We start from the raw sequence: 72,089 nt of genomic DNA, 5'->3' as shown, positions 1-72,089 counted from the left end.
AAAGAAACTACAAGAAAAAATAAGAATAGTAAATAATAATAATAATAATAATGAAGTTAAGATAGTGCCCTCCGATGGACATGAGGAAGTAGAGAAGGTTGCTTAGATGAGACAGGGCACAGATGCCTGATCATCTTCATGTTGCTGGTCATCCTGGCTGGAGAGCTGCCAGCTGAAAGGTGAAAGCAAAATCCAACATAAAAAAATCATCAAGATATTGTAAACGCAAAATTCTTCTCATTTTAGAGCACTGAGGATAGCAGAGATGTTTGCTTTCATTGATTTGCTTTATGAAAACCAACAGGTTTTCCCTGGCTGCTTCCAAGCTATTCTCTAAGATATCTGAAAACAAAAAACCAACCAACCATTTCTAAGGGAACAGGCAGTGTTGGGCAACAAGCCCATCATCTCTCAATGTGTTTCCATTGACTTTCACATATTTTTGTCTTGTTTCTGTTGGCTTGTGCTATAATTTAGACACTTGCTTGGGTAAGTTTTAAATAGAACTAAAATCCCATGATACTTTGCTGTGTAGACTTGAGCCTGGCTAAACTTTGTAGGATCTTTACCTGTACTGACTCTTTCTGTCTCCTGCATAGTAGCATTGGTTGAAAGTTATTTTATAATACATGGGACCTTCTTTGTATTTGTTGTGTTTCCTCTTGCAGAAAGGCCAGGAGAAGGGATCTACCAGAACAGGTTTGTGAGTGGTATTTTTGCGTGCTGGTTTGTCTGTTTTCAGCAGAGGTAGATGTTTCCATTGCTGGGTGTTTGATGAATGTTATAAGCAGCAGTCAGGTTGTGGCTATAAGGAATTGCAAACTACCATCTCATGAACACTTAAAACTATGACCTATGAATAACATGCCCTTCTTGCACACACACCCTTCCCATCGCAATTTGGGTTTTTTCTCATTGTGTTTTTGATTTTCTGCCCCACCATGATATCTCAAAAGCACTCAATGTGAGGTAAGAGTCTCACTTGCCCACTTGGCTGCAGAGTTGTAGCTTGAGGAGCAGAACCCAAATGCTGTTTCAAGGTCCACGTGAAAGTAATGAGTACTAGAAACAGAGAGCAGCCATGAACCCAACACCAATTTGCAAGACAGAAAATCTGGCACAATGACCCACCTTGCCACCCTTTTCCTTCTCATGTCTTCATGCATCTGCAGCAGCATCACTGAGGAATACTGTCCTGGGGTCCTTGGAGACACTCTAATCCCACCCAGATTCTTCAACAAGCTATGAGATTTCTACCAGCAAAACAAAGTCAGACTCTGCATATACCCATATGCAATAAAACCATAGAATAAGTTTTCCAATGTATGCATCTCTAAAGTATCTGAAAATAAAAATTTCCGTCCATACTGACTCACTACAGGGCAGAAGGCTCGAAGCCGTGGCTTGGCTTATTCAAGTGCACAAGACTGAATACCCCTGTGTTATTACAGCTCCCCCTTAAAGGAGAAGATTAGCACTCCATTTAACAGCTCTTTATGTGACAACACACTATAAATTAAATTCAGCATAGAGAAAAGTGTACACCTCCAGGCCTAGTCTCTGAGCCTTCTTACTTGGTGAAAAGCAATATCCCAAATCAAGATGTTATAAGAACTCAAGGCTTTGCCATAATTAAATCATCTTCAAGTTTGAGCTGTGACTCAAGACAGAAGCCCCTGGATCTTTCCACTTTCTTCTGAATAAAGGTCCAGAAAGATGTGAGAATAGGTAATAATGGGGAAATGTGCCAAAGTGCTTATTTTCCAAACATTTCGATCTGGATGAAGATATGAAGTGTCCACAATAAATACCATGAAAGCCATGAAAAAAAGACCACGTGCAGATAGGGAAAGAAGGGATCTCACGAAACACTGAGCAGATGCTAACCCTGTAACTCTGTATTGACTGATGAGATTTGGGTGGTTTGATTAGACTCCAGTTGGGTATGCACTCACTTCAGAGATCAGTGATCATAGCCAATACAGGTGCAGAGAAGCCACTGGCAGGAGGGCAGACTGACAAAAGAAGGCAGTCTGACAAGTGGGATTAGATTACATTTAAGAACCACAGCCTGGGGATAATTCACACAAAGCAGTGGGTTGATTTGTGGGATTCATTATTGCAAGACACCACAAGGACTGGCAGCTCAGCCTGAACCAGCAGATGAGCAGAGTCTGTATAGGAGGCGGGGAAGATTCAGAACCCAGTTTCTCATCTCTCTTCTTTCACTTGAAAGAGTGTTCTGAAGGACAAGGGCCTTCATGGTTTATTTATTCATCCTGAGACGAACTCCCACAACGGAGGTTATCTCAAGGTTGCCTGCTGCAGGCTTTCCTATCACTTCGTGGGAAGTATCTGCTGCACTAGCTGGACCCTGGTGGAAAGTTATCCGAGTTGGGGAAGCCATGGCACCTGATTAAAACAAGAGGATGAACAAGGAAAGGGGACACAGCCCGTCTTTGTGGTTCACAGCTGCTGTCCTCAGTGGCAGTAAATGCAAGACTAGGCTCTGGGTCATGTATCACAGCATGGGTGTGAAGGAACATTTCACTTCTTCTGCACTTCCTTCATTAAGGTGTCCTTTGCAAACTGCATCACCTGTGATGGTGTCTGCAATGCTGCTGGGAAACCAGGGATGAGAAAGCTGGCAAGGTCCCCAGCTCCTGTGCATGGGGAGGAGCACATCTTTCATCTGCACCTAAGCCATCAGCCAAGGGAGGGTGTGAGAAGGAGAGCTTAAGCATTTGGTGCATTGTAATTGTAACAAAAGCAGTCAGTGACCTGGACCCAAGTGTGAGCCCAGATGTGTGTGGTCATAGGGGATTTATCTCTGAGGCCCTTGTAGTTATGAGAAAGGCAGAGATTGAAGACATGTCTTCCACAAACTGCAGAGACTGTATCCAGCTTATCCACTGGGATGGCAGCTGCAGTTCCTCAGGTGTAGAGGCAGAGTGGAAATCTGACCCAGTGGTAACAAAGCAGCACACGTGTATGTGTACCCATGTGTAGGATTAGCAGTTTCAGGCACTTTATAGTTCTTAGCTTGCCCAAGAATGTGGTCACTGCACACAAGCATTGAAATGCCCATTATTTATCACTGCAGCTTTGCTCAGCCAAGGAGAAATGGGAACAGAATTTTATTTCTAGCTCCTGTTAGAAGGTCACGCTGCAGTCACTCAGAAGCCTCTGTGCTGGCAAAGGAGATAGTGTTGATTATGCTGTGATACAGAGGTCAGGATCTGTTCAATTATCTGCCTTTATATTTTGATTGAAATTTCAAAACCATTGAATAATCTTTGATATAACACTTGCTCTCATAAATTGTTTCAAGTGTGTTTTAAACTGGGCTGTAAAAGAAATGTATAAATTTTAGTCCACCCTAGATTCAGCTGCAATTAACATCTCTATTGCTATGCTGATTTATTCCTGTACAGTCTCCTATTACTCAGAGACACACCGAGTGAATGAGACCAACATGGTGTGGTACTGGCACTTCATCATCTCCCAGGGGATCTCTGCTCCCTCCTCCCAGGAGCTCAGCTTTGGCTTTGCAGTTGTGATTCCAGGACCTGGTTGTTGCTGCTGCTGGGGACCTGAGAGCACACAGCGTATGACAGCTTCCTCCAGGGTGGTCAGAGTGTCAGCTTAACAGCACCAGAGAATTTAATCCAAACTGTCTACATGGAACATTGCTCCTGGTCCAGGTTGCCTTTTAATGCTTTGGCATTATATGGGAAGCCACAGAGGGCTGTGGGCTGGGATGGGAGCCATCCCAGTCCCATCAAAGTTACTGGCATGGACGAGGTACAATCTCTGTTCTAAACAGCTTCATCTAATGAGCACCAGTGGGATCTAATTCAACTGTTGCCAGCACAGAATATCCCTTCTATGGAGGAGTGGAAGAAAGAGAAGACAAATTCCAGTGAACTCAACCCCTGGGTTCACTGGTCCATGGCTCCTGTAGCAGCAAAGCAAAACACAGATTTGTTGCAAAAACAGACAGGATAGATTGGGACATTTTGTTATTTTGTTCTGGTGCCTTTTTTTTTTTTTTTAATGAGTGTGTATGTCCATCTAGATCATCCTCCTACCTTCTGTGTATATTGTGATGCAGATATTCACAGCTGCTGTCCTCAGCCACAGCATGTAGCACCAGGGCCAGGCAGGGTTGTCCTTTCCTATACAAACCTCAGTGCTTTGGCCAACCCATACTTCAGGATGTAACCTCCTACCTCCTGCTCATTTCTAGGACACTGGGTCCCCAGATGGCTGAAGGCCTCAAAGGACAGTCTGGTGAGCTTAAAGTGATGGGGCATCGGGAAGAGCTTCTCCCTAGATCTGTGTGCATGGGCTATGTCCCAGAGCTTTATCTTTCAAATTGCTATCTGTTACAGAGAAGCCATGCCCTGGGCTGCTCCTACTTCCTTCCAGCAGCATGTTAGTGTGATTTTGTATGGTTTTCTGCTGTAGGTTAAAAGTTTGTTCCCTTAGTGGCCTTTGGAAGCACTGTGCAGCACCAACACGTCATGGAGCCTTGTTCTGCACTGGATGGATGTTTATTGGACACTGAACCCATTGACTCTCTTTGTTTGCCCCTGAGGAAGTAGCAATGACCCTTCTGTTGGCTGGGCAGTCAGAAGCAGTGGCTGTAGTACTCCTGGCTCTGTTGCCAACTGTTTTTGTACCTCTGCCCAAACTGCTTCCCAGCTTGTGCATGGTGGAAACACTCTACAAGCCTGGTAGCCCTACTACCTGATGAGATTTCTGCTCCAAATACATGCAGTGCTACTTGGGAACAAGATATCAGCAAATAACAAGTTTAGCCAGAAAATCACATCCTTTTGCCTCTAAGGGTACAAAACTTTGTAATAAAGGCTCCCTGTTTTTATTACAATACACCAACTGTATATGGCTGCACATTACCTTTTCCAGCCCCAGGGGTGCTGTTCAGTTTTCTGCCTTCTCTCTTTCACCCTAACACGTGTAAATTATTTGTGCCACTGTTTTATTTCTCAGCTGCTGATGGTAAAGAGGGGGTGCATTGCTGCAGGCTGCAGTGTGGGAGCTGGCTGTAGGTGGTGCTGCTGGCCCACGAAACCAAATCTGGGCTCTATTTGCTGGTCATAGAAGCTGCAATAAAAGCAGCTTTTAATCGAGGAAGTCGGAGACTGAGAAAACCAGGGCAGCTCGGAGATCTCTGAATACCTTGATGGGTAGATCCTGAGCCCCGGTGCAAAAAGGAGGAGTGCTGAAAATGAGGTGGAAGAGTCCGTGCGGAGTGATGGATGAGCACCAGGGTGTTCGGGACGTTGCAAACGTTGAGACGTTCTCAATCTGCAGACCCATGCCTGCCTGTGGTAAAACAAGATCAGGCTGCACTCAGGCAAGTCCTTCTTGGGTAAAGAGTAGATGCTCTGGCAGGAGACATAAGGTGCCAGAGATAAGGAAGAGCTGAACATCATGGACATTTCTTCCTAATCCCCAATCACTGATTTAAGCCCCGAGGATTTTGACTGCTTCCAAACCTCTTGGTTCTTGTTTAATACTGGCTATTATGACCACCTAGTCTTGCAATAAGCAATTTTCTTGTGAATTCCTGCAAGATTTGTTGGCTATGAGAAGAAAATCACTGGCAATTGAATTGTCATAGCTTAAGAATTACCACTTCCCTAATGAGCCATGGCCACTGGCCCTTCAGGAGCCCTTAGCCCTTCAATTGTCCAGCAGAGCTCAGCAGCACAATTTACTGAGATTTAATCTGCATTTACAGAAAGGTAGCACCTTCCCCAGTGCCAAACTGTTTCAGCATCACCCAACCTGCCAGAGAATGAGCCATGAGCTGCTCATAACCAGAATTAGAATCACAGAATCATAGAATCATTAAAGTTGCAAAAAGACCTCTGAGATCATCACTCCAACCATCCACCTATCAAAATACTGCCCGCTAACCACATCCCTAAGTACCACATTTCCATGTTTCTTGAACACCTCCAGGGATGGTGACTCCACCACCTCCATAGGCACCCTGCTCCAGTGCTTGACTACTCTTTCAGAGAATAAATTTTTCCTAATATCCAACCATCAGTTATAAGGCATCAGTGAGTTTCACAGATCAATTAGACAGACTTCACAGATCAATTATTTTAAGTTTTTCCTAGTTATGGTAATGCTTGCAGCTGGCCAGGTGCCTTCAGCTTTCTTGTAACATCTTAACCCAAGAAAGATCCAAGATGACCACTCAAAGTCTTGGCTGCTGTGATGTGCCAACAGGTTTTCTGACCCTAAGTGCCTTCCCAGCGCTGCCCACCCTAATTCCTTTCTGAGTAGAGATGATTGTGGAGCAGCTCTTGGAGCTCCTCATCTCTGCTGTGCATGGATCCAATATTTATGCCATAATAATAACAGTTTGGGATGGTTTGGATTGGACATTTTTTGTCACATGGCATGAGGAATGCTAGGTAATGCTGAACCTTCGGAACTGCATCCTTATTTAAAGGCTGGCAGAAGACCAAAAGTCTTGAATAAACACCTTCATCAGTCCCTTCAAGTAATTCAAGAAAATCTGCACTCCTTGACTTCATTTCAGGTCTGCAAAGCCTACTTCTTCTTTGCCTTCCCTCTCTTGGAGGAAGTTTATATCAGAATACTGCTGAAATTCAACATCCCTCATCTGCCTCAGCCCCTAAAACAGAGAAACAAAAGCGGTATTAAAGACACCTAACATGCAAATAATGGAATGTTTTCATATGCAGAAGAACGGTTGCTTTTAGTAACTCATCCTAGAACACGACGGCGTTAGAGGTTTTGGAATGAGGGCCTCCCAAAAGCATCAATAAAGGGAAAAGGTCCAAAAAGTAAGCTAAACAGGGCTGCTGCCTGAATATAGCCTTTCATTCAGTCGTCCCCACACAGTTTCAGGCTCATTTTGGAGGATTTTTTTTTTTTTTTTTAATAAATAATGGAATTTGTGTTTCTTGGCCCCCGTTCAAGAGTTTATATTTTCCTTCCATAATTTCTTTAAACATTTAATTTCCTACATTAGCTGACGGTCTCTTGCATCTGCCGGAAAATTAGTTCTGGTGCTTCTGTGCCTGTACTGAGAATTTATTTTTTTATTTTAGTTTTTGAAGTGACAGCAAGAGTGAACCCATCCTTGATGCTGTCTTGGTACACAGTCTCAGCTCTGCAGATGATGTAGAAAGATATGACAGATAAAAAGCAATTTGAGCCAACAGGTTCTGCTGTTGAATTGTCAGAAGAGCTTCTATTGGGCTGTAATACCATGGCCATCTCCAATGTAGCTGAGTGTAGATGTGACAAATATGTGGAAAGAATAGCTTTTTTTTTTTTTTTTTTTGTAAATTCTGCCACTGATGTGTGGAAGTGATTGCTCTGGGGTATTGGTGCAGTTCTGAGTGGTTGTGCATGTGCAACACACGTCTCCCCATTCCTCCTCCAGCTTTCATGGCTTTGCTTCCCAGTGCTGCCTCTTCAAACCTTGTTTCAGGCCAGTGCTCCCTATGGTTATAGAGATAGCACATCTGAAAAGCAGCAAAAATGAACTGCAAAAATGAATCAGAAAGTATTTTACCTAATGTAAACTCCAGGGAAACATGGCTTAAGCACTGAAGCACAAAGAAGTCACTGAACATCACTGGGAGAGAGGCTATGGAAAGACCAGCAGCAGAAATAAGCGTGTTTGGATGTTTCTTGTTGGAGTTTGTGAGGGGATGATGCATCTATAAATCCTGATTCCCACTGTCTTGAGGAATGACATAAATTTGAGAAGCATCTTTTAACTTTATGTTGTCTTCATGAGAAGGAAGATTTTTTTGGAGCCAAAAGCAAAGAACCCAGTGCCACAAACATCTATCTGTGCTCATGCAGGAGAGGGCAGTACTTGGTTCTATTGCTCCATTGTCAGCAAATAACTCCTGACCTGCGGCGGCTCCATCAGCTCGTACTGGGCAGTGATGCAAAATGACAGGATTTGTCCCAAGTTAGATAAGTTGCACGTAATTTAAAGGTTACTGTAAGGCAGAGAAATAATCATTTCCTTGATACTTGGCTGGAAAGAGAGGCACGTGCATCAGTCTTTTGCAGAGCAGAGGACTGAGAGTTCTTGGCACTGTGGCAATGAAAAAGAGAGGAAATCCTGGCCTGATGTAGGATAGGACATCTGAATGGGCAGATCTCATAACAGTGGGACCTGCTGAACCCACCTTGTCAGCAAATCAGGTGCTTTTTGGCCAGACTGCAGCATTTATAGAGTTTAGGTCCAGTAAGGAGAGTCTGCTCTTATAAATAGTTCTGGTTCTTGTAACAATCTGAGCCTGCTACCATAGTATTCAAGGAAGTCTAATCTGGTTTGAATTAGCATACCATTACAAGAAATAGAGGCTCTCTCCCAATTGCTATCAGCTGAGATTTGCTACAGCAGATGCAATTCCCAGACTCTTACTCCCTAAGTAAAAGCTTCCACTGATTTGACCAGAGAATGTGTCATGTCTTGATGGAAAACTTAATGAATTCTCTTTGTTTATTAAGACCACAATACAACAGTGTATTTTTAACCATGGAGAGTGTGTATCAGAATCTTCCTAAATGCTGGAAATAGGAAGAGCAATACCTGTTAATACATGGAAAGAGTGCCTGCAAGAGATGCATGGAAGGCTTTGGACTGCAGGAAGGAGCTGTATTTGCAGGCCACATCTTTTGCAGGGTGAAGGCCTGTCCTTGGAAAAAACAATTGCCTTTTGGAAGAACTCTGCCCAATGTATCATTTCCAGCCATTGGCAAGATGTATCCTTGCAGCCTGTGACATGTTGACACATTAGTTACAGTGGAAATTAAACCTCCTGTTGCTCCAGAAATTAGGTTCGTGGTAAATGAGAGGCTGTGATCCTACCTCATTAGACTGGGATTTCTTGACCTGCTAGGAAACCCATAGGAAAGCAACAATTTCCAGCCAAGCTCCCAGCCTCAGGAGCACTGCAAAAGGCTCAGACTATGCTTGGGGCTGAGCTAGAAGTCAGAAGACCACCTTTGTAGGGTGCCTCTGGCTGCCTGTATGACTTCTACCTATAGGGAGGCCATAGAGGAAGCTTTGGGCATGTCAGCCTTCATGCTCTGCCCCAGTCAGAACCCATTTCTGCAGGAAAACCTCCTACATGGCTCGAGGATGCAGATCATGGGCTCCTCTCCTTTCTCTGCCAAAAGCTCCACTCTTTTCCTATTTTGTGTGTGTATGTGTATTTGTTTTGTTTTGTTTTGTTTTGTTTTTTACTCTGAGTAATGGATTAATGCTCCTTTCCTATTGATGGCTGAATTTCATCTCCTTCCCTTCTGCACAACATGCTAGTTGTCTCCTCCATACTCCTCTTGTTCATCAGGCTGGGATATTAGAAGAGCTGTGTGTGGTCCTGGCCAGCTCCTTATCCATGCTTGCTTCAGGAGACATTGAGGTTTCAAAGGTAAAAACTATGTGTATGTGTGAAGTGGGGCTTATTTTTCTTGATACCAAAAATGTCTGGAAGAATGAAGCTTGGCTGGGAAATTTCTGCACAACCCACAGGTCACCTGAATTCCCAGAAAGGCAGTGGATGGAGTGCACTAAACAATATGTGAGGAAGTATCAGACAAAGAAAATGTACAATGGCAATCCTTAGACCAGATGTGTTTGAAAAATTAAGATGCACACTCAGTTCTGTCATCCCTTTCTGCCAGGTGAAGCGAAATCCAACGCTGATTTGATACGACGGGGAAATGGTTTCAAACCAAAAGGGAGGAGTTTTAGATTGGATATAAGGAAAATGCTTTGTTTTTTTTTTTACAATAAGGGTGGTGAGGCACGGAATGGGTTGCCCAGAGAGGTGGTGGACCCCTGGAGACACTCGAGGTCAGGTTGGATGAGGCTCTGAGCACCTGATGGAGCTGTAGGTGTCTCTGTTCATTGAAGGGGGGTTGGATTAGATGGCCTTTACAGGTCCCTTCCAACTCTAACAATTCTATGATTCTATGACTGAGACTGAAAAAAAAATCACAATGGCCTCTGTACCTCTTGGATTTTCTGTTACACCTCTGTGTTGAGACTATTCCCCCCTTTCTCAAAAGGTGAATTGTTCCATGTTGGCCCAGCTTACTTTTCTCCTCCCTCATCCAGATCTCTAGTAACACCCGTGAGGCAGGACTGCCTGGAAGCTCTGTCTCATGAAGATGGTAATGGAGGGAAAAGATGGACTGATTGAGTTCCCAGCGTGGATACAGACCTACAGCATATCGGTGTGGAAGGGTATTCCCGACATCGGCCATCACAGCTCCCTTGTCCGGACCATCTGTGTCATCAGGTCGCAGTTCTGCTATGCAAGTTGAGGTAGGGATGTTTCTGGAGCGCTGACAAACCAAGGGTCTATTACAGCTGGCTGAGAATTGCCTATGTTTTATGATAAACATTAAATACAACAACATCAAAATGAAATATTTTGAGTCAGCAGTGCCCAGCATTTATGTGTGCCCAGCTCTCAGAGGATGGAGATGGTGGCTCATTTTCTTATAAAACCCAACTCCTTAGATGGATTATGTATCCCATAATGAACTACTGCCTTGTTGTACTTCTGTGTTTCTCTGTGAGACCTGGTGATGTATTGTTGGATGGGAAGTCTCAGATATGCTGAAGTTGACCTATAACAGAAGCTGGGACCTTTGGGTACACACATGGAGAGCTCTCAACAGCTCAGCCAGGTGCAATTTCAAGTCTGAAATACGTCAAAGTGACGAATAAAATATTCCTTCCCAGAACACTTCATTCTGTGAAAAGTGCTTTGATATTTCAACATTTTGTCCCAAGTCATAACGGAAACAAATACTGAAATATTGGAAATTCCTGTGGGATGAAATTCTATGAAGTTCGTTTTTGCACTTAGTGAAAGTAAATACAAAAATGCCTTGTGGGTGATTTTTTTGTTTTTACTCCCTTAATTAAAGTTTCCTGATTTTTCCACAGTGTCAGGGTCAGTTTGAAGTGTTTATTCCCTTCAAGAGCCATTGCACGCAAATAGGCCTTGAGACGTTTCCATAGTGGGAAGGGAGATGCACATGGAAATCCAGATTTCTAGGGTAGTCTAAGGGTGGGAATGAACCCTTCTCCTTGCTCGGTTATGGGCACCTCTCTGCAGAGCACTGATTGTTGCTCTGGTTTGCCCACTGCTTTCCATCAATGGGATACTGTCAGGAAGAAACAAAGATATGTATTTTTTATTCATTTTCTTCCTGGCATATATAAAATGTGCTGCTTTGTTGGAAGCCTTTTCGGTTTATTTTTAATAGCAGAGTGGAACGTCAGGAAGAATTCAGATTTCAAGCCTTGCACAGTGGCAGAATTCACATTTCAATTAGGTTTGAAAGAAGGTTTCCTTTAGCCAGCAAGGTGCTCACCAGTGCTAGCATTCCTCTGCAGGTCTCTTTTCTTCTTTTCCTGTCATCTTTACGTAAGTGACCATGGCTGGTGAGTTTATTGCTACCTTGTTTGGCAAGATTTTAATGCCAGGCTGAAGATTTACTGGCAACTGGCATTTTTGGAAGACTTAGTCCATCTGCAAACTCAGATTCCTAGTATGAGGTCTGAATTTTATTTTTTCCTCTGTTTCAGTTTTCTCAACTATTACTTTTTCTCCCCAAATTTACCTTTTCATAGAATCATAGAATCATTAAGTTTGGAAAAGACCTCTAAGATCATTTAGTCTAACTGTCCACATACCACCAATACTGCCCACTAAACCACATCCCTCAGTGCCACATTGTCTCTTTTCTTAAACACCTCCAGGGACGGCGACTCCCTCAGCAGCTTCTTCCAGTGCATTAGGACTCTTTCTGAGAAGAAATTTCTCCTAATAACCAACCTGACCCTTCCCTTGCGCAACTTGAAGCCATTCCCTCTAGCCCTATTGCTGTTACCTGGGAAAAGAGGCTGACCCCCACTTTGTCACAACTTCTTTTCAGGCAGGCGGGTGAGCAATGAAGTCTCCCCTGAGCCTCCTCTTCTCCAGACTGAACAATCCCAATTCCTTCAGCTACTCCCCATAAGACTTGTGCTCCAGACCCCTCAGAGCTTTCTGGATATGTTTCAGGGCCAAAGGCACTTACTATCTCTAGCACACACTAGGTTATTACCTCCTTCACTCAACACAACAAATAGAACAGTATACAAAGGGCCACAGTGTTGGCTGTGTCATAACTGGTGGTGCTGGAACCCAACTGTCCCTGGCCAGTCTTTTTCCATGTAGATAATTTGCTTTGATCTGCGGATTACGTTTTTATTGAAATGGTTTCCAGCACCACATCTCCATCACTTGTTGGACACTCAGACTTCTAGATCTTTGCTGTGTTTGAAGCTTGCATTTGGCTTCTGAAGGGGGTAAATCTGGGGAGCCTGTGCAATTGCTGCTGCATGTGTTCTCTGTTTTTACCACTCTTGTCATCATCAGTGAGTTTTTCCCAGCCAGAGCAATTCAGATGGTCAGCACTCAACACAAGCAGACTGTTATCTTGAGCAGAGACTATTCCCTAGTAACTCCAGCACATTAGGAACCTGTTTATTATGTTTGTCCTTGGAAAGGAAAATATTGCATGCAAGAACAAAACCCTACGTTCAAAATAGCTGTAGGGTGTAAACACAATATTTACAGTGTGGTGAGCATGGGGAGACACCGAGGGGGATGAACTTAAGGCTCTTTACAGTTTCAGTGGGGCCATGGCCCCACACCAGCATGGGTCCAGAGAAATGATGTTCCCAAGTGACTTTGAATCCACTTGCAGACAGAAAATTACTGTGGTTCCTGTGTATCTTATTTGGGATTAGTGGGCCAATACTGTGGTAATTTGAGCAAGTAGTTTTGGTACAGCCCTCTAAATGAATTGGGGCGACTCCAGAAGGCACAGCTGCTTTTTAGCCCTTCTTAGCAGACTGATATGGGACTGCTGCTCCTCAGGTGGCCATCACTGCTGTCAAACTGGCCATTGCAAACATAAGTTATTTAGGACAACAGCTGGGAAAGTGATGTGTCTGAGCCACAGAGACAAGCCAGGAATCTTTCTTGCAGGTGCAGTGTTTGCTGCAAGCCAGAGCCTCTGCTGGCAGTGGTGTGGATGGCTCATGGTGATGTCTGTAGTCAAACTTTGATAGCAACTGATACAGTGCATCAGCACATTCATTAACCCAAGCAGCAAATTTGGTATAAATGCCCTCCTGCCCATTGCCACTTCAGCTTCCTACAATAATCCTTCCTGTCCACATCAGTGATTAGTTATATGGCTGTTTTGAGCCATTTGTTTTTCTGGAGAAGTCAGAATGGGAATGTCAGGCAGCAAGAAATACTCAATTATCTGGGATTATTGCCACTGCATGGCAAAATAGCTTGAGGTGCATACTTACCAAGATGCTGGATACTTTTTCATCCTTGATGCCCATTAAAACGGAATGTGGGAACTTAATTTTACAACATGTAGTACTAGCCCATAGTAGCAATGCTTTGTCAATGCAAGAGGACAAGAATACTATATTTCTCAGTTACTTGTTTTCCACAAAATAATTAAACTTCTCTAAAATCCCCATGCATGGGGAGATTTCAGCCCCAGCTCAGGTGTGGTAAGACCAGGAGGGCAAATACAATGTGTGTGTGTTCCCAAGCAAACGTGTGTCCCCTGATAGCACTCTGTCACACATCTAAATTCATTGTTGCTGTCGTCCAATCAGCAGAAGCGGCTGAGCCAAGTCTAAGCCAAGTCATTTTGGTTTTTCTCATGTTTCTTCATTCACTGTCCAAGATCCAATTGCTCTTTTGCACAAAAGCAATGTCTAGCACAGTAAGATCCTAATCTTATCATAGAACCAGAATCATAGAATCTGGAAAAAGTTGGAAAAGAACTTCAAGATTACCAAGTCAACCATCAGCCTGACCTGCCGAGTCCCATCGCTAATTTATGTTTGTTAGTGCCATGTCCACATGTCTCTTAAATGCCTCCAGGGCTGGGGTCTCCACCACCTCCTTGAGTGGCTCATTCCAATGCCTAACCCCTTTTCAGTGAATAAATTTCCCCTAGTATCTATATCTGAGCTTCCCCTGGTGCAGCTTGAGGCTGTTTCCTTGTGTCCTATCACTTGAAACCTGAGAAGAGACCAACACCCACATCTCTACAGCCTCCTTCCAGGTAGTTGTATAGAGCAACGACGCCTCCCTTCAGACTCCTCCAAACTAAACAACTACTCCACTGCCTTCAGTCACTCCTCATAACTCTTGTTTTCTAGTCCCTTCACATCTTGGCTGAATTCCGGAGAGATCATGCTAATACTGATAATGTCAATGCTATGTAGATGTTCAGAAATTGGAAATCTAGCAGAGCAGATTATTAAATTGAAAGAAATCACATAGATATACTCTTGTAAATGTTTGTTTTCATTAATTTCTTGAGGCTGTTATAAATCAGGTTTCAGTGCACTTGCCAGGCAAAAAAAAATTAATAAATTATTTAAGCATTAGAACAGGATACATGATGCATGGGTGTGAGGAACTGAGACGTGGCTTTTAAGTTGGATGGAAGTTGTGAGATATTGGTATGCTGAACATGAAAATCTCATCAGTAAATTCAGAGGCCAGAGTGGGGGACAGATAGGACAGATATGGACAGATATGGACAGATACGGACAGATACAGCAAATAACACCATGGGAGCACACTTCAAGAGGTGAATGTGTGGGAAGCTGCCTGGCAAAGTGGGAGGAAACAAGCAGCAGCATATATGACTGTCTGCAGGATTTTCCTAAGGGGAGCACATGGCTGGAAGGCTGACGGTGAAGTCCCCACTGCTTGTGCAAGCCTGTCCCCATGGGCAGATTGGGGTTCTGCTTTGGAAATCACTGATTGACTTTCTGCTCACCCCACTCACAGGTGTGTCTGCACGCCGGGGTGTCATGATCAGATGTTTGGAATTACCCTGGAAGTGTGTTTTCCTCTGCTGTGTACAGACATGCCCAGTACAACAGTGTTCAGGCTATATAAATTGATTGAAATAAGAAAGAATGAAGAAAGCAAAACAGTAAAAAAAAAAACTTTTTTGGGGGGGCTAAAAAAACAAACAAAAATCTGAAAAAATATCCTCTCCTTGGACACTGAGGAATTTGCTCCCTGCTTCATTTGTTTTCCTTCTGGGCTCAGGTATATAATTCATCAGACACCTACCCTGCTATGTTCATGTCACACCACTCGTGATAGAATGAACAGTGGTGGAAACAGCTCCCAGAGAGACCATCCCACCTGAATAGCCATTTCTGCAGGGTGGCACAGCTCTCCCAGGGTTAGATTCAGCATTGGAAAGCCTCCCATTGCCTCTTGAAGACCAGATTGGCAATAACTGAATACCTCCAGCTGGAGACACTTCCTGAGTTCCCAGTTTTCACCATGACAAATCTCCATGTGAATCTCCACCTAGAGCACACCTGCCCCATGGGGTCAGCCTGCATCTCTGCTTCTTCCTCAGCTTCTTCTCCAGATGGGATTTATGCTATTGGCAACTCGTGGAAAACACAGAAAAGTTGTAATTTTTGCATGGTGCAAGGCACTGAACAAATGCAGAACGCAGGAAAACCAGAAGAGGTCAGCTGGTGCTGAATGAATCAGCAACCACTCACATTTTTCTTCTATTTATTTTTATCAGAGAGAAAGGTCTTTTGTTCCTGAGGCTGTCTATAGTACTGCTGATATTTGCTTCACTACCTTCCTGTGATTGTAAAACTTCCCTTCTCTATGGGGGCAAAGCATTCAGCAAATCCTCTTTTTCAAAACAGAGATCAGATATATCAGCAGGCACAAAATGAATTGTGAATTGAGTTTAGATCTCCTCCTCTGCAGGGGACTTTTGGTCTGCTAAACTTTCACACTTGATAGCCAAAATCTGCTTGTGATTAGAGGAGAAAATGAAAAGCAGACGGCCGAGGTGAAAGGTACAGACTGCTCCTTTTTACTGCCTGGGTTATGAAAGGGGTTGGTACGTTGGACTGCACTGCTGTGCAAGGGCAGTGCCTGAAATGCATAATCAGTGCAACCAAGTTAGGTGGAGAGACTGTGACTTCACTTCAGAACTGACCTCAAACTCAGGTCTCTATCAGCTAAAATTCAGAAAACATTAAAGCAGTTGTACAGACAGTACATTCTATCTTCAGTGGATGTTTGCAAATATTCAGCGCTGGTTGCCCTACAAGAAACATTTTGCAGGGCCTGGGACATCTCAGCAAAAGGAAATTGGTGAGGCACTGGCAGGGGCTGCCCAGAGATGTGGTAGATCACCTGTCCCTGGATACAATCAAGGTCAGGCTGTATGGGGCTCAGAGCACCTGATGGAGCTGTAGGTATTCCTGTTCATTGCATGGGGTTTGGACTAGATGGCCCTTGAAGGTCCCTTCCAACTCAAACAATTCTATGATTCTATGAAATGCCATCTTCAAGAGGTAGCTAAAAGCAGCACAAGGGCAAGAAACCTGTAGAGAAGGAATCAGGGGAGGAGAGTGTCATTTGGTGTTGAAGGAGCTACAACTGCAAACCCCAACATGTCTAATATGGGCAGCAGGAACTTTTTGGTCTGTTTGTTGGAAGGAAGGGACTAAGTTAAGAAGAAAATGACACCGTAGAGAGGCTCAGAATTTTTTTTCTGATTTCAGAGAATAAAAGGATCATATTTCCAGACAGTGTTGATTAAAAGCCATATTCAAGCTGGCCAGCTACAGGATGCAACCTTAGTATCACATCAGCTTTCCTTTAGAGGGAGCTATGGCAAGAAAGCAGATTAATAAATGTCCTGAATTGCTCATCACACTCTTAACTTCAGTCACCATGATGGATAAGCACCTACTGAGGCACTGTGGCCTGAAGCTTGGTCTGTTCATACTGCTCTCACATACAGAGTCATCGAAAGAAGAGTGAAACAGAAAGAATCGAACTTGAGAGTGAGGCATACTATAGTCCTATCCCCACTTCAAAAGAAGGCACCTAAGACCATGGGTGCAGCAAATTGTGGAGAGGAGCTCTGGTATGTATGAACTGACTGAAGCACTGACATTGGTAATCAGAGGTAAAGAGGTGTTGGGCACAAGGTTCCAGCCTTCCCTTACTCCTTTCCAAACCTTCCTCTTGGTTCCCTTCTCTCAGCTTAGCCATGCATTGAGATCACGTTGGGACTTGTGCTCTACATGGGCTCAGCAGCTGCTTCTCAGCACAGCAGACTTCAAACCAGGAGCTAAGGAATCCCTACCATCCGTTCCTCTTTCAAGTCTTATCACATCCCTGAAGCAGCATTTTCAGCTCGGGGGTTGAGGCATGGGCCAAAATACAAGGGTGGATGGGAAGTTTGGATTGTATGAGTGCAGTGAACCTTTGCTTTGACTTTCGTGCTCGGCATCTACTGCCAAAAGGGATGAATAATGTTTTTGAGTGAGTTATAAACACAGCAAGACCTTGAAGAAACAAGTTGTTTCCCACTGGCTGGTGAATGTTTTTGGAGTGACTTGCAGCTGGGCCCAGCAGCCCCGGACTAGGAGCTTTCAGCTGTTTGGAATCAAACTCAAGGCTGATGTATACCCATAGTCTTATCCTTGCTTCAAGAGTGGGATCTCATGGTTACACAGGATATCTCTCCAGCTCTTGTTTTCAGTTGTGGGGAAGTTAAGCATGCTGAACTGCTGTTTTCACAGGCTGTCTTATATGCACAGCCCAAGAGATTCTACCATGAGGATCAGACAGACACATTTTTTGAGTCAGTAGATGAAGCAGTGAGAAATTATTAAGAGGACTAGCTGCTGGTCCAAATGTATGTCTGCTAGAGCAGCCAAAATACTGCTAGATTCAGGAAGAAAAAAATGTATTAGTTTATGCACTTTGTTTTGTATTGTCTACAATTTCATAAGTGAGGGCCTCAGAGTTCATGGGAGAATTAAGTCAGTGCAAAAGCAAAATGGTGGGTTCCTTTAGCAGGAAAAAAAAAGAAGGGAAGGGAAGGGAAGGGAAGGGAAGGGAAGGGAAGGGAAGGGAAGGGAAGGGAAGGGAAGGGAAGGGAAGGGAAGGGAAGGGAAGGGAAGGGAAGGGAAGGGAAGGGAAGGGAAGGGAAGGGAAGGGAAGGGAAGGGAAGGGAAGGGAAGGGAAGGGAAGGGAAGGGAAGGGAAGGGAAGGAAAGGAAAGGAAAGGAAAGGAAAGGAAAGGAAAGGAAAGGAAAGGAAAGGAAAGGAAAGGAAAGGAAAGGAAAGGAAAGGAAAGGAAAGGATATATATATATATGCTCAGGGTCTTGCCCCCTAAACCAGAAATATTCCTCTGAACTCTTTGACTAATCAGTCAATCCTTATTTCTTCTTCTTGTACATGAGATAAACTCAGGAGTGCAATTTATTCAAGTTTCTGCATTGTATACTGCCAGAAGAAAGAGCTGTCAAGTTACTTGGCTGTTTGCTACAGGCTTGAGACCCCAGATCTGCATTTCCTTCAGGTCAAGTGGAGATGTTTCATGCTTACTTTTCTGATTACAACAGAATAATAATTCACATCTAGTCTGGTTGATACACCACAATTCAGGACTACGAAGACCTAAATGTTTCTTAATTACATGTTGCCTGTGTATGAAGCTGAGACAGGAAGCAGTGAATATGAATGACAGGAGAAAATCAATTTGAACATTAGGAGGAGTACAAAGACAAGAAAGCGCTGGTAATATTAGCTGTGGAATCTACTATGGGGATCTGTGGGAAGGACTTTAAATTTCATCTTGGGGTGGCAGGAAGTGCTACAGTTGTCCTGGGATTGTCTTCAGCCATTTTCTATTACTTTGTGCCAAGTTTTCCCTGAGTTTCAGCTGGTCCCAGTGATTCTGTTATTCTCTCTTGAAATAGCATAGGATGAGGCAGTTTCTTTTCTGAGGAAGGTGAAAATATCTCCATATATTAATCTGTAGTACTAAATTCCTTTGAGATAGCCATAATTATATAAAAACAGCAATGATTTGTTATCCTCTGTGCCTAACACATGGATGTCCCACAGTATGCTTTGTTCATTCAATCCATGCCCATGCATCACTCAACTTGTTGACTCTGGATTTGGATTCACGATGTTCAAGAGGTCTTTGCAGCATTGTGCACTTTTTTTCAGCAGCTCTTTGACACACTCTGGATTTATTTTCTGGTTATGAATCAAGCTCATTCTGGAGTTCTTTTAAGTGAGCTAGATATAAGTGAAGAGAAAAACAAACAGACCTAGAAGCACAGAGAATGCAAAGAAAAAACTCTTGCTGAATTGTTGGGAGTCCCGTGTGTTTTTATACCAAAGTTCTGCTTATCTAAACTCATATCTATTAACCTGCTCATGACACAAGCAGAGTGTACATATTTTATGTGCATCAGAATTAAGGATCAGCTGCCATGAAGGACTCTATTTCTTAATCTTAACAGAATTACAGAACTGTATTGTAAAAGTATTGTAGGAGTTAGAAGGGGCTTATGGAGATCAAGTCCAACCCCATTGCTACAGCAGGTTCCCTAGAGTAGATTACACAGAAAAGCATCCAGACGGGTCTTGAATATCTCCAAAGAAAGAGACTCCATAATCTCCTTTTCTTCTACTTGCTTGGCCTGTAGTTTTCCAGCTCCACCTTCTTGCCCTTTTTGAAGACTGGATTGACACTGGCTTTCCTCCAGTCCTCATGCACCTCTCCCATTCTCCACAACCTTTCAGTGGTGATAGAGAATAGCGTGGCAGTCATTTAACCTGGTTGGTGCAAAGTTGTTTTCCAGCTGGTGTGGTGTTTTTATCTCTGAGTAATGCGATGTCTCTGTCTATCAGAGTTATTTGTATTATTGCTATTAATTGTAGGTACTCATTTTTAACTGTCTGCTGAGATGTAGCAATATCTTTGTGATATAAGATCATGACAGCTACGGGAAGATGGAAGAGTAAATGTTCCAGATATCAGGAGAAGACAGTGGGATTAATCCTTGTCCTTCTGAAGCTCATTTGTTACTTATTTCAAATGATTTGGTGTTCACACAGGCCTTCCTTCAGGTCCAGTGGACCTTTCTGTATCTACAAGTGCTCATTTGCCAGTACCCCATCATGTAAGAATCACTGGGTATCCAGAGAGAGATTTTGCAAGACAGTAATTGTTTGAAAATTCCCAAGTAATGACATTTGTAATTCCCTCTTTATCCTGCAAAATAAACTGTTTAATTAAAGGAAGAATTGGCTTAAAATGATAAAGATGAAATGACTCTTCAGCAGCTATGCAGGCTATAATTTGTTGCCTGGCTTGGCTCGGTTCAATGAACCATTCTGCACTCAGTGATTCTGAGTATTTAGCACAGCTTTGCAGCATTTCCTAGCTATGGCCACGCAGAAGTTTAAAATAATACTTAGAAATGCCTGAAGCTTTGTTTTCTGCCTGTATTACTCACACTCAGAGAGAGGACAAACTTGGGTGTTTTGATTTCTCTCTCGAAAAACGCTGTTTAAAATTTTGCTTAATCTTATCAAGTTGCTGTACTTTTGTGCATTCACCTTCACAATTAGAGGAAAAAGCTGGAGTCATGGAAACTCTGACAAGATCACCCCAGAAATGTTCACTGGCTGAGCAGGCCATCAAAATCCACCCCACAATTCCCCTCTGCCTGACTTCTTGCATCCGCCTCCAAATGTGGGCAGGATTTAAAGGTGATCCTTACTCTCTACCAGTAGTGGGGGAAAATTACAACTTTCTCTGACTTTGGTGGGAGACATTTGGGTTCATCTGGGTTCATCTGGGTTCATCTGTGGGAGCACCACCTGGGTCCCCCCTTGCCTGTATCTTGAGGACCCCTATTTTATAGTCCAAAATCTAGACGTCTGTGTGCCTGACATGTGATGTTGAAAGAAGAGACAATTTTGTAGGACAAAGAGGTTTTATTAGATTGCTTTATCTAGATCTAAAATTACTGACAAGTTGTGGAATACATATGGCTCTTTGGGGCCATATGTCCAGCAAGATGGTGTTTATTTCCAGCTTTAGTAGCCATTACCTCTCAGAGATCTGCCTATCCCTGGCCGGGACAGTGCATGTTGGCAGATTGATGTATCTTGATAACCAGGGAGGTGCATGTGTGCATCCCGGGCAGACAATGAGAATTCAAGTGAGCAGAGACCTCAGTAAAATCATGATGCAGGAAAAGAAGAGCAGCTGTACTCATTGCTTTGAGGGAACCTGGCAGGATGGACTGTCCCCTTCGTATTTTGGCACTCCTATTTCTGGAGGGATCTGGGACCTCTGAAGAACATGCTGAGAAGGGAAGGATTTGGAGAGGAAAGAAAAAACCCGTGCTATTCAGACCTTCTAAAATCCTTATCAAAGGGTTGGTTTGTGTTTTGAACATGTCTCAGTGTAGGTTGTCATTAGTGACTGACTGACTATATTTGAATAGATACAAGTGACAACTCTTTTCCCAGACTTTTTTTTAAACTCTGGTATGTAGAAAAAAAAAAAAAAAGTTCATTGCATTCTAAACTTCATCTGCAGATGTTGTGCACTCCTTGGCTCTGGTTGGAGCTCAAAGTAAAATACCACAAAATACCCATTGTTGCTAGCACATTCTGCCCTGCGCTGCTAAGAAGCCCTGTTTGCTCTTAGCAGATTTGGATCCCAGCTATTTTCCTTAATGTTTTCATATGAATTTTTTTGGATGACATGCCAAACCCTCTGAGGTTTGCCAGTTTCTGATTATAGGCTGGTTCTTGGGAGTGGGAAAAGGCCATGGTACCAATTCTCGTCCTGCCCCAAATGTGGACTGCAATCCAGGACCACTGAGGTCAGCAGATCTGTGCAGCGGATATCAGAGGGAGTCTGAAACCACAATAACTGCTCTGGAGCCCACGGAAAGCAGTAGAATTCATTGCTGTTGCACTTCCCGTAAGCAAGGAATTTGGGTCTAGATCCACAAAGGCATTTGGGTTCCTGATTTTTAGTGGTTTCCTAGCTATGCTGCAGGTTAGAAGCTGAGACCTTAAATAATATGTGGCTGTGGATGCAGTGATGCAGGGTATTCAGATCTACCAAACATTATCTGTTTGCTGGATCTTACTGCTGTATTACCAAAGTCTTGATTGGAAGCTGAGCTCCTTGAAATAGAGAGACATACAGGCTGGGATTTATCTGCCCAAGTGATGATACTTTAAATGTGAGCTGGAGGCTAAGGAAATAGAACAGTCAATAGAGTCAATAGGAAGTGGGACATCATGAAGCAGTTGCCTGCAACTGATCTCCTAAGGAAAGCCTCTTTTTCTTCACTGGCTGCAAAGAGAGCTGGTGTGATCAATGTCTAAATTTAGATGTGCCATCCAGAATGGGAAGAAAGGTCTCCTTCATTGAGGTAATAATGTGGAGTCAGGACAGCTTGGATAGGGAAGTGGAATGCAGATGCAAGGAATTTTAATTCTCTTAGATGCTTATAGGTACCAGCGACATTGATAGTCAAGTTTGCCATCTAGTCCTGTACTGCTTCTCCCAGCAGTGAATTCCTATATATTCACATCTGGGACAATCTAGTCTTCCTTAAACTGTTTTAGAAACCTAATTCTCCAGTGGGGCTGAATTGGCACACTTCACCTGAGCTCAGTAATGTTTCAGGCATATTTGCTGAATTTTGCTTTATGGAGCATAGGAGACTTTTCACTTGTTTCTGAGTTGTTCAGGAATAATAATAAAAAAGAGCCCTCAGCCTTTGCAAATTCGGTTCAGATGTTGTCAGAGCAGATGGTGAGAGAACATTTTCTCTTCAGCCCCTTCATGTGCACTCATGCAATTTAGCTCAAGAGGCCTTGATCCCCACCCAGCTCTGTGGCCATTCCTGCAGTACACATGCTAGATAATAGCACATTTTCTTTTCTCACATCAAGTATTGGGTGTGTTTCCATCCCCTAGATAAACTTTATAGCGTTTCTATTTCCCTTTCCCCCATGGTACTGATTATCCCAGAAATAGATAGAAGCTTGAAAGCTCTTTTCTGGATCTGAACTATTTCTGTGTTGCATCTGGCATTGTGACTGAATCCATTTTGAGGTTGTGATAGTTTAACATTTGCCCTTGTGCCAAGACTCTTCTGTTTTTAATGTTTTTTTTTTCCCCTCCATGAATTGTATAGATTTTTTTGTGTGTGTGTGTCTAGTGTTCCTTGTTTGAATCTTCTTTTCTTTATCCTTTCACTTCTCCATCTTGTTGACCCTCTTTTTCTTTAACTTCTGTTGGGTCACTCACCCTGGTCTCACTGCACTGAGCTGAGACTCCTGGAGGTTTAACACAGCAACAATTGGGCATGATATTCTGCAGAGACAAAAAGAAGAGAAAAGCTGTCTTTAAGTTTGCCCTGACTGAAGAGAAGCTTAAATCTTGGACAAGATACTCATCTGTTTATTATATGCGACCTCAGCATCCAGCAATTATTCTGGAAGGATGTGAAATGTTTGCAGGATCAGGAGATCTACTGAGATGATATGGAAAGTTTTGGTGTCCTTCTGGGAAGAGCAACGAACGTTTCAGTGTTGGTTCTTCTGCCCAGACAAGTTTGAAATGTCTCTTCCAGACTGTGTCTGAAGTTGTGGATGGTAGCTGACTTTGGTCTGTGTGAATCTGAGCAGAAAGACTCTGTGTCTGGCATGTGGAGTGAGTGAGGACAACAATAAACGGATCTTCTTATTAAAGGAAGGTGAGACAAGGAAAACATGCAAAATGATGTGCCATGGCACATGGGAAAGGAAACTGGTCTTCACAGAATCACAGGAAGGCCAAGATTGGAAGGGGCCTCTGGATAACATCTTGTCCATACCTCTTATTCAAGGAGGTCTTTCTCCTTTCTGATTGCCTCTAAATGGATGAGCAAAGACTTGCTGTCTGAGGCAAGGGACTGACCCTCCTGGACAGCTAACAACAACTGTGTGGCTTGCAATCCTTGGAACTGGATTGGCCCAAATATTCATCTTGAGATGTCTTAACTGGTAGTGGTTAAGAAGCAATGGATTCCTGCCTCAGCAAGGTGGTTCATGAATAATATTTAGAGCTTCTTGCCATTTATGAGCAGATCCTTGCTTTTGTGTGAATGATTTGAGATGCCTGAGTTTTCCCTGTTGATCCTTAGGTCCTTGGAATGCTGTGCCTCTCCCTCCTGCTTATTCCCATGGGAAGATAACTTCAGTGTCCCAGGAGACTGCTACGTTGGAAGTTCCACAGGTGTGAAGTTGAGGTATCTCCTGCCAAGAGAGGTAGCATCTCTTCCATGATTTGTAAAGCTTTTTCAGGTTTTTGAGATGCGGTTATTATTTCAACTCTGTTGTGAAATCCTGGGGTCATGACAAGAAATAATTGGCTGTATGGAAATAAGAATGAGTTATTTCTGTAGATGACAGGGCCATCCAGCATCATAGTCAAAACACTTTGAAGACTAGATAAACAAGTGCTATGGGAAGGACATAAACTGTTATGTTTCAGGGCAAAACCATTGTGGTTTAGGAAGTAAAGCTTTCAGACCATTCAGATTGTATCCAATGGCTGCAACCGGAGCTGGACCCTGTCAGAATCAGTATCTCATGGCAGAGACACCTCTGTTTGTTTGTTACTTCCAAGTTTTGCAATGAACTCATTGGAAGAAACAAACTTTTGTTCTGCTCTTACAAATTTGACCACCTCTTCACTTCTTGTATTCCCATACTTTATATTCTTCTTGGCACAAATTGCTTGCTTTCAGTCAATGTGTTTCTGCTTTCCAAGCCTGTAAGCCATGATCTGGGGGCACAGTCACATTTACATCCCTTTGCAGATGTCCCATTTCTAGCAGTGTCAGTCCTTAGGGTTTATTTTTTGCTCACTTTATGCTCAGGGACAGACACTGCTCAGTGGGTCTTTGTGATTCTAATCTTTTTTTCATACAGTTTGAGGAGCAATGAACTTGAAAAACAAGATCCCTTTCTCCGGGAAGAGAAGGCACCTGAATTTTGGCCTGTCTTTACTCTTTACCACCCACTAAGGATGTGTGTGACAGTTTAGAGAGGGCTGAGAGAAGTGTATTTGTTGTTGCTGTAATGCCCTTTGTTGTTTCCATATAGTTCCCATTTCTGCAAACACCATCTGTTTGTTGGGATTTTTTTTTTTTTTTTTTTTGCCTCATCATTGCAGGCTTCAGGAAATGCCATCTTGCCAGGTGGCATCTCTGTTTGCTACTGCTCCAGCAACTCTAGAAGCAGGTGCAGTTCATGGCACAATGTAGCTTTGTGCCAACCGATTACAAACCACGTCCCATTCAGGGACTTGGATGAGGTTATTGCTTTAACTCGGCTCCATTTGAGACATGGGCACTGCATCTGAAATGCCCATGGCAGCTGACTTCTCACTTTGATTTATGCTAACCTTAGAGCTGTTGGTAATTGCATGCATGTTATTGTATTCAGGAAGTTTATGCAGTAGCCAAGGAGCAACATGCAACACTGGGAGGATGAATTATTCATATTGATGAGCATCTCAGACAGTTAGGGGCATATGAAAAAGCCTGCCTGTGTGCTCCTTGTGACAATGGACAGGCCGGTGGAAGAAGAATTGATAATGCTGCAGTTCTGCTCTCCAAATAATCTGTGGATGTTTCATTGGCCAAAATAAAACATGCAAAACAGTGGTTTTGTGTAATATGATTCTGTGGCTCATTATAAAAGTTGGATGACCAGCCAGGTCTAGTTGTCTTCTTGGTATTCCTCACAAGTAGTGTAAGGGGGGAAGTGGTCAACACACGTTTTCCCTTGGCAATTTCATCTACCTGCTTCGTGTGAACCCAAAGGCCCACAACAAAAGCTGTCAAAAATTCCTACCCCGTTATGAATATCCAGAAGATGTCACGTAGCTGTTTTTTTAGACTCTCCAATGTCCTTAGACTCTTGTTGACTTTTTTATTTTCATGCATTGCAAGGAAACGATTGCATACAGTGAGGTGATGAAAGAAGATGGGGATTGCTGGCTTCAGTGCAAGGTGATGTATTACATGTCCTTGGGTAACAATATCCTCTTTTCTGCAGCTGCTCAAATCAAATTTATAAGCCTCCGCTTCAAAATGAGCTGAGGCAGAAGTTGGTGTTGTGTTCGCACCTTGTCCTTGCTTGCATGGGCTGTCAGGGCATCTTGTACCTGCTTTGCTTCTACCGCCCTGCTGCAAACATCACAAACACCAAAATGAGTGCCTTTCTCCCTTCTCATATTGAGGTGAAGCTGAGGTCCTCTCTTACATTCCCTCAGCCCATCTTATCCTCATTTGTCACAGTTGTTCATTGTAGCTTTCCTATCCACAAATGAGTACCAGATTGCAGGAGGAAGTTGTACTCCTGTGCCCCCTCCAAAGTCATAGGGTGAAAGAGGAATCCTGGAGGCTGCTTTTGTGTTCCATGTGTCAGATCAATCCCCTGCCATGATCACCTGGTCTGGACTTCTTAAAGCCATTAAACTTGGCAGACAATGCTCTGATTTTCCCCAGAAACCACCTCTTTTATCACTGCCAGGAATATATAGTCCCTCACAGGTGCCAGCAAAGCAGTAAACATGGAATTTATTACAGTCTTTAACCATCTTTGTTTACAGCTTCTCTATGGTTCAAATCTATGGTTCTCAAAATATCTTCATGCAAATAATCCCTACACCTCAGCGTCTTCCCCACATTGCCACAACTGTCCTTTTCTATACAATTCATCATACTAATAGAGGTAATTAGATGTTTTTTTAAAAATTTTTTTATTTTTATTTCATTGAAGAAAAAAAGGATGAACCTAGAAATGCTATGGAAAAGGCTGTCTTTGTGGACAATTTAGGTTGTTTTCATTGTTTTGTTCCTTCAAAACAAATGCCAAATTAAAATGATTGACCAAGTCTAGTTCCTCTTTCTGAGTCTGATCTAAATCTCCTCAAAGGTGCTGAAATCTTTGCCCTTGTCCCAAGAGACTTTGTCTTACACATTATTTTCATGTTCATTTCCCCAAAGTAATGTTGTACATGTTGATATACATGCTGTTGAATTGTTGTGGGTAGAATTGCAATGCTATTAATAAAAGTTCAACAATTATTTTAAACCTCGTGAAAAAAAAAACAAAACAAAACAGTTATGTGATCATTCCCTGTACCTACCTATCTTTTCTTCTTTTTATTATATGGCAAATTTCAAAAAAAAATTAGGTTAGATATTAGGAGGAAGTTTTTCACGCAGAGGGTGGTGAGGCACTGGAACAGGTTGCCCAAGGAGGCTGTGGATGCCCCATCCCTGGAGGCATTGAAGGCCAGGCTGGATGTGGCTCTGGGCAGCCTGGTCTGCTGGTTGGTGACCCTGCACACAGCAGGGGGTTGAAACTAGATGATCATCATGGTCTTTTTCAACCCAGGCCATTCTATGATTCTATGAAATCATTTTTGAAAGTAGAGGTCCAATATAATGAAGTTCCTGCGAGTTCTATGTAAGTTGGCAGCTGGGTAGAGGATAGAGATGCAGGTAAATGCCCCAAAAAAGCAAGAGAAGTAGTTGGAATATTTCCATTCTGTTTGTCAGTATGTTATGCTGGTTGGCCAGTTTGTAAGCATGTGGGACAAACCAGGAAGTTGCTTTTCTGCTAGGGACAAACAGAAGGGGGAGAATTGGGGTGATTGCAGGGGGTTGGTATTAGCAGCCAAAGGGCTCATGTTGAGGTGAAACCACATTTCCTCAGTCTCACTCATGGAGCTGCTTGCTTAACGTGGGCAAAAGAATGCATTTTTCCCCTTGCCTTCTGCACAAAACCTGAAATGTTTTGTCTTGAATTGACTTGAAACGTTTACCCTGAAGCAGATATCCGGAGCATAACATTTCAGCCCACACAGTTAAAGTCTGGCAAAATAGGAAGTAATTGAAAGTAGGGTTTGTTCCAGGACCATTCAGGAGGAGGCTGAGCTGAGGGGGACAAACTCTGCTTCTTGTTTTACCCCACTTCTGCAAAATATAACTGAAAATGCTGGCTTTTACAGCCATCCTCTGGACAGATATAACTGAATTCAAGTAATGGAAGCTATTTCTCAAGAAAAAAGCTGTACTGAGCTCTTCAGAAACCCAACACTACTGTGTGAGGTGCAGAAGAAACCCAAAGTTATTTCACCAGCAGCAGTAGAAAACCTGGGGTCAGGATATCATTTTGGCTGAACTGTGTTTGTAAAAACAAATGTGCCAGAAACACCAAAGAAGAGGAGAGGAGGTGGCAGCAGAAAGCCCAGAGTGGCCACAAGTCAGCTCTGAACATAACACCAGCTGACCGCTGAGACACTGTTTTAGGTATAAAGTTGACCAGAAAAAGAGACCAAGAAGACAGGGTGAAACACTTCCTTTCTCTTTGATTCCCACTGTGCCCAGAGCAAAATGCGAACATGAACTTTTTCTCCACAGATAAGCAGGAATACATAAAAAAAACCTCAATTTAGTTAACATCTTTTTTAATGGAAACATTACTCGTGGTCCTAAATATCAGCTCTGTATTGTGGCTAAATGATATTGCACTACATTTAGATTATATAGATCGGATATAAGCGTGGTGAGGCACTGGCACAGGTTGCCCAAAGAGGTGGTGGATGCCCCATCCCTGGAGACACTCAAGGTCAGGCTGGATGGAACTCTGAGCACCTGATGGAGCTGTAGGTGTCCCTGTTCATTGCAGGGGGGTTGAACTAGATGGCCCTTAAAGGTTCTTTTAAACTCAAATGATTCCATCATTCTGTGATATATGAAAGGTATATATTGATGGTGAAAACAAAAGAATTTGAGCTGGACTATGTGCCATTCTATAGATTTTTAAAAATAATCCTATTAAATTTGAGCTTATTTTCATCTGCCATTGGGTGAAATACCTATGATCAAAAGTAGATGCATGGAGCATTGGCATTTCTACCTGAGTTGGCCTCTGTAGCTATCTTTTCTATTTATACATATTTTTATATCCAAAGCATAATTCTGAGTATCTTAAAATAGGCTGCTGAAGCAGGTCAGAAAAAGCCATCTTTTGAAGAGCATGAGGGTGGTCAGATCTACCTTGTAGGTATCTGAAATTAGGTGAAATGAATTCCCCCCCCCACTGATTCCCAGGTATGCAGTGCCTAATACCTTCATGGGAGTGGGTGGTCCTATCTATCAGGTCTTGGGCAGGATGACAGGACTCTATGGAAGTGGTTTTACACGAGCTGTCTGTGTTGTTTCCTTTGCAGACAAATGTTAGCTTTTCATCCCTTAGATGGCGGTGGGACGCTCCAACCCTGACCCTGCATGCTTGTCTTTCTACAGATGTGTGATGTGCCTCATTTCTGCTGCATTTTAGCAATCCAGCCTGGGCACTATTTTGCTCTCTGTGGGATGACTGGTGCCACTGGGTTTGAAGTGCTGTCCATTAACCTAGCTCTAATAAACTTGCAAAGGAAGGAGTGTGGCGTGGTGGAAGCACCCCACTGGGTGGCAGGAGATCTGAGCTCAGCTCTTCTCCCTGCCACAAAAAAAAAAAAAAAAATAATGCTGTTGATCTTGGGCACATTTCTTACACTTTTTGTTCCACCACAACTTCCCCATCTGTAAAATGTGAATGATTTTTACCTACCTGGCTGAAAACTGAGAACCTCACAACTGGAACTCGAGGAACCTAAAGGGAAACTCTGGTCTGGATTTGCTCATGACAAAGCATCTACTAACATATTTTCAGCCAGTGCCTGGCAGAGCAGAAGTGTTCAAATTTCTGTTTAAATAAGCTCTTTCATCAGATGAAAGAACACACCAGGAACTGGTCAGCAGTATGCTCTGCAGAATGGCCCCTGAAAAGGGAGCTCAGACCAAGGCATTAATGGCTTCCAGGTAACGAGTGCAGAGCTGCACCAAAACGAAGTGATTATCCGAGGACTGACTCATGGAGCTCCTCTCTTCTGAGCAGTCGCAGTTATCAGCCTCTGGTCATGTCTGCAGTGGGAGAACAAGGAGAAGGAGGCTGTCTCAATGTGCTCCATTGTTGGATGTTGAACAATAACCTACTCCGTAAAGATTTTGACTTGAACTGGCATGAATTAAAGGCTTTGGTCAGGTTGGCTATGGAATTGTTTAAGATGAAAATGATTCCTTTTAGCCCTCGAGAGGGTCCAATTTAAGCTGTTTAGCTGAGCAGTGTGGAAAATACTGCAGTTTGGTTATTTTGTGGTCAAACTGAAGAGCAGACGCAATTTACCGATATTGCTAGATCCATAACCCCACATCCTCTCAGAAACACCGTACTTATTACACTTTCTATCGTGTGTCATTGTGGCCACCAGTGGTGAAAATCCAGCCTGCTTTACCCATCACGTTTCTTGGCTTCCACACTGCTTAGATGTCTTATATGTCCCTCAGTACATTCACTGCAGGGCAACACACGTTCACTGCAGGGCTTGTGCTCCTCTCGGAAATGTCAGTGTTTTGAGGCAGAAGGGCAGGAAACACTTTTGCTAGATGTCAATGGCCTTAGAGTTTATTAGGATAAATGGAGCCACAAACACTCTTATGAAAAGCAAACACTTGTAAGAGACTGATTGCTTGTTCTTTTAACCCTAAAGCTATTTTAGGCTGGCTGCAGCGGCGTATTGTTTTACTTCTGCAGTTTGCTGTAATTAGGCAGTCTCTGCCTGTCCTACCAGAGAAGTGGTTTCCACTATCAGCATGGGAAGTGGCTGATTTGTGCCTTCAAAACCAGAGGCTGACTTTTTTTGTTCAGACCCATTTTACATCCGTGTGACTCCTCTGAAGGGATGCAGATCCCTCTACATCACAACTGAACTGTGTTTATCTCATGAACACTAATTTACCTGTGATTAACATTTGCACAGATGTTTACTGTGATTCTCACCTGCTATGAAGCGATGCAAAGTATGAATTTGTGAGCTTTATATCAACTGGCATTATGACTTAAATTTTGGACCATGTGTAATATAGACAGAGGAAAGCGTGAATTTTGGTGGTTCTCTGGAATGAAAAGTTTTTCTTTTCACAGCTTCCCTGAGGAGCTGTGAATGTACATGGAGGAGCAAAGAGAAAAAATTAGGACAGGAAAATTCAGGACAGCTGCTAGTAAAGTGAGGTGTTAATCTTTCCCCTTGAGGATGTAGTGATCGTTTATCAGCAACATGTGGTTGGAAGAGATAGAAAAAGTGAAGGAATAGAAAGGGAATCTTGGTTCAGTGGGCACATAAAGAAGCTCTGGGGAAAGCAAACAAAACATGGATCCCTCTTCAGCAGAAAATAACCCTGTGAGGGGATTCCGAGGCTGGACTGCCAGGGCTGATTGCTGTCCCAAAGGCTTAAAGCTCCCTGCTTGGAACATCTGCCTTGATTGACACGGTGAGATTTCTGGTGCCATACCCAAATAAAAGTGAAGGTTCCTTGATAGAGAATTTTATACAAAGACTACATGAAAGATAGCAGAGGTATAATCCTACCCCAGCAGGCAACGAGCATGGATGGTCTTGGAGGCATTTTCCATTCCTCTCTTCCTTGTTTTACAACAGAGTAATGAAGCCTCAAAGTGATCAGTGTTTATCCAAACCCTTTAGGTCTGGAAAACAGGCAGGAATCCTCTGGAAGGAGGGAGTTCTTGTAAGTTTTCCTGCCCACCCTTGCACTGGCAGTCAGAAACACTGCAGGGCCGGCATTGTTTGTGAAGTCTCTTTGCTCCCATTTCTGGCACAACTCCTCGGAAGAGCAGAACCACACAAACAAACAAATGAAAAATAAAGGAAGCCCTAATAACAAGGCACTTTAAAGTCAGTCTGAACGTCTGCAGGAAGGTCTGCTGGAAGCACTTTGTCCTTGGCGTGTGGAGCTAGATCCCAGCTATGGATGCTGTTAGTACAGTGTCCACAGCTGTTTCCCCTGGTTAGTTTCTTATTAGGAAGGTTTTTCTGGTCCAGGATGGCCCATCATATCTTTTTCTTCCTGTGTGTGAAAAAAAAACAATTTAGAAAGTTTGAGTTTTCATTCAGCTGTAGAACGAAAACAAATCTTAAAAAACTCACAAAAGATGAACTTGTTTACTGATACAATCACAGCGCATCCCCTCCAGTAGGGCCCAAACCAGAGTCTATTCCCATAGTGTCAGCATGGCTGTTGTGAAGAAAATGGTTCTTGTCCAGCTGTGACAATAGATACACATGTAGAAGTTTCTAAACAATCACTTAATATGGCCATCTCACTCTTTAATCTCCTGAAAATAAACATGAAATTTGCCATTTGGACTGCTGGAGAATCTTTAAAAAGTAATCTTTAAAAAGGTTGCGTGTTAACTGATACAGATGGAGTTAAAACTTAGCAGTCCCTCCTGGATATAAAAATCATGTTATAATTATCATGGAGTCTAAGCAAGCACTCCCATCAATCGTGTCTTTATTTGGTACAGGTTTGGGAGACAACAGCTTTATCTGGTCTCCGCTATAGAACAGTACTGCTGTTTGAACAAATTTGGGAGTGTCTGTACCGGTGTTGTTTCCATCCTGGCAAAGGGAACCTGTCTGCCTCAATTACCAATCACACTTTTTTCAAGAATTATAGTTTGATATCCTGGGAAATGGTCTGATAGCTGCCGGAAATGGTGGCTTGTGTCAGCAGCAGTTGTGTCTCCTCAACCAAGGACATGCCAGATTTAAAAAGACGACTTAGACATCAGCTTTGCTAGAAGAGTTGTTCCTTTTGGGAGAAGGCTTACTTCATAGAAATGTAAATTTAGATGATGATTAAAACAACCAAGCCTTCGTCTTGGTTGGGACCTTTGATCTTAGTGGAGTATCATAACAATAGCAAAGTTCTCAGAGGAACGGAGCTGTGAGCAAGCAACGGTTACATTGGTTGGGTAGATGCCAGGGAATGGCTGACAGGGATGAAGTACCACAATAGAAGAACTGGGACAGTCAGAAAATGTTTTTTTTGTTTGGAAGAATCTATGGAAGGAGAAAGTGGGTCTTATTGATAAAGCACTGGCCTGGGACAAAGAGCTGGGTTAAATACTATTGCTGGCACAGACTTTGGGTTCGCATCCAAAAAAAAGTCATGGGACCTTCTGCCCTGGTTCTCAGCCCATAAAATGGAGATGTGGAGGAGGATAATTACAGCCTCTTTCCTTTATCCTTGCTTTGTATGTGTCAGACCAAAAATCTTGGGGGAAGGGGCTGCATCAGAAACAATAGAGGCTTGTTCCCTTTTCAGGCCTCTGAGCACTACTGTGCGACAGACACAGGTTGTGCTTTCAAGGTTATACGGTTGGGACCAGTGTTTAATTCTAGGCTTTAGAAATAGAAAATGAAAAGACCCAACTGTTTCAAAGACCAAATTGTCCACCTGTCCTGGGCAGGCTCCTAGGCTGATTTAGTAGTGCATGCTGTAACATTTTACTTTGCTTACAGCCTGAGATGTGAGTTCAATGGCAATTTGCAGACCAAAGTGATAACTTAATTGGCAAATCTTTAAAGGAAAAAGTTTGGGCTCAGCACAATCTAACCTTTCTTCTGGGACTGCATTTCATTTTAAGATCCTCGTTTAAATCACTTTGTCCTGGACTTAGCTTTCATCAGAAATGCTCTCACAACTGGGAAGATAACCTATACTTTGTGAAATAAGAGAAATGGAGAGGACGATTCCTGATTCTCAGCTCTATATTTTGTTTTGATTTTGTGTGTTTTGTTTTGTTAGAATGATGGCATTAGAAAGAAAAAACAAATTCACTCATTTATTTCCATGTTTTTTTCAGCAGGAAAAAATATTTGTTTTTTTATTTATTTACCAAATTGAAACATCTCAAATATTGCAAAAGCTTCTTGTCTTTAAATTTTGGAGTGGAAAGCTTTCTTAAAAGAGAGTCTTATTTTTCCTTTAAAAAAAAAAAAGTCATATTTTTGACATAAGGTCATTCTTGGGTAGAAAACTTTGGGGTAAAATATTTTTAGCTGGTTTCTGAACTGTACCTTTCTTGTCTGCATTTGTTGGCTGGTAGATTGCATGGGCTATGAAACCATAAAGAGTATGAGTTACTCTAAATTGCTTCTGTGAGAAGTCCATTTGTAATTCACTGACAGTTACTTGAGAAATACTGACAAAAGGAATAGAATATGTTACTGCTTATATTTCACTTTCAGTCTGCTCCTGAAGGTACCCTTTTGAAAACTTGGTGGTGGATGGTAAAGAAGAGGATTGTGCAGAAGAGAAAAAAGGATAAATGCATGTAACAAAATTTGAGAAAAATCCAGAAATGTGTGTTTTTCCTCACCTACAATCAATGTACGAAGGCTAATGATGCCACTGCATGTGGCTGATAAAGTTTAATATCATTTTATTTTCCTTTCAAACTATTATGGAGTTGTGCTAAGCAGAATTCCTGAGGCTGAAGGAAAACTCAGGTACTACAAACAAATACTGTTTGAAGTGAATGGTTTTTGGCAAGGTGTTTCATGGTATGCATTGGATAATTCCATCCAAGATATTTTGATACCTTGTTTTAGGAAAAAAAAAATGCTGAGGATTCAAAGTAAAATAAGACTGCAGGGCAAAGAAAACTAATCTGTTTTTTTGGAACATCCCTCAGAATGTTTCAAACCTTGCAGAAATTTATGGGTAGCCAGAAGTATCAACTGAAGACCTCACCATTCACCAGTCTGTTACTGAAAATGATCACTAGAGAATATTTCCATTTTATGATGGTTTATATGACAATTTTATGATCTACTGAGGTCAGGTCTGGACTAGCTCCTTAGGAATGTCACTCTTTAAACTCACCCGAAAATTCTCAGTGTTAGATGGTGCATTGTGTTTTAAAAGATCCACTCATCAGTCACCACCTCACAATATTAACTAATCTTGCAACACACTCATCAGAAGTGGAAATTTAAAGAAAAAAAAAAAAAACAACGTATATTCTATATGGTGAAGGGATCTCTAATTTTGGAATTAGGATAAAAAAACAGGCATTTCCAAACAATAGCCAAATCTTGAATTCTAGAGATATCTGGACATGCATCTCCTAATGAAAACTGGAGATGATGAGGACATGTTTCTACTTCTGCACTCAGCATTCTAAGCCTTTTCTCTCTTCTGTACCACAGAGATGATTGATATATTTGTGGGAGTTTCTACAGAGCTATAGGAAACACTGAAATGCATAAAATATTTGGAATGAGTGCACTGAAAGTGGTCATGCATTTCTGGGATGAAAGTTGAGTACTTCTAGCCATACCCTCTACCATTGAAAGTTTATGAGTGAAACCTGATTTTATTGGCTGGCAAAATGCCCGCGCACTTCAGCTGAATGTCAGGTGTACTCATAGCTTGCTAGGCAGAGGCAGGAGCTTGTCAATACGAGCGGGGGGATGGAAGGATTGAGCACAGCCCTGTTGAGCAGGACGTGGGGGTACTGGTGAATAGCAAGCTAGACATGAGCCAGCACTGTGCCCCTGCAGCTCAGAAAGCCAACCGTATCCAGGGCTGCATCAAAAGAAGCGTGGCCAGCAAAGTCAGAGAGGTGATCCTGCCTCTATGCTCTGCACTGGTGAGGCCTCACCTGGAGTGCTGTGTCCAGATGTGGAGTCCTCAGTACAGGAGAGACATGGACCTGCTGGAGCACATCCAGAGGAGGGCTACAGAAATGATCCAAGGGATGGAACACCTCTGGTACAAGGACAGGCTGAGAGAGCTGGGGCTGTTCAGCCTGGAGAAGAGAATGCTCTGGGGAGACCTGATAGCAGCCTTTCAGTGCCTAAAGGGGAGCTTTAAGAAAGAAGACTCTTTAGCAGGGTCTTTTGGGATAGGACAAGATGAAATGGTTTCAAACTAAAAGAGGGGAGATTTAGATTAGATAAAAGGAAAGAAGTTTTTTTATGATAGGGTGAGGTTCCGATGAACGTTGCTCAGAGAGGTGGAGGATGCCCTGACCCTGGAGGCACTCAAGGTCAGGCTGGACAGGGCTCTGAGCACCTGATGGAGCACTGGATTCAGAGATTCTTTTATAAAGGGCTGTAGAATCCCTGTGTGATCAAAGGGACTGGTGTGACTAAAGGACTTTCCTCCTCCAACTTGAGCTGGGTACACTCATGGGACAGAAGAGGAACTTGGCTACAGACACAAAAGAGGTGTATAGTCCTGTCCATCTGCTTCTGGGATGTGTTAAAACTTATCCTAATTAACCACAGATTAATTCAGATGAATTGTCTCCTAAGGTGCTTGGTTTGCTCCACTAGCTGGGAAGTCTATAAGTAGACATCCCCTGTTCAATGGAATGCAACCCAGCTCAGCAGATTTTGTTTCAATGACTTGGTCCTACGTGAATTACTGAACCCTTAACCTGCTTTCTTACTCTAGCCTTAGGGTGACTGATTCATTGGCAAAAGCAGTGGTCACTGATGCTCCAAGGTTAACTTGCCAGCTGTAGAAAGCTTCCTCTGTGCCTTGTCCACAAATAGGATGTGAAGGGTCATAAGGTCCTTATTTGGGTCTTGAGAGACTCCCAGATGTTTGGAACTGTCATCAGCATCATTCAGCTCCATGCCTGTAGTGATGGGCTCCAACCCAATGAACCTGTGACTGCAGCAGAGGCACCTCTCAGTCAAGCACCAGGTCTGCACAAAGCCTCCTGTATCCATGTCATGCCAGGATTGAGACAAGGCCTTGAAAAATGATGCAACCAGCATGAAGACAGCAGGGGGAGGCTTCTGAAGACCATTCTGGAAAGCTGAAAACAGGAAATGTTTAATCAATCTCTGAAAGAAAGAAAAAAAAAAAAAAGAACTTAAAAAAAAAAAAAATCTCTGTGCAGCCAGGATGTTTGTGAAATCCTTGCTCCGTTTATTATGATGCTGAGTTTCAGCTGGCTGTTTTATTAAAGACAGCTGGGACACATTACTTGCGCATTAACACTGAGCCAGTTTTCATTTTAAAACTTACCCGTTGCTGGGAGCTTTCCTTAATACGTTCCTGCTGCTGCCAGCTCCATAATCCACACCAGCGGTCATGGGGGAAGATCACCTCGCTTTACCAAACTTCTTATTTCCGGACAAAGGCCTCATAAAAGCCAGGCTGGCTGTGCAGGAGCAGGATGGCCTCTCTCCTTGCTGCAGCTCCAAGATGGAGCAAGGCTTGCTGGAGCGAGAGGTCGGCTGTGTATCTGCCAAAAGGACATCTGCTCACAAAGCAAAACCCTTAACACTCATATGTAGCTCTCTCTTAATTGCTTTCCAGGGACATATTAGAGCTTTTTGCAATGTAAACTGTGTTTCAGTACATCACAAATCACTGCGTGATGGCTCCAGGGTAGATTGCTGCGGAGGCTGGCAAGCCTCATTGTGAAAGTTGGTGGGGATGAGGTGGTAAAATTTTGTCCATGCAGTGCATCAAGAGGAATTTCTTGGGTTTTGGTGGTTGTTGTTCCTGTCCTCCAGCACATGTCCCTCGGGAGCTTGATCTTGTCAGAGATCTGGAAAACGACTGCAGTCCTTCATCCAGAATCTGCTCTCTATAGAAATACTCAGGTGTGAATGAAGGGAAGTGAGTGTGTCTCTTATGCCCTCACCCTATAGTCTGGGATCATAAAATCATAGAATCATACAGTCATTAATGTTGGAAAAGACCCCTAAGATAATCTAGTCCAAATGTCCACCTATGACCAATACTGCCCACTAAACCATGTCCCTAAGTACCATATCATTTCTTGAAAACCTCCAGGAATGTAAGCTCCACCAACACCCTGGGCAGCCTATTCCAATGCATTACCACTCTTTCGGAGAGTAAGTTTCTCCTAAATTCCATCCTCAACCTCAAGCCAACCCCACTTCTCTACAACCTCCTTTCAGGGAGTTGTAAAGAATGATAAGGTCTCCCTTGAGCCTCCTCTTCTCCTGACTAAACAGTCTCAGGATGTCAAAGGCCATTTGGCCCCTACCTGCTATCCCCATCCCAGCTCTAAACATGGCTATAGATGCTGTCCCAGAGCACAGGTAGAAAATGCTGCGGTGGATTCATGGCCAGATTTTGGGAAGGGGTGAAAGAAGTAATGTTTCTGTGTCCACACTGCTGTTTAGGCTGATCTCATAAAGGTGTAACACTTGTGCCATTGCTCAGTGTGTTGTGTGTGTGCATGTGTGTGTTTATGTAGCAAGCGTCTTTCCTAACTAGTTTTGAACTCGTGTCAGTTTTGACTGCATGTAACAGACGGGTAGAGATTTCAAACATATTGAGTTCTGACAAGAGTAAGTAAGCCTTTGGATAGAGAAGAGTTGCTTTGTTAACACCCTGCCTGACAGGCTGCACCAGGACCTCAGGCTTTATCAGACATATAAGAATTCACTCAAGCATGCTCCATTGAATGTTTTAATTGCAGAAGACATTTCCATTCCTGTTTATGCCTTATTAGATACCAGAGTGATCACACAGAAGGAGAACTGTTATCAGATCTGACAGTATCATCAGTGCTGCAAAACTGCTGTTCTCCAAGAAAGAAGGTGGCAAAGATGTCCAGTCTATTACAGTTCCCTGAAATCCCTCCTTAAAACTCAGCTTCACTATGGTTTCTCCAAAGAATTTGATAATTGGTTAGTACTAGCATGCTGACACTGCTTTTTAGTTGGCTATTCTGTAATGTCTCATCATCTTTTACTTCCCCTATTTTTTGTACCTCCCTGTTGCCTCTTTAGACTTGGAGCACACTTAGATTAGGAGCTGGTGGGAAAAGTATCATCTTTTTTTTTTTTACACCATCTAATACAGAATCCAAATCCAAGTTTAGGGTTCATCTGTGGTAACACCACTGTCTGGAAGTACTCATGCCCCTTGGCTGCTGCTGTCATCAGCAAATCTGGTGCAAATCAGTGTACAAGGGTCCTTCGTTGGTTTTGATGCGAACTTTTGGTTATTGCTGCTCATAGTGAATGGCTACTTAGAGTGCTGCAGACAAAGGCAGGTGAGCACTATCCGTATGATATGTTTTGCTAGATCTGCCATTGATGGAGTGATAGAAAACAGCTGCAAACAGCATCTTAAACAGGCCCCATTCTTCCTTGAACAGAAATAAATTTCCACCTTAAAGCATCTTTACACCAACATAACTGCTCCTGAACTGGGTCTTGTGCTGATGAATCAATAAAATTCTCACCTACCCAGAACTAATCCAGTATGGAAGTGGATTTTTGGTCAGATTACACTTATCTGCCTTGTAAGATTTACAACCTAAATCTTTTCACTTTTTAAATAGAATTTCTGTTTTTCTAGTAATTTATGTAGGCATGAAGCCACATCTTATTCTTGAGTATCCATCCTTACAGTCATTCAAGGCAAGCAAGCAGTTCTTAGAGATGCCCAGGAAGGTGGCATGGAAGAACAGAGGTGGCCACAAGGAAAGATTTTAACCTGAAATAGTGCACAAAACCATCTGTAAAAAGGGAACATTTCGTAATGAATAAAAAATACCCAGTCTGCCACGTGGCCCTTGAAATTATTGGCATGATTATGGGCATTCATTCTACATTAAAGGTGTCTTAAGTCCTTGGTGGCACTTGGTAGGCTCCTTAAACTCATCTCCCATGACAGAAACTGGTATGAAACCAGAGCCATGACCCAGTGTCAGAGTGGCTACCCAGTATGTGCCTCAGCACGATTGGGTTGAGCTGACATCATAACAAAGACAGGGGATTCCTCCCAAGGATTAATTTCAGCAGTGCTGTGTTTGCACGTAAGTAAGTCTGATGTACCAGCACAGCAGAGGGGGGCTAGGTGTCTGGGGAAGCCAGAGGTACTTATCAGAGCCCTCCAAAAATGATGTTTGGAAGATAAACCACTGAGTTCTAGGAAATTGTTAAGGATGTTCCTTAAATATTAGGCAAAACACTTGGGGAATAAGCCAGAATGGAACTGGTATGTGTACAGAGATCCAGAAGGGCATATGTGTGTGCATCTGTCTGATATTTCCGAAACCTTCCTCCCTCCCTGGTCAAACACACGGATTGGAAATGCTCACACATAATTTTGGTTTCACTGGACTGGCACTTGTCAAAGGAAAAGTCGTTCTCTGGAAAATTCCCGAGGGTCTCCAAAGAACATCAGATGAAGCGAGGGAGAAGAGATGGGAGGTGAGCACACAGTCCTCCTAGGGTGTACACCTTCCCTATTAGAGGCTGTTAGAGGAGTGACTTGAGCTTCCATGAAATGTCATCAGTTTTTGGTGAAACAAAGTGCCACTGATGTGAAGGAGCTATTTTCTCGTATTTGTTTTTGGGTAAAATTTTCCTTTCTTTCTACCTCCTGCTCAAGCAAATGACAAAGTTGCCCTATGAGCTTCAGCCTTTACACAGTGTGATCTTTCACAACACTTCTTCATTTCCTAGCCTTTAGCCACCTCGTCTTCTCAAGCTTCTCCATCATTATATCGAAATAGTCATTTGAATAAAAGTGAATGTGCTATTTCGTACCACATACTTTGCTCTAGTAGGGAATTAATTACTGGAGTTAAATATAGGAAGGAACTCTGCAGTTCATTCATTGCAGTTCCATTTAATGAAGTTGAAGACCATTGGTTCAGACCCTGGGCTCAAGTAAATCTACATAGCTGCACTAAACCAGGTGACGATCTGCCCCATTATTTTTCTTACAGTGCTGCAATTTGCCTGGGACACTTAGTTTAACATTCACATCCTGAGTCTTGCAGAAAGTGCCAGGGGAAATTTATAACCACAAGTTAATTAACCATGAATCAGTTAATATTTGGGCATGTGAAGTGCTATATACATGCAAGGGATTAAGCTGTCAGAAGGAACTTTGGTTTTAAATCTCCCAGGAAAGCTGTCACTTCTGGCAGCCTGCTGGGCTCCAAGTTGATGCTGTGCAGGGTGGCTGCAGGAGCAGGTTTAGGAGAAAGGCTGCTTTTGCTATTTTCTACAGTTTCTGGTATTCACAACCAAATACTCCCCGTCTTGCCTTAAAAACATACCCAAGAAAACAAATACCTTTGGTTTGGGATAATTAACATGCAGTTCACTGGGTGAGATGCATACACCTGCGCTGTACAGGTCACAGTGATTGTAGTGTGTCCTTCTAGATGGACACCTGTATGGTCCCTGGAGGCCCTGCTGTCTGCAAAGATGCTGGCAGTATCCATGAGCTCTGCAGAGAGAGAGGGATTTAGCAATGAATTTAAGGACCCATCTGCTCTTGCTTCTCTTCCTGGCTGGTTTTGCTGGAGGATTTATCCTCTAATCAATCCCACATTGCCTTTTTCCTTGACCTGTGCTACAAAGAGTTAGCATACTGACCATCTGCTCCTAGCTAATGTGTTCTGTCGTACCCCAGACCAGACTCAACGAATGCAGGCAGAGGTGGGCATCTGCACATCGAAGCCAGTTTCTCATACCACCCTGTTACCTGGGCCACTGTGCTTCCACCAGAGCTTTAAAACGGATGCTGAACTGATTGGTCTCCTTGGTTCTTCCTCTGTTGTTTCCTTTTAAGGCCCCATCTGGAGTACTACATCCACAAGAAAGGTGTGGAACTGTTGGTGTGGATCCAGAGGAGGGCCACAAAGATGCTCAGAGAACTGGAGCACTTCTATGAAGAAAGGTTGAGGAAGTTGGGCTTGTTCAGCCTGGAGAAGGCTCTGGGGAGACCTCATTATGACCTTCCACTGGAGGTAACTGAAGGGAGCTCACAAAAAGAAGGGGGACTGACATTTTACACAGTCTGACAGTGACAGGGCAAAGGGGAATGGCTTTAAACTACAAGAGGGGAAATTTAGGTCAGATGTTAAGAAGAAATTTTTCATTCAGAGGGCAGTGAGGCTGTGGCACAGGCTGCCTGGAGAGCCTGGAAAGCTGGGGGTGCTCAAGAATGGGTTGGACAGACCCTGGGCAGCCTGAGCCGGAGGGGCTCACTTAGCCCACAGAATTGGGTTGGAACTAGAGGATCTTTAAGGTCCCTTCCAACCTAAGCCATTCTTTGATTCTGCACTTAGTCACCACCACAAGAAAACCTAAATTTTGACATAAAAGTTTTATTTAATACTTCCCCTGGCAATTGAGTCTTTGTCAAACAGTGCTATTTCCAGAGCTTCAACTGTGTTGCCTGAGCAGGAGGAGAGACACCTTGGGGTCAGGTCAGCTTTCCCATGGGCTGCAGGTCACCCACTGGGGACAGGAAGGGATTAAGGGCCGTGGACAGCAGTGCCAGTGACCATGCACTACTGTGAACCCAAAGAAACTTAAATAACCCTGCACAACTACCCAAATTGCAAGAGCTTGTCAAGTCTAGGGTGCTGATGTGGTTGCTTCCAGTTCCCCAAGGTGGCAACAACCTTATTCACAGAACTTCGTGGAGAAAGGTTTGACATAACAAACCCACATTTTTCCTGCCCACTTGAATCTAATGAGTGCGCAGCATCTGCAGAAGTTGTTGAGTAGCAGTGACAGCCTACATGAAGAAAATGAGCATGAATGGAGCATTAATAAAGCTCTGCTAGAGCCATTTAAAGCAGGCACTTTCCCAGAAGCAGGAGCTGACGTTAAGTCAATGGAGTAATATAACTAATGGAAGGGACTGGGCTGAATTTCCCCTCATACACTAAAATATTTGGAGATTTAATGTCTTTGTAAAGACACATACCATTATATAGGGACTCTTGCTATCAGTTTTCTCTACTGGTAAGGTTCACAAACCTTATAACATTTTCATGATCAGAGAAGCAGAATAATATTAATAATGATTTTCCTTGCTAGGTTACAGCTTGGTTCATAGGTAGGAAAATACCTCAGATAATGTGGTGACAGCCAAGTTGTCCTTTCACTCGGACAACAACCACATTCCCAGTCATTTTAATTGTCATTTTTCCACCTTTTCTGTATGGAATGGCAAGTTATGTTTACTTGCAGACCAAAGAGTATAGACTCATTCCTCCAACTAACTACATGAATCATTAATGTTGCAGAGGCTGCTTTAAAATGAGCAAGTGTTATTTGCAACACCATCATTTTAACAAAACCTGCAGAGTTGTTATTGCTGTAGGAGGTTGATTTCTCAGTATTTGGGCTGTTTGCAAACTTGGGCAAAGCAAAGAAAAAAACTAGTAAAATGCAAGGCCAGATGTTGTCCTCCTCCTCTGTATGAATAGCACCATTGAAATCTGGGGATTGCTCCTAAAGCGGCATGCTTGCTCCAGAGCATGATGCTGCTTCAAGGGCCCAGCTCTCAACTGTGAAAGAAACACAGAGGTGTCAACCTTTGCGTCTTTCCTATGGAATTGCTTTCACAGAATCACAGAATGGCCAGGGTTGGAAGGGGGAGCTCAAGGATGATGAATCTCCAACTCCCCCTCCACATGCAGGGCCACCAATCTCCACATTTAATACTAAACCAGGCTGCCCAGGGCCCCATCCAACCTGGCCTTGAACACCTCCAGGGACGGGGCATCCACAACCTCTCTGGGCAGCTGTTCCAGCACCTCACCACTCTCTCTCTAAAGAACTTCCCCCTGACGTCCAGCCTAAATCTTCCCTCCCTCAACTTCAAACCATTTCCCCTTGTCCTGTTGTTATCAACCCTTTCAAAGAGTTGATTCCCCTCCTCTTTGTAGGCTCCCTTTAGGTATTGAAAGGCTGCAATGAGGTCACCCCGCAGCCTTCTTTTCTCCAGGCTGAACAAGCCCAGCTCTCTCAGCCTGTCCTCAAAGGGGAGGTGCTCCAGTCCCCTCATCATCTTTGTGGCCCTCCTCTGGACCCTCTCCAACAGCTCCCTGTCCTTCCTGTACTGGGGGCTGCACACTTGGATGCATACGCTTTCCAATGTGTGTCTGCAAAATCAGACAGACTGTGGGCAGAGCAGGCTGCTATTTACTCTATTCCTCAAAATATTTACTCTGCTGTAACACCTACCAGACCATCTCACTGTGTGCTAGACGGCACTTGATGGAAATATATGTGCTGAGCTCTTGACTTGACCATGGTGTGAAAGTTTTCATGCGAGCAGCATGCAGTGAGGGAGATGGATATCCACTTGGTTTCCCACAAAAGAAAATAGTTATTAATGATTCTGCAAGTTCCCCTCAACACTAATTTCCTGTTTAATTTAATAGGTGGAAAATGTCAGTGCATTGTGGACTTAAGGGTTCATTTTTTGTCCCTGATTCCAAGTCCCTGAAGAACCAGACCCCTACAGCAAGCCTGTGCGATCGAATGCAACCCAGGATGTTTACTTCTTGCTCCAACACGTGGTTTCTAACGTTTTGCCTCCCCTGATTATAAATCTCTTGGCTGCCAAGGATCTGGAATGTCACCCAGTGCACACAGGAGCTGGTCCTGCATTCCCTTACTGTGCATCCCTCAGGAGCAGTGTTACTGTGGCAAAGGAAATCACAACCATGAGATTCCACAGTATGAGATTAGATTTCCTGGAGATGTTCAAGATATGTGAAGACATGGCATTTAGGGACATGGTTTAGCAGGCATGGTGGTGGTGGACAGTTTGACTAAATGATCTTAGAGATCTTCAACCTTAATGATTCTGTGGTTCTATGATTAGAGTCAGATCAGCTCATGACCACTTATTCTGAAACAAAACCAAACAAAAATAAAGGGGAAAAAAAAAAAAGCAACAGCAAAAGTTACTGAGTTAGCTCTAGGATGAACACAACACTTGACTGCTAGAAGGTGCCCTCTGTGCTAAGGGGTTGGTCTGGCATTTGGGAGGTGGTGCCCTCATCAGTGTGATGGCTGAAGTTGCAGAGAATCCCTATGAGAATCCCCATGAGACACCAACAGATTGTTAACATGGCTTCATCGCATTTTTCTGAGACCCATTTGCCTGCACTGTTCTGAGGGCCTAGTTCTGCTCTGACTTGAGCATTCGTTCCGCAGGCAGTGATTTTGCAGCAGCACCATCTGATTTAGATCAGTATAACCCAAATCAGACTGTGGTCTCCTAAAAGAACTCTTTAATTTCTATTACAATCCATCCTTTAGTTTTCAGTCTGTTGGCAACTCAGAGCATGCACATGTACTTTTGTTACAAGATCTCTGATGACCACAGGGAAAAGGCCCTGGGGAGATGCTGGAAATGCATGTGCTGCATGGAAACCATAACTTACCCAGGTGCACAGCGCTTGAGGAGTCTTAGCCTCTGAGAGATTGAAAAACCCTATTTCCTGTGTGGGAGGAGATGATTTTGTGCATGTTTTCAAGTAGGAGCAGCAATGCTTAAAATGTAGACAAAAAATAGGTGTAATTTTTCTGGCATTCTTTTGGATCTAGGTTTTTTGGAGGTGTTCATGCAAAATCAAAATGCATCTCTCACAATGAAAATGAAAGCAATGTGAAGGAGGGAAGAGTGATCAATTAAAAAAAAAAACATTACAAACTTTGCTGATTGCAGATGCACGCTTCTTGTTAGCAGCATCAGTTCCTCTGCTGCTACTATCATCTTGTTCATTACCTCCCAGAGCAAAAACAGCTGTTTCCTCTGAAGGTAACGAAGCATTTACCTTACCCAAGAACTGCTAAATACTTCTGCCAGTAGCACTATAGTAATCCCAGGCTAAGAAGAACATGAGTTATGTAGTCATTGTTGCAGGTATATACAGAGGAGGCACTTACTGCTCTATGGGGGAAGCACGTGCAGATGGCCAACATGAATGTTGATTCTCAATAATCTTTTCCTTCCTCACAGTGATCTGCAGTTAAACTAGAGGTAGTATCTCCTGCATCTAGTGGCTCTAACATGGCTTCTGCTTCCATGAATTTGGCCAGTGCCTTTTTGAATAGCAGAATGAATTGGATTGAAAGGGACCTCAATGTTCCAGCACCCCAGATGTGGGTAGGGATGCTTGCCAACCACTGAATCCAGGCACATCTATGGACGCTAAGAGCATCCAGTATCAAGTGCCTCTTCCTGTGCTTGAAGCTGCTGCTTTTATGTGGTGCTTAAAGGTGAGCACCCACTTATTACTGATGGTCTCCATGCCAACCTGAGTTTAGGAGCTTCCTGCACCTCAACTTGTCTCTTGTAACTCAGTTGTTGCAGCCACTGGCAGCTGGTGAATCCAGCTGTGAGGGGTCAAAGTCAGTGCTATTTCTTTTCTTGCTTTTTCCTCCTTGAATTATCTTTCTCATAATTAACACAGCTAATACTCAATTAAATGTTTAGAAATACATATAAACGACTGTGTTTTGATTATACTAATCCTTTGCTATCTTTTTTCTTCCCTTTTCCAACTTTCCTCAGGTCTTGCCCCGCAGTTTGAAAAACTGCTGTACTGCAAAGCAATGAAGACAGTAGGAAGTATCCTTAAATTGCCTTTTATGTGACTGAAGCATTTATATGTGATCAGTCTGTTTGTGGTTTGAAATGGGATTTTACATCTCCTCAGCAGCTCTTTCACAGCTCGTAGAGCAACCTATCGACATTAATGGGCTTAAGTTTACAAAGACTTATGAGATCAGCCAGTGTTAGACATGCTTCATGTGTTGCCATCTCACTGAAATGATGAAGTTTCAGCTTTGGAAAGAGCTAAGGAAAGCTGTGTTAAATGTTTTCCCCTTCTTTCGATCTCCATCCAACATTTACCCTGGTGGTAGGGAGCTGGTTATTGAGTTATGAAGATTCTGGGCTCAAACCCTGGGCAGAAATGGGGCTGGGTAACAATTCCCCTCTCTTTAAAGATCCTGAAAATCTTAGCTTAAATGGTAACGAAAGCAGAGGAATCTCACAGCATCACAAGGCGTGTTACTATTTCTGTTATACCCTGGCATTTCATTTCAGGTGCAATGAGATATGCAATACACAGAAACTCCCTAATAAATTACTATCAGGTGATACATCTCTGAAAGCAGAACAAACAGCAAGTATGGTGTCAGATGCTTTGAACAGGAAAACACACCAAGAGATGCTGAAGAAAACAAGCTTCTACCACAGGTCTTTTCACTGCTATTTACTCAGCATAGGCTGTGAATAAATAATAAACAGCAGAAAGCTACATGGGATTAAACTCTGGTAATGACAGACATTACAGATAGGATGAACAGGCTGGAATGCCTCCCTTGTCACATGAAGCAGAAGTAATTAGACCTGGCTGGACAAATGCCAACAGAGCATTTTCACAGGGAAACACAATCTGGTTGAAACATAAATACTTCCCTAAGTCACACAATATCTTTTAGAAACCCTTCCTGGAGGAGAGATGAAGTCCTTAGAGTTTCAAAATGAAAGGAATAATTTTTGTGGTTGCTGTTCATAAATCATATTTTGTTTTGATTTGTTAACACTGGACAATTTCAAATAATAAAAAAAATAATTTGACTGACACTGTGTTATCAATCCTAAACACTATTTCTTCCTTTAGAGGAGATTTCTATGCCTACAACATGGTGAAAAGGGAAGGAATTATATTTTAATGTAGCGTGAAGGCAGATGTCAGCTTCTCAGAAGAGATTAATCTCTACTGTCAGTGGTACCCAGTCCAGGGAGTGACCTCTGCCTCCAGAGGTTCATTTTCAGGCATAAAAAAGTTAGTGAGTGTAGCAGTTGGTTGAAATCTTTCAGATTTCCAGGTATTGATAACATGTCTCGTGGGAGTTCTGAATTTCCATCCAAGAAACTCTAGGAAACTGGGCATTTTTACACAGCACTCCTCTCCATTTTTGACACTGGTCAAAATTTGTATGGAATGTGATTGGAATGGAAGACTGGGGTACATCAACATAAGAAATTACGTGTAGGCTGTCTTTCACACAAAATATTCATGCATTCTCTGGAGCAAAATGACTGCATCCCTTCGGTGCGTCCAGCATGGAGATCTCTGTCCTTCTGTGTATCGTGCAGACACTGGGATGAGTGAGCCAAAGCTGTGTAGGTGTCTTCAGTCCTTCCCAAATGAGCTTGTAGGGGTAACTCATGAGCACTGTGAGACTGCAGCAGTGTCACCAAGCAGAACTTCTTGACTACAGCTGCTAGGATTTCCAGGTGAAGAACAGGTCTCAAAGGGCCTAAGTTGTCCAAAATCCTGCTGGCACCTCCTATCTATTTTCCTTCTAGACGAATGTGTCTAGGAGAACAGGAAAGGAGAATCAGATGTCACACTTATCTGTTATCATAGTCTATTAATGTCAAAGTTGTTTCACCTGGTACTCCCTAGTACATGAGTGTATTGCACAGCCAATAAACAGAGGGGGTCTGCATTGCAAAATGGTTTTTCTTTCTGCAAGGAAAAGATTTTAGTCAGTTGACTTGAATGATTTTTTCATTTTTCTCTCAGAAGCTATTGTGACAAAGAACCATCTCCGTCTCGCATAGAGTATTTTGGTTTAGGTTTAAAGTGTCTTTATGATTATGTAGATAAATCTGCAGAGAAAGAATCGCCTCATCTAACTTTGTTTAAAGTCTGAGAAGCTTTCTTTGCAGCCCATATAGGGATAAGCATCTTCAAAGCATCAATCACCCCAACTGCTCTAAAGCACTGAAAACAAAAACTGTATAAATGTCTCTTTGGAAGGTATCAAAATGAAGTGTGTTAGTGTCTAACCCTGGTTTTCTATGACTTTTAGATTACAACATTGAAAAAACTTTCCCAAGTTAATTGGTTTATTGAAATCATGAAAACCATTCCAAAGGAAAACCCTTCCTTATCTGCAGTTAAGAGCTGCTCTCAGCAGCCAAGGAGCAAGGAGGTACAGGCACTGCACCTGTGGAGCAATATGGATGGTCTGCTCGCATGTGATTGCAGAATGCACTCTTTTTGAGTGAGGCATTTTTCCATGACCGTGTGTGTGTTCCAAAGGCTCCCATTTCCATCCAGGCACGCAGAGCCCACCAGCTGTGTGTAACCCACTACAATGTGATGGGTGCAGTATATACTTGGAAAAAAAGACCCTCAATTTTTTGCTTGTGTTGATTTTTTGAGCCTTAAAGACATCCATTCAGGTCGTATTTACAAGCTTGAATCTGCAGGACTCAAGGTCAGAGATGTTTGTCCTTTGACAAAGCTAAGATTCTCTCTTAATCGACTGAGTAAAATAGCTGATACTTAGGAAAAATGCCAGTTGTGACAGAACATAATGAAATGATGAGATTTGGCACCACTACACTGTAATGTGCTGCTTATTCCTGACAGTAATTCTGAAAGGCATTTATACATGGAAAGTACACGAAAAGCCACAATTAGACCATATGGATGAGCGGTTCCTCTGGTGTCACTCAGCAGAGCAGCACCAACTTCTCATTTACTGCAGCAGAGTGCATGGAAGGGTTTGGATGCAACCTGGAGGATTTCCATTTTCTATTTTTCTGCAGAATTATCTTTTCCATCACTGTCGAAACCTCCCATTATTGGATTTCTGGGGTAAAATATGTCTATATCTTTGATCTCAACCACAGCCCACATGGTCTATAAAACTTGGAAAGCTGGAGTACTGGCACAGCCTCTCTTCTCTCATCTCAGAACAGAGCAGCCATTCTTCACTTATATGTATTTTTAAAATTCTTGTCTTGGGAAAGATGCAAGGCACCAATGACCCAAATGAAACTATTGGCACAGAGGAAAATATTGTTTATCCATATATATTAGCTTAACACACTCTGAAGAAAAATAAAAACAAGTCAGGAAGCTAAATGGAGTGGAAAGCTCATGTATGAAGGGGAGGTCTGGAAGTCACCCCTCACAACAGGCACTGTGTTATTGCTCAGAGGAGGGCAAGAGCTATAAAGAGAAATAATCACAGCTGTTTGTTTCAGCTAGAATGTGAGCTGGGGTTGGTTGTCTTTGCTTGGGATGGAATTTTGAGCAAATTCTCTGAAGTCAGCAGAGACACAGTGGAGGTGAAGAGAGAACTGGCTGAAACCATGTCTATCAAATCTGTTTGTAGACCACTGAAATTTGGGATTGAAAGACTTTGGGGAATCCAATATTCCAGACGTTGGTAAACTGAAGTAAAAATAAAAAGGGTATATTGTTTCCCATGGAAACAGCATTGATGTTGTGCCTGTTCTATTGTCACAGCCCTGCTTATTGTATCAACATCAGTGTCCAGCCCTCGGAAATATTTATAAGGGTCTTGAGTTTGCAAGGCCTAATCACCTTATTATCAGTAGTAGTTTATATTCACTTAGTACTTAAATGAGGGAAGGAACACAAAGTATCTTCCTATGGGCTGTAAAGGATGGAGTCCCTGGTAAATGGATAATGGTGTCCCAAATTTCACAGTAAATCTTTAACATAATTGGTTGTTGAATTACATTTGGTGCACATTTCAGTGTCTGAATCACTAGAATTTTGGAATTTTATTTATCCACCTTTTATTCTCTCGCTTTTATTCACCTCTCTGTTTTATTTACTCTTTACTTACCCATCCTTCCCACTTGCATGCACAACAAAACTGTTTCATTTTAAGGCATGAAATGTCTGTGGTTATAACAATTTGTTGAAATCTTTCACATTTCCAAGCATAGATTACATTTCTCATGAGAATTTTGAATTTTCTTCCAAGAAACTCTAGGAAACTGAACATTTTTACATCAAAATCCCCGCAGGCTTTGACCAGTCTTGTATGGGATGTGGTTGGGATAAAAGACTGAGATATGTCAACAAAAGTCAGGCAGACAGTGCCTAAAACTTGTGCAAAGTCAGATCTTCAAATTTATTCAACTGTATTTTTTCCTGTAGCATAGATGAAGTTTATAAAGATCTGTGATAAACATAGGCCACCTCATGTCTTAGAAACAATTTGGACTATTCAGAGGCAGCCTGGCTCAGAAGTCCTTGTGGGAGTGTCTTGTTGACACATTTCAACCCTTTTAGCATTTTGTAGAATGGGCCATTGATATCTAAGCAGTGAGCAAGTGTGGTTTGTCTCCTCAGGCTGCTGAGCATCAGAAAAAAATGAGATTCAGTCTAGAAGGGTTACAGAGACGCCAGAAGGCCCCAGTGTTTATTAATGCGGTTGGTGCCTTTATTTCTTTTGATACCTCATATGTTTTTGTGGTGGTGGCGAGTGGGGAGGGCTCCTCTCCTGCCTTGTGGGAAGTTCACCCAAGGAGAGGGGGAACAAGGAAAGGGCAAGGGTTCAGCCCTCTACAAGCCAAAAAGCTCTTGTGGGGCACTGAAATTCTGCTCGTCACTGATACAAGCAATACTGGGTTTATCAAATTACAACTCGGTGCAGCTCTTCAAAGGGACCCTCGCAGTCCGTCACAGCAACAGCATGATCAGCCATGATTTATGAACATCTTGCAGCTCTTCTGCCAGATGTGCCTGCCCTTTGTTTTCTGCAGGAGTTGGAACCCTTCCATGCTGGAGCTGTCACACGCAGAAGGAGTGTGCAGAAAAGACAGCTCTTGGAAAGGGAAACTGGGTGCACTGGGAATGGCAGAGCCCCTGGGTGCAGCTTGGATGTCTCAGCAGCCTTTATGGAGCTGCATCTGCTCTTTATGAACTGTAGATTTCAAAGATGCATAGATGGAATTGTGAAAGACAGTTGTGGCTGGGATCTGCAGCAGCTTGCAGGTAGCAGTAAACTTTTGGATAGCTGACAGCAAATGCTGTTCTACAGAAGGGAAATACCTATGATTATTTGGGAGATGTAAAATACTCAAGGCTTGTTGAGTCTGATGGAAAGATTCCTATTTGTATCTTGGGGACAGAAATAAAATTGGAACCTGTGATTCCTGGTAATATCTTTAGGCTGAAAGGATGCACGTATGTAATTACCTCTGCATTCATTCAAAATGCTGGTATAGGTATCCAGTCCATCTCCCTAAGGCATACCAGATACTAACCCTCCCAACCTGGTTGAAAATTTCTCTTCCCAGTCAATGAGGACAGGTGCCTCTCTCAGATGGACAAACGTTCACATTTCAGACTTCAGTGGTGTCTTCCTCTCTCCATAAGCACTGTAATGGTACTTACTTAATGGTACTTACTTTGCAAACACTCATTCACAGGGCAACTACAATTTACACTTGCAAAGGAAGCAGAATCTGTGTCCACCACATTCCTCCTGGTTTCGGAGGAGAAAATCAAGCTATGGCTGAAAGTTCTTAAGAAGTAATCAGACCCTGAAAGGAGAATTGCATATATGACTTCTCAGTCTTCTGGAACTCATTTCTATGAATCACAACTGCTTGCTGAAAACGTATATAAATAGAAGAAAAACATATATGGGAGTGTACGCTGGAAAAAAAGCACAGTCTGAAGATTATGTAGTACAGGAGAGGACATGCTTTTTCCATGGGTATTTAATAAACACCAGTGGAAATTGACAGTGAGGGCAGTAAAACTTCCATTCCCCTGTGAGTTCCCAGGCTGTACATGTACAAGATTCTGTCATCACAGATCACAGCCAATGCTGTCTTCAGGCACAAGTGCAAATGATCTGAAGTCCCCTGTCTCTGTGAGAAAGGCAATCCAGGTATAATAGTAGGAAAAATAACTGGTTTTAGTCAATATTTAATACTAGCATGCAGTGTGATGAAAGAATTGGAAGTAAATGAGTTTGGAAGCAGCCCAATTCCAATCAGTTGTTGGTGGTTGATTCCTTTCTAAATGCAATCTATTGGACAAGTAGGCAACAAAGGAGTCTCACCTGGGACTTTCCACCTTCATGTGCTTGGCTTTCCTTTACGGACAGGGAAAACGTCAGAAGAGAAAACTGGAAATGTTATTCTCCAGGAACAGCCAGTTTCACCTGGATTACATATAATTCTTTAAGATGGAGACAGTGACCGTATGACCTGCCTCTAGAAATTTGTCATCAGCAACAAAAGTTGCAAAATCCACACAGCTATCAAGATTTATTGCTGCAAAGAGAATTTGCAAGTTGTGCAAGAAGGACTGTTAGCTGGATGATGCTGACATGGGTTCCTTTCACTGGCCAAAGAGAACTCACCTAACAAGTGAATATACTTTTAATTATATTTAATGTACTTTAGGTAGTTTAGGTAGTGCTTTTGGCAAGTACACGTCTATGTCCTCTGTTCTTGGGATTATTCAATGTCAGATTTTTATTCTGGGGACTCATAGCACTCTCTGAATAGTGCAAAGAGCAGCAGAAATTACTTTCTTTCCTTTGAGTATTTGAGGAACACAGAGGGCCAAATTCTGACATGTGCTTCCCATGACATGTGGAAGTCATGGAAAATGTTGGGCACTAAATTGTCATTTACCAGTTCTCAAGCCTTGACTCTACAGAAATGGATGTGGCAGCTCCCCCTGACTGACCTCTGGCTGTCCTAAGAGTTGGACAGCCCGATGATAATGTTGTGTTGTATCCTCTCAGCACATAAGCATGGAGCTCAGTGGAAGTGTAGTCTAGGCATGGTGGGAATGAGAATTTGGGGGCTCAGATCAAGCCTCTGTGATAAAGTACGGAGAAATTAGAAAATGAGAAATATTTGTGTAAAGTTTTAAAGGTCTTAGAAACAAAGTGATAGAGGTCAAAGTCTTATGAAGTACTCTTAATAAAGTTATCTTTCTTTCTTTATGAAAAGCTATTCTTGTATATAAAGAGGCCAGGATAGTATTACAAGTTAGGGTTGACCTGTCCCTACATCCCCAGCCACCTAGATCCCAAGGAAATAAAATATTGATCCAGAGAGATAAAAGGAAGGGGAATTTCACCCTTGAGTCATAGAGCAATATGATGGAGCAGACTAGGGTTGGGCTGATAGTGTTTTCCCCAGCCAAAACAGGCTATCAGCAGTAACATGCACAATGTAGTCAACAGTGAGTAATGATGAGGTGCCCAGAGGACCCATCTGCTTTTGGAGAAAAATTTTTTATTTCAAGACTGCAAGACTATTAACTCTTAACTCAGTATCTACGTGCACATGTGTGCGTTTATAGGCAGTGTTTGGACCCAGATAAGAAAAGGTATGGCTAATGCTAAAACATAAACACATGCACACACGCACAGGGGGTGAGGCACTGATCTGAGCACTGTCTCAGCATTTACTTTGGTGTGTGAACGGCTGTCAGCAATGACAGGGGCTTGAAACAGAGCCAGGAGCCTTCTTCTGCAAGAAGTGACATGCTTTGTTGGCCATGGCAGTGGCAGCAGGTCCTTGCAAGCACGAGCAGCTGCAAGACCCTTGTGTGGCTCCGGCATGGGCTCTGTGCTTCCCACCGAGCAGGAGGGCAAACATCATGCAGCCGCTGCAGATTTCTCACTAAACTCTTTACTTTGCAGATTTCATACTAAATTCATCCTTTGGGCCAAGAGCTGCCAGGAGAAACTTGGAGTGCAGTGGGTTGCATGAAAGACTCCTGTCCACTCAGTACAAAGCTACGTATCAGGGCCGGAAGGTGGGGAAGGGGGTGAATTAGTTCAAGATTAGTTGCTTTTCGTCCCTTGAGAAGTAGCTGGCATTTCAGCCATGAGAAACAATAAGGGTCTGTTCTGACTGTATCTTTTCAGGTGCTGTGCATAGCCAAGGAGTGTTTGTAGGGGCAGGCTGAAGTTTTTGGAAGAAATGAATCAAGCTATGCAACACTTCATCCTCCCAAGGCTGGAAACTGTTAACGATACTAATGGCAGTGATTAGTGTGTTTACAATCATAGACAGGGTGTTTGTGTCATAGCATTTCTCTCCTACACTGATTTTCTGTTGTGACTCCTTTTCCACTGCTGCTTGTCATGGTCTGTCACTGCTTGTTGTGCCCTGATCTGGCTGATAAATCTCATATATTTGATAGGGCAATTAATGCATCGGAAGTTCTGTCTTGCCAGCTCTGGTGCTTTTCTTATGAATCATACAACATGCAGTGTCTCCTTTGAATCTTCAGCAATGGAGGCAAACAATTATGTGCCAATATTTACATTCATTGAAAAATGCCTAGACTGTCTGGGAAAGATCTTGAAAAACTGACCCAAAGGAATCAGTTAAAAAAACTGATATTCAGAAAATTCCAGCTTTTATTTTATCTGACTGCTATCATGGACTTTTGAGCTTGACTTACTACTATGGAGCAACTGTTAGAAAGCATCCTGAGAGCTCCTTCTTATCCAGATCATACTTTAAAGATCACTAAAACATAAATAATGGAATGCATTGTAGTGATGATGACTCTGGATCACAGGACTAAAAAGGTACAGGGGTCAAAAAATCTAGAGCTGTGCCTTTGCAGGCAGCTATATCACAGCCTTTGGGGTGTCACCACGCATCCATTTCTCACCAGCCAGAAAATTTAAGCCTTTTGTTCAACAGTTGTCTTGTACTGTGTAACTTGCTGTCATTCCCTTGAAATGAGATGTTTTCCCAGCATTGATGTAGAAATTCCAGCCACAGAGCAGAGCCAAGCTCCTACCCACACCTTTATCCCACTTCTGCAGAGGATAGGGGCAATCTCAAACTCTGATGCTATGTGAGGTGTCAGTGCCAAGAAATAGGGAATATCTTCCTTTAGTGGCTGACATCACACTCTCAAGACCAGCATCTCATGTCCGGATGCCTACAGAAGAGTCAATAAGTAGTAAAACAATCTTGTTTTTTGATATTGACGATTTCTGTTTGTTTTTGAAGTGCTTTCAGGCTCTAATTGCATTGTTCATATTTATCCAAACCTCCATCCAAATTTGTACTGCAAGGAAAAACACTAAAAGCTTTAGGAATGTGATTCATGGCATGTAACCATAAACCCTGACTAACTTGACATTGAGCTCAGTGGTCATCTGTATTGACCCAGAAGGCAAATAAAGACTAAGGAATAATAAAAATAAAAAAAAGATAAATATTCTCCTTATGGGACAATGCATCTTTATGTTGGCTAGAAATCTTCACTCAAAATTCTTCTTGCACCCTCAATAGAGAAAAAAACTGAAAAACAATCAAAGAAACAAGCACATTTTTAAAGAAAGATATGCTTTTTCAAACAACATAGTAATTTGTTCTGATTTCAAAACCTCTTGCCTCATTGATATTTGAGCCAAACCACATAAACGCCACATAAAAATACAGCCTATCTCTATAGGGCATTTAAAAATATAAAGTCCTTAGGTCTTTGTCAGTATAGAATGTGTCAGTGTGGAAGAAAAAAAAAACAAAACAAAACACACAAAAACAGAAATAATAAAAATGGTAAAAAGGAATTATCTGCATTAGTCCAAGAGGTGCTGGTGTGGTCTCAGGCCATGACAGGGAAGTCAATGGCTTCTTTGTCCCCATTATCAGTGCTTTAAATGTTTTCTGTCTTGTAGGCCACAGAATGTTAGTGCAACAAGTCAACAGAGTTCAGGATAGGCAAGATGTCCCAGTGCAAGTGTGTTGATGAGCATATGGGAACGTGACAGCCTTTTCTCCTCACAAAGCTCCATTTTTGCACTTGCAACCAGGAATCCTTTGGGGTCTGGAGTACTGTATTCCATTAAAGCAATCTTACCAGAGGAAAAAAAGAGCTCTTTGTGACTGATTACTTAGAAAGTGTATCAAGGGGTTTCTTCACTGCAGTCCTTTTGGAATGGTGCAGGGGAATCAGACCCTGTCCTGGAGGAGCAGATGCAGCAGATGACCCCTCCAGCTCCCTGGGAGCCCTGTTGTGTATGGATGCTAAAGTCCATCAACCTCAGGGTCATCTTTGATCTCCAGCTTGCTTTTGTTTTCAATTTTCTTTACATCGTAAAACTCCATAGCATCCAACATACTGCTGACCTTGTTGTTTTGGGAGCACACCAAGTCATTTGTTTAGAACATACAGTTATACCAGATGGCTATATTTGATATTCATTTATCATAATCATTTTGGGTGGACTGAAATTTCAAGTATGTGACAGGTTCTTGGGAAGCATAATATTTCAGTATTCCTACCCTTGATACTCCTGTGTTGGAATTTCTTTGAATTAACTCTCAGAGAACTAATTTATATTAAGTCTGTGCTTTAAATGCATATTCTGAGATTACAGCTTTACTTTCCCTTCTATTTTGTTGACTCCATACAGATGTGCACAGGATATATAAATATTCCTCTTGCACTGGCTAATGGAATTTGTTTCCCCGGCTTCACTCTGCCTTTGAAAATTCACTTTTGAATCTGTAGAAGCTCGTAACATGCCACATCTCATAACTTCACTGCGTGTTCCTAAAATACGAATCCAAAATGGGTTTTGAATTAAATGTTTTCCCTTGGGCACTCTTAAATCATGTAGAAAAATGAAATCAAGAGGAGGAGAATGTTTTAGAACTGAGATTATTTACTTTTTTATTCTTGTTATAAAAGCTCGATCCAAAACTCATTAGAGACAATAAGAGAATACTCCTACCCTCTTGGTGGGTGAGACACCAACAAACCAAGTACGGAGGCCCTATGTGGAATCATATCTTACCGTTGACTCACTTGGGCTTCCTCAGCATGCTTCAGTGAAAGGCCTGGAGATCCTTATCAGCTTCACAGAAACCCGCTGGGTGTTGCTACCCATGGCAGGGCTGTCAGTCAATGGGGTGAGTGTCGGGGTGCATCCTGCGGAAGTGTTTACAGGAGCACACCTGGCGCTGAGTGGGTGTGTTTGTTCAAACAGTGCTGGGAAGGATGTTCCCGACTAGAAGCCAAATGCCTCCTGGTTCAATGTGCCGACATGCTGCAGCAACCAGACATTTGCTCTTGGCTCTGCTCCTGCTGCAGGCCTTCCGTGCTGTGCCAAGAGATGCTGCAGCCGTCAGAGGCTGACAAAACTGGCAGGAAGAGGTGTGCTTTCCTTTGAAGCTGAGCTGCTCTGTCCTACTCTGCTCCATCCAAAAGCCTCCTCTAAGGAGGATGGAGTAAATCTTACATGGGACATCAGAGAAGTAGTGACAATAGAAGTGGAATGTTTTAACTGTTGTGCAAGTGCCATTTCAGCAGCCTCAGCTAGGATGCAGTATGACCAGGCACATATAGGTGCAAGAACAGGAATGTCTCAACAGTTGTCCAGGTGGACAACATATCAAAAGCACTCAAGAATCACTTCCAGATCATTTTGTGGTGCCTTATTTAGGCTGTAGGACTTTTTTTTCTGGTAACACAGTGGAACTGGTGACCTGACATCTTCAGGTCATATGAGCTTATTTTTGAGCTTAAGAAGACAGCTGCTTCAAGATGGAGGCTGACAACACATTGCCCAAGCACAGCTGAAGGTGACTTTAGGAGCACGCATCGCATTTGGGGGCTTAGACTGTATATGAACAATAGTAAATTATTGCCCAATGAGCTTTGGGCTCCTCTCTGTGGGACATTAGGCCACTTCAAACACCACATTTAAGATTAAATTTTTATGGAAATGTTTACTTTGGGAAGGGAACAGACAAACAAACAATGGAAAGAATTCAAAGGAGGGAAATACTGGGGGTGCAAGCAGTTCATGATCTGCCTGTGCAGGTTGTAGGCAGAGTTGGGAAGATAGTTTATTAATTCTTCCTTAGGTACTGGGGAAAAAGACTGACCTAAAGTAGTGATTATTGTTAAGCCCTTTGTACATAATTGGGGCTGGAGGTCTGGAAAACCTGGTTTTTAGCTTGTTGTAAAGCAGCTCATAGAGTTACGTGAAATAGGTGAAACTGGTCTGATTTGCAGCAGTTAGGCATTTGAGTGAAAAGACCCTTGGCATAGTTTCATTGCAACTGCCTCTAGAAAATTAATAAGGAGCCTGAAAGAAAGATGCAGCATTTTAATCCCCAACTGGAGAAGTCTAAGTGTCAAATCACAGGACTGACACTGCAAACGGCTTAGAAAACAGCAGTCACTCAGGTCAAAGAGAACAAATAACCACGTCTGGAAACTGTCTCGGTGCCACTCATCTCGGTAGGAAATGCCACAAAAGCGATGATGAAACAGAGCAGACTACAACTTCTCCCTGGGAGGTGGGGAGCCCATGGGAACAGGCTTCAACAAATTCGCTAAAAACAACCAGACAACTTGTTTTTATTATACAGAATAATATATTATCCTGAAATTAACCTGCACGTTCATGCTGGCCAGGTGGCTTACTGTAAGCCTGAGATGGCATGGAATTACAACAGCAAGAAAAAAATACCCTCTATAAACACAGGCATTCAGCTGGGATAATTGATAGATTGTATCACAAAATGTCCAGAGCTTTCTTGACAGCTTGTAGGTTTTCCTCAACAGACACCATAGTGGTTTCACAGTTTACTCTCTGATCATTCTTCAGTGTTATCACATGTAGTCCTCTCCAAGTTACACGATGTTTCCTGTTTACAAAAACAGCAGATCGCTGGAGCAGAAAAGGGCAGGTTGCAACAACTCATTTATTACTGTTGGGTTTTTCTCTCCTCCTGCGAACTACCCCAAAACCAAAAGAAATGTTGGCAAGAGCACGCTCCATATCCACGCAAAGGATGTAGTTCACTGCCTCTCTTGCTGGCACTGGGCTACACTGTCATTTATCCATGCAGAGACAAGTTTTGCTTTACTGCTTGTAAATGCAAATGCATTTCCTGTATTATTTCTAATTGATGTGGAATTGAAGTGAAACCATGTTTTAATCACTTTGCTCTCTGAATGCTGCCTGCAAATTTCACCAAATCACAGTAGATTTAGGTTGTGGTTGGACTCAATGATCCTGAAGATCTTTTCCAACCTGAGCAATTCTGATTCTGTAGTTCTGTATCTGCTTTTACAAATGGCCGCAGCATCACTGTATGCTCTACATAAAACAGTTTAGGCCGGAATACATTTTCTTGCCACTTGGATCTTGTAGAGTGCCACCTTGGCTTGTAAGGCTGGGGATGGTTTGAACTGATGCATAAGTGTCTGTGGATAGAGCTGCAGGTGTGAAGGAGATCCATGTGAGCCTGCGCCTCCTGTAGCATGGTACAGGGTCACTGAGGTTTTGTCCCAGCAGCTGTTGCAATGTGGGACTTGAAGCAAGGAGACAACGCGCTGATTCCAGCTGCCATTATTAAATTTGTCATTCAAATACTGTTAAATCTAAGAAAAAAATAGTGAGCTATTACCCTTGAGAAGGAAGGCAGAAGAATGGAGATGCCCTGAACACCAACTCATTTTGCACCTGGGTGGTGTAAGTCACCCTCTTCCTCATTCTGCTGCCTCTGTAACAAGGCTGTCAAGGCTTCCAGAAATACCAGTACAAGCTGCCTGTTGTCATGAGGCAGGGAAGGTGTTAAACACATTTTCTGCAGGTCCCGCCTTATCAGTTCCTGCTGTTAAGTACAATGTTGGTAAGGATATGTCCTCTCTGTGTGGGGTAGGAGGTGTTAAGTGGTGTTAACTCCTGGCTGGGTGCTGAAAGCTGTAAAAGTTGCTCCTCACTTCCCTTGACATCCCCTATACTCACTCCAGGTTTGGGGCTGGTTCTGCCCATGGATCTGTTATGGGCAGTTGGTGCCCCTTCCATTGTCCTACTGCCTGCTGGCACCCATGGGTTGAGCTCCTGGCTCACACAGCCTGTTTGGAGACACTGTCATGAGAAAGTGCCTTTTTCACATCGCCTTAAGGGTTTTCCACAGAAGCACTTGAAAGGGGAAACCGACAATGGCCGTTTCCAAAGGAAGCTTGGCAGCACCATCCGCAAAACCTTGCAGCCTGTGCCACCCCACCAGTATGGGACAGCCTGAGGCAAGGTCGTCTCAGCTCTGGGGCTGAGCTGTGAATATTTTCCATGAGATTAAAAAAAAAGAAAAGAAAAAAGCCCTAGTTCCAGAAACAATGATTTCCTCAGGCAGTCTTTCCCACCCAGACAGGATCCTGCAGTCCCACAGCCTGGGAGTATGCATGTAGGCAGAGCAGATAGCAGCATGCATAGCTAGGATACAGTACATTACCTGGGATTTTCTTAGAGGAGTTTTGAGCCCATGGAGACCTCGAACTGCTTGATCCTAGGTACTCTGTTCATAATCAAAAGCTCTTTGTGATTGTGTTGTCCTCGTCCCAAGATGACCCAGCTGCTGTCCACACTCCAGGATGCCCATTATTCCCCATTATTTATACAGCTTCCTGTTGAATGCTATGGAGTTTGAACTGGCAGCTGGAGAATGCATGGACAGGAGAGACCCCCTTGTTCCCTCCTTCCCTTGATCCTCTTGGATCTGCTGGCACGTTGCGTCTCAGGGGAGGGCAGGTTTCTTGGTGCCTTCACTGTGACTATACAGTTGTCTCTGTGAAGCTGGACACACCAAAACCCAAAAACCAGCCCCCTCTGACTGCCTTTTAGAGAGTTGGCATGGGGACTCTGCTGGCTGGCCTCCTCTCACTGGCAAAGCCATCTGCTTTCACAGCCAGTCTTTTAGCATTAGAATAAAGGAGAAGGGGGAAATACAGTTCTTCTGGTGCCGGACTGGAAGGAAAACTCTACAGAGGAGAGGAGGAAATGAGGCCATAATGCACAAAGAGACCCGAAGGCAATGGGAACTGGGGCATTTCTGTGGATTCAGCCATAAACAATACACAGGGTCACAAAGCAGGACTTGGACCTGCAGACCTAGCCTGTGTATTCTTTCTCCACCTCTGCATTATGGGAGGAGTTGGGCTAGATGACCTATAAAAGTTTCTTCCAACTCAAATGATTCTACGATTCTATCACTCTACAGCAAACCTTTCCACTTTGGATTTAGAAACTCTCCTGTAGAGATGCTGCTCCATATTCTTCCACTGGGACTTGACGTGGCAGCAGTAAGACTGAGATGCTGCGAACAGAAGCAGCCCTGCCTGGGAGACTACAGCAATGACAAAGGAGTTGACAAGAAAATTGCATGCTTTAACAAGAACAAGAGTGGTTTATTTTGTGCTGCTGAAGCAATCTCTCCTGGCAGAGCACATCAGCCATCTCCGGCTGATAGATGCTGGCAATTAGCGGTGTTCGCAGAAGGGCAATATTCCCCAGAACTTTATTTGTATAACCTTTACACAGGGAGCAGGAGTGCTAAGAGCCAAGACTGCATTTTCTAGCTTGAGCCAGCCCTTTCTCTTTCATATTGTGCTAGGAGGAAAATACATAGATTACCCTGGTGAGAAGGAAACAAGGCCGGTGTGAGCACACAGCTCCTCCTGTGTTTTGGAGGGACTGGCATTGCTATGGCTGGTTACAGTGAAATGCTATGGCTGAGCTGCTGCAGGTGGCACAGATCTGTCACATCTCACATGGTGAAAATGGTGAAACAGGATTATCTCAGTGTGAGCTGGGCATTAGGCAGGTCATCCAAGCTACTTGTTCAGGACCCCTCTGAAAACAGTGGCAAGAATTATAAAACCATTAAGGTTGGAAAAGACTTCCATGATCGTCTAACCCAGCCATCAACCCATCCCCACTAAACCACGTCCCTCAATTCCACATCTACATATTTCTTGAACACCTCCAGGGAGACACCCATCTCCAGAAGCATCTCAAATGGACCTGGAGATGGATGGGCAGATAACATATTTGTATCCTTATCTCACTGTACATTTGTATGTTTTGTTTGTGTGTTGAATTTCTCCCTTTAAGAAACAAACTCCCTCCAAAGCCAACTGAGAAAGCAATGCAGTTGCCTACAGAAGGCAGACCAACCACACTAATTTTGAGGGAACAGCCCCATGCTGCAGCTATTGCTCATGGATTGAAATTGAAGGGTTTCACAAGTAAGTTTTTTGCCTTTTTAATGCTATGGCATTTAATGAGAAAATGGATGTCTTTAGAGTTTATCTAGAACTGTTCTCCATCATTCAGTTTTACTGTAGAAATTCAAAGTAGGATTGTGATAAGTTGCAAAGGTAGATAACTGACTTTTCGTTTAGGTTTGGAAAGTGCCGAGCAAATTGTTTTTCTCCATTTTTCTCTTCCTCAGAATTCACTGAATTTCACTGTTTCAGAAGTTTGCAGTACCAGAAACATCAACATTTGCAGACTGCATTGCTGTTAGCCATGGCTGTTTAGGTGCTTTCCAACAGACTGATTTTTGCCTATGGAAAAAACCACGGCGGAAGATAATGCTGTAGCTGCAGGAAGCAATGCCAGTGAATCTTGTTTTGGGGAATGCATAGATTCAATTACAGATTAGAAGTTGTTTGTGGATTGCTACTGTGGAATATATAGCAATATAATGCAATAATCAAAATTATATGTGCTTAGCACATCACAAGGCAATCAGTTTGCTCAGCAAATCTGCACAAAGGACCATTTTCCAGCTGGGTGCTGAATCCAGGTGCTCTTTTTCCAATGGTTGCAAACTTCTGGTTGCAGCTCCAACTCTATCCCTGTCCTGTGGAAAGCCTGGCTCTCTTGGAGGTGCAGAGAAGCTGAGGTGTTTCTTGTGGATCTGCTGGTGGGGCAACTGGCTCTGTGCATGGATTGCCCAGATTAGTGGTGTGTGGGAAGAAGAAGGGCTACTGCCAGCCAAAATACAAGTGCACAGAGCTTCTTTTGCAGCCTACATATAACAGGCATCCAAGAAATAAAGGAAATACACCGTGGGCTGTAATTAGGTCCTGCTAGCTGATACTTCTTCTTCTTAGAGGAACACTTTTTCTGAAAGCTCTTATGTGTTATCAAACCATATTATCTCTTTAAGAACAATCATGCTTAGGGTCACCAGGTAGTAGGACCAGGCCAAGCACAATAACATAAGCTGGGTTGCTAATGAAAAGCAGATTGCTCTGTCTCTGCAGCAGCATTGGTGCACATGGCAGAACATCACACTTCCAACCTCAAGGCCCAGCCAGAATAAACTGGGTTCCAGTCATACCTCAGAATAAACTTTAGTAAGCTTAATAAATATTATATTTAAACGTATGCGGCTCCATGTGTAAACCACTGTGACCAAACTGAAGCAAACTGGTGCTTGTGTTATGAGCACTGTGGAAATATCAGCATTGGCTCTTTTAATAGCCCGCTGTTTGTACTACTAAGCAACAGGCAATCCAAATAAGATGCCACAGCAAACCTTCCCACCTCCTGATGCCTACTATCTAATGGAGAACAGATGCAAAGGGATATCTTGCCTGTAGCGAGCCTGTAGCAAAATGGTGGTATGCATCCAAAAGGGACCAACACGATGCTGTGGGAACCTCAAAGTTAAGGGGACCTTTAGTTGCCTCTTCTGTCCTGTATGAATTCATTGTGAGTCCATCAGTCTATTTGCCCAAGCTGTCATCTCTGGATTGCAAGGGAAAGGAATGAGACAAAAGCACTCTCAGAACATTATTAAAAGTCCTCAGAAGTCTATGATGGGATACGTTGTGGGTTGGTGCATTTTTTTTTTTTCCATTTCTGTCAAAATCTTTTTGACTGCAAGTTTCCCCCGGTTAAATTGCATTGGGACTTCAGTATTTATGCCGAAGTGCAAACATTGTACTGAAAATGAACAATAGCCACTGCTTATTTAAAATTACTATTCAGATTCCTGAAGATAATCCCCTTGATGAGAGGGAAACTGGGCTTATTGTGGAGGATGCCTGTTTGGCATATGCCAGACCATGCTACTCTCGTAGCGAAACCAAAGAAGAGCAATCTGGATGAAAATGCTCAACACTGGGCAAAAATGGATTGGAAATATTTACTCAGAAAAGAGCTAATAAAAATAGCTTGCAGTCAAATTAAGTATGTACTAAGTTGCCTCCCTAGGCAACAAGACAGAGAAAGGTGTATCAGATGCTGAGAAAGCAGTAAGATGGGATGAGCTGGGAAGAGAACATCAAAATTTGCTCTGTAGGATGGTGTTAGAATTTAAAGTTATCTTTACAAACTGTAGACAAAGACTGAAAAAGGGAGCAACTCAAGAAGACAAGGCAACCCATTTAGGCATAGATAATTGTCTGAACAAATACCAGGGCAACTGGTTAGACAGCAGAGAGTCTAGGACTGAAATACAAGTTAGTTGGAGGAATCAGTATCAGGCTGTTCCAAAGGTATGGAAGCATTTATAAGCACAAAACTTCCATGAATGAAGATTTCCATTCTGCTTAACAATGGTAAAAACTCTCTTAGAGTAATGTATCTGACCCTGGGCAGACTTCAGTGTGTTAACTTTGGCAGAAAGGGAAAAGTTGTAGTCTAATTTTAGTTCTTGGTGGCCATTATGCATGGTGCAAGAAGTCAGCTAGTTCATAACCATCCTCCTTTGCTCTTCTTACTCCATGTGAACAGTACTTTTTGTTTTTATTCTCATTCATGTCTGGCTGGAACAAAATTTATTTGAATAGTTATAGTTATGGATGCATGTAGACATCATATAAAATTATGTGCAAAGATAGCTGTGTGAGGTTATTAATGCAAGTGCAATAAGAGCTTGGACACACAGAGGAGTAACTACACTTATCACCAAGATGAAGTGGCTGACTGTACATTCCCAGCAGCATGTATGAAATAAAACCCACGTCAGCTGCCAGTTGGGATGCAAATTTAGGGCCAAAAGTGAAGAATTTCAGCTCTGCTGATGCATATGTCTTAAGAGGTTAAGGGAAACTGGGAGTCATGCTGAAGTCTGCTGTGTCGGTCCATCTCCCCTCTCATGCACACACGTGCAAGTGACGTGCATCTTTCCCTTAAAGGCCATCTAGTTTAACTTCCCTGCAGTGAACAGAGACACCTACAGTTTGATCAGGTGCTCAGAGCCCCATCTTGTCTGACCTTGAGACCAGAAAAAGGGCATCCACTACCTCTCTGGACAGCCTGTTCTAGATATGTCCTATGGGACCTCCTTAAGATACTTCAAGAAAAGGAACTTTGGATCTATCTGATGGACAGAAATTGGGCATGATTGGAAATTACTATGGGTAATTGAATATTTTCTAGCACATGCCACAGCATCCTCCTGTTCATCACCATTATCTTGCTGAGCTGAGTGGTGGAAGATGCAAAACATTAGGAGATAAATGGGCTATATTTGAGCACTATGTGCTTGATAAATAAGTTGTGCATCCAGGGTGCCTTTCATCTCTACAGGAAGGAAGGACATTTCAGAGCTCTGTGATCTCCTAGTCAGGGGACAGCTATCTCTGCAGTGCCAGTGGCAGCCAGTGCATTAGCCCCATCAGCTATCAGCACATTTAAACAAAGCCATCCCACAATTAGCACTTTGCTATTTCCTCACCACTGCCTGCAATTTGGGAATGTCAGTGGACTGCTTCAAAGGAGGTTCATGTCCTTCATGTCACTGTTCGTGAAAAACATTTTGGTTTCTAGGCATCAGTGTGTGAGAAACTGGTTTTGCAAAGGTTGCTTGCATCCGTCTTGATGGGAGAGGTGCACTCCTTCTTGGTGGGAAAGATATCTCTGAAAGAGGCAGAATCCATGCAAAAACTGGAAGCCTTGATGTCACCTTAAACATTTGTTTCTTCCAACATCTGTCCAGGAAACTGAGGTGTCACTTTCCTACAAAATGTCCTTCTGAAGGAATACAAACACTCTGAATAAGTCACTTGTGAGATTCGAGGGTTTTACATCTGTTCCCAAAGTGCACTTAACTCAAACTTTGTGGTTTACCATCAAGTTTGCAGAAGTTGGGATTAATGTAGTGAAAACCTTGCAGGTATAGCATCAAGGGGGCAGGACACTAGTGACATCAGCTGATTCTCAAGATATCCACTATTTTGAGCATATGAAGATGTTTTTTGCTATTGCTTCTGCCTTTAGGTCAGAATAAGAGGTAAAGTTTCTGACCAGTTTGCATCAAAGCATTTTAAAATGAATCCTCTGAAAGCTAAGTGAGGATTCACACCAGTTTAATTTTTCTACAGCAAAGCTATGTGCTCAGATCCTCCGGTCCAGATCACTGTTGGACCTCCAGAAGTCAAACAAAAGCAAGACGAGGGGCTTTTACATTCATTGGCATTAGAGGTCCCAGTTCACTTGTAAACAGAAATCCAGCCTCTGAAGGCAAAGTAGACAGATTGCAGAAGAAAACAACCTAATTAACAGACAAGGCAAGGCATGAATTCTTTGTTGTTTAATACAGCAAAATCTCTGGAAAAGTTTATCTGGGGAGAATTGAAGTGGATTATTTTCTGGCAGATCAGGATCTTGAATAAAATGTATTTTTCCTTGATAGGAAAGTATCAAACTAAAGGAAGATTTTAAGCTAGATTGATAGGAATTCCTTACCTTGATTTCCCTGATGGACATTGGCATTTCTCATGGTAGTTATAGATGTTTCTCTATGGATATATATATATATTTGTAAAGCATATTTCTGTTAGAATATCATTTGTATTCTAGTCCCGTGAGATCTAGTCCTAACTGCATCCTGTTTAAGGATTTAATAATGAACAGGTTATAGGAGAAGCAAATTAGGCCTTTATGGAATCTATGCAATTTCATGCAGAATGCTAAATGTTTATTATTGCTGTTATTATTCTTTGAAGAGCAATGAATATTTCCAACTAAGAGAAAAAAATGTGCTCTTAGCCTTTTTTAGTAATCTCTTAGTTGCCCTTTGCTGAACATATCTCAAAGAATGAGATGCACAGACTTGATTCACAGCATGCACTTTCCCACTCTTTCCTTTCCTGCCTTGGGACCATCTAGCAATTAATACTGTTTGGTTAATTGCTACATTACCACTTTAGACAAGGAAGGACTTGAATTAAGCTTCTTGAACACGATTTGCAAGATGCAGGGCTTTAAATGAGCAACTGCAAAAGAACAGTGCTAGTAAACAGCCTGAAAAATTGAGACACCCAAAATGCTGTGCTTGGGAAGATGTCAGTGTTTCCTGCAGTCATGGAAAACAAGAGTTTGCAAACTTCATGAGAGTTTCTTTGTCTTTTCTTGAGACAAAGATGAAAAGACGCACATTTACAGATTAGAAATGTCAAAATATTTATGTCTTCTTTTTGGATCCAACAAGCCTGCAATTAGGAAATATACTTTTGCTTGTGACACACATTTTATGTACTATGTGCAGCTAGGAGATGGCTGGAAGGAGACTCTTATCTGCTGACTATTCCCTGGGCTGATCCTCAAAACCAAAGATGGAAAATAGCCATACACCTTGAGGAAATACCCAGGTGAACAGCGATTTCTTTTATCCAATGAAGAAATATCTCCTGTTTAAAACAGGAATAATCTCAGGCATCTTGCTTGAGAAATACATGGCTGAATGCTGGTCCTTATGCATCCATTGCTGATGGTGGCCAAATGTGTCTAGAGCAAAACAGAAGTGACCCACTGCTCATCTCATCAGTGTCCACCATCCTCATAATGTGACGCTACAGGGTGACCCCTTTAGCGAATAATTATTGTTATTCCTAATATGAAGCATTTCTACTATTGGCTCTATTAATCAGCAAAAAGTCAAGTTTTCCATATTCGTCTTAAGGATCCAGCTGAAGGACTTTCAGTCTTTAAGGATTTTGTTGTTACCACATGATATTCCTCTGTCTCCGCTGCTGTTCTTTGTGCTGGTCAGGACCCTGAGACCTGAATCATCTCTGGGAAGTGGCTGCTATGAGTGTTCCAGCTGTATGTGTGAAGCTCTTCGGTGGTTGCTGTGGTTTCTTCTCTCTGTTTTCCACTGTTATGCTCCTTCCTGGTGTTCAGTAAATGGCAAATAGGTCTTTTTAGTGTGGTTTTCTGGGATGTGTGAATTGTGTCTGCTGATATCTGCCTATCTGTTTAGTCTTTCCAGTAACTGTTAAGCTTATTTCCACCAAAATTTACAGGGGGATGGGACTTCCAAAGATAATTGCATTTCCATAGACTTCTTGAAGATCAGCATGTGAGAAGGAAAGAAAAACCCAAACTTCCATCTCCTCTTGTGGGAAAGCAAAGACAACTTACCCTACACAGCTGTTTGACAGCATCCAACTAATGAAGTAGCCAGTGTCTACAGCTGGCCAATATGCATATGAGTGTATCCAGCACTCCTGTTATCCTTGGGCATATTTCCTGGGACAGTCAGGGTGAGTAAGCATGATGCAGGGGACACAGAACAATTTCTTTGAAATACGTAATTGAAAGAAATCATATTGAAGTGCAGCTTAGTGTGGAAAAAAAAAAAAAAGTAATTGAATCTGTATGATATTGAAGCCAAGAGCAAGATTTCCAATCTTGAATTTTGGCCACATTTTGTGATAAAGTGACAGAATAAGCAATTTCAAAGACTGAGAATCTGGAGGATGCAATCCTTGCTATAGATAATACCTGGATCATGTGATTCAAAACAGTTTCTCTTACTAAGATTGTGTTATTACCTGAGAATCATCCGCTTGCCTTGACTACTCACCTAAGGGTGCCCAAATCTCCCTCTGAGGGTACCCATCCCAGGAATGTGATGGAAATCTTGTTGTTGGGCTGGAGTCTTCACCTTCAGACAGCTGCGAGGAGGAGTGGCATGAAAGGAGCTTCATTCAAGTATAAAAAGCCTGAGGACTCTCCCCAGGCAGAGTTTTATGGTGGAAAGCAGGGAATAGCAGTCTTCACCTGTCTGTTTTTGGTGCTCACCATACAAATTTACAAAGCAGTAAAGGGCTGCACCATTCTGTATTACGCCCAGGCAAGAGAACAAATTCACTTGGTTCTGGAAAACTGAGACATGCTGAGATGTTTAAAAAGTTGTTTTCAAATGAGCTTACTCTTTTCTACCATTTAGGAACAACCATGAGCTATTAGCTGTCCCTCCAGCTTTTAATGCCCATGACCAAATACTTGAAGGTATTTCTGGAGTGCCCAGAACTATTTTAGTGAAAGTGGCAATTACAGAAACGATATTGCTTCCAGCCAGCAATATCCCACAAGATGAGAGTACCAGACAGCCTCTGGCCACAAGTAACAGAAATTTGAAAGAAAATAAAGGGTTTATTTAAAATAGAAAAAAAAACCTATAGCTTTATAATAACATTATTATTCAAAGAAAAACACTTCCTTATGAACTTGAAAAACCACTTCAGGCTTCAGCTTTTTTTTTTTTTTTTTTTTTTTCCATGCCCCAGTTGCAATTAATTCCAAACCATGAAATAGATCACACAATAACATTAACTGGATGTGGTGCTGTTGGTTCCCAAAGGCTGTCATTTCTCTCTGGTATACCAACCAGTGTTCAGGATTCCACCCCGCAGACTTTGAAGGTGTATGAGCAAAAGCAACCTAAAATGTTGCTCTTGGCTTTTTTTTTTCTTTTCTTGCTGAAAAAATAAACTTTCTTGGGTGATACACGGATATTTGTAGCTCATGATTTTAGTGAGTAAAATAAGTTTTGGTCAATTTCTTTTGGTTTCTCACAAATAATTTACACATTTGTTTCAGATTTAAAAAGTATTGAAGAGTTGACTGTTTTTTTTGGGCACTATTCTTCTACTCATTGTATCTGTGCAAAATAGTATTGTTTATGTGGGTGTAGTGGAAAGTCATCCCATGCTGAATTCTGTTCCAGAGTCTTTATAACAGATACCTTCACATTAAATCCAGTTTGGAGACCTTCCACGGGACTTAAGTGCTGCACAGATATTTTTCTGTCTCTTTATATGCAGCACTAAGCTAGCCCTTTTTGCCTAGAAGAGTGAAATGGCAACCCTTTACCAAACCATTTGAATTTATAGATGCCCAAATGATTTCACAGGCAATATTTTGACACTAAGCTGTGTGGTCAGCCAACACACCTGAGGGACAGGATACCATCCAGAAGGACCTACACAGATTGATCAGTGGGCCCAGGAGAGCCTCATGAGGTTCAACAAAGCCAAGTGAGAGGTCTTGCATCAAGGTGACTCCTACTATCAATACAAGCTGGAGGATAAAAGGATTGAGCACAGGCCTATTGAAAAGAACATGGGGATACTGGTGAATGGCAAGATGGACATGAGCCAACACTGTGCCCTCACAGACCAGAAAGCCAACTGTGTTCTGTGCTGCATCAAATTAAGCATGGTCAGCAGGCTGAGGGAGGTGATCCTGCCCCTCTGCTCTGTGCTGATGAGACCTCACCTGGAGTACTGTGTCCAGATGTGGAGTCCTCAGTACAGGAGAGACATGAGCCTGTTGGAGAACATCCAACAAAAAATGATCCAGATGGAACACCTACCTACAAAGACAGGCTGAGAAAGCTGGGGCTGATCAGTCTGGAGAAGGGAAGGCTCCAGGGAGATTAGATTGTTGGCCTTTCAGTATCTAAAAGGGGTCTATAAGAAAGAAGAGGACAGACTTTTTAGCAGGATCAGTTATGATAGGATTGGATAGGAATGGTTTCAAACTAAAACAGGAGAGATTTTGATTGGACAAAAGGAAAAAGTTTTTTACAATAAGGGTGGTGAGGAACTGGCACAGGTTGCCCAGAGAGGTGGTGGATGTCCCATCTCTGAGACACTCAAGGTCAGGTTGGATGGGGCTCTGAGCACCTGATGGAGCTGTAGGTGTCTCTGTTCATTGCAGGAGAGTTGGAAGAGATGACTTTTAAGAGTCCCTTCCAACTCAAACAATTTTTTTGATTTGTTTACACTGCAGAGAATTTTCCTGTTTTTTTGGGAAAAGCTGAGCCGTGAGTTACAGACATAGGGATTAATGACTGATAAAGGTAGCTTTCCTTGGTGCTATGATGTAGGTGGAAGAATAATAATGCTAGTAGCCAAGACATATATTGCATTTGGTCCTAAAGGAAATGCCATCTCTGGAGATTAGTATTATTGCCTTTTGCCATATTACATTTTGCTATATAGCTATTTTGCTTCCATTTTTTCTCTGGATATAATACTTATCATACTATTTCTGCTGCAGGGCCTTATTTATATATATTTACCCAGGAAAGCTTGTTCTTAGTGGAAGAGGAGACGTGGAAGAGTTACTACAATACAAGTTTTATGTAGTCACCTGCCAGAAAAGTTTCACGAGACATCCTAGCAAGATGCAGTGCACAGAAATTATCATAGAATCATAGAACGGTTAGGTTGGAGGGGACTTTAAAGATCATCTAGTTCCAATTCCCTGCCATGGACAGGGTTGCCAACCACCAAATCATGTTGCCAAGGATCCCATACAGTCTGGCGTTGAATGCCTCCAGAGATGGGACATCCACAACCTCTCTGGGCAACCTATTCTATCACATCTCTACCCTCTCAGTAGAAAATTTCTTCCTAACATCTACTCTAAATCTCTT

The sequence above is a fragment of the Phasianus colchicus genome, chromosome 4 (assembly GCF_987193195.1).
Source record: "Phasianus colchicus chromosome 4, bPhaCol1.hap1.1, whole genome shotgun sequence".
NCBI lineage: Eukaryota > Metazoa > Chordata > Aves > Galliformes > Phasianidae > Phasianus > Phasianus colchicus.
This window is presented reverse-complemented; position numbering follows the sequence as displayed.